At 41.9% G+C, this 72,089-nt stretch overlaps 4 protein-coding genes across 4 annotated transcripts; 2 read left to right on the forward strand and 2 right to left on the reverse strand.

The window, feature by feature from the left end:
- Window positions 1-15,869: 15,869 nt before the first annotated feature.
- LOC122650898 (probable inorganic phosphate transporter 1-3) lies at window positions 15,870-17,504 on the reverse strand. Its single transcript, XM_043844263.1, has one exon. The coding sequence runs from the start codon at window positions 17,502-17,504 to the stop codon at window positions 15,870-15,872; it is 1,635 nt and encodes a 544-aa protein (XP_043700198.1).
- A 7,424-nt stretch (window positions 17,505-24,928) lies between these two features.
- LOC122650899 (probable inorganic phosphate transporter 1-3) lies at window positions 24,929-26,563 on the forward strand. The gene has a single exon (XM_043844264.1). It carries the CDS (start codon window positions 24,929-24,931, stop codon window positions 26,561-26,563), a length of 1,635 nt encoding a protein of 544 aa, XP_043700199.1.
- Window positions 26,564-43,690: 17,127 nt separating this feature from the next.
- LOC122652764 (non-specific lipid-transfer protein 2-like) lies at window positions 43,691-44,071 on the reverse strand. The gene has a single exon (XM_043846609.1). It carries the CDS (start codon window positions 44,051-44,053, stop codon window positions 43,775-43,777), a length of 279 nt encoding a protein of 92 aa, XP_043702544.1. The 5' UTR covers window positions 44,054-44,071; the 3' UTR covers window positions 43,691-43,774.
- A 3,438-nt stretch (window positions 44,072-47,509) lies between these two features.
- On the forward strand, window positions 47,510-55,111 carry LOC122650900 (transcription factor MYB114-like). Its single transcript, XM_043844265.1, has 3 exons — window positions 47,510-47,627; window positions 47,896-48,025; window positions 54,754-55,111. The coding sequence occupies exons 1-3, from the start codon at window positions 47,510-47,512 to the stop codon at window positions 55,109-55,111; spliced, it is 606 nt and encodes a 201-aa protein (XP_043700200.1).
- Window positions 55,112-72,089: the final 16,978 nt, after the last annotated feature.

A 72,089-nucleotide genomic window follows, 5' to 3' on the forward strand; every position in this document is an offset into this window, starting at 1 on the left:
ACTTCCGTGGTCGTAGGTTGAATACTTCTACTCTTTTTCTTCTTGTTCTTTCTCTCTCTCTCTCTCCACAGAACTCTCTTCTTGGTCCCCTACCTCTCATATCTTGGTTTCCATTTAATACCCATACCACCACCCTCCTGTATGTAGACGTTGAATTTTATAATCCCGGCGATACCAACAACATGACGTGGATTGACATAGTACCTCTCTCAAGAAGGACTCACCCTTACAATCACCTAACTTGCCCCATCATGATCACGATAAAGTTTGGATAAACGAATTTAAATGCAAAATACTTGATGCTAGCCAGTGGTGCAGAATCAGCTTTACAAAGAGTGTCGGAAGTCCTCCCGGCATCGAAACAGGGTTAACACTTGATTTGAATTTTAAAATATTTTTGGACCAACACATGCACTATTGGAAGTGCTCGAAAAGACGAGTCCAATGGTATACTGCACGAAAAATTCCAATGTTTAGGTGCAAAATGGCGAATAGTGAAACAGGGCATTTCCGGGCCAAAAAGGTGGATCCGGGATCCATTTATGGATCCACTGATCTGTGGAACCTTCCACGGATCCGTGGAACCCATTTTTGAGTCTATTTAAAAAATATCTTAAAAATATCTATTGATTTAGGATCAGATTTTAGAGATCCAGATCCGAATTTCGTTGCCCTAGAGCTTTTTCTTGAGAGTTTTTTCACTTGTTTTAGTGTAATCTCGATGCCCCAATGTCCCTTTCCTTCGTGAGTAGTCCCTCGATAAGCCCATCGATGTCCCAAAATCCGTAAAAATAGGAATTTTTCTTATTTGGTCTAGAAGTGAGTGCGTGATCCACTTTTAAATCCAATCCTTTTTTGGAGGTATAGTCTTTCAAAAGAAAAAGAAATAGTCAATCCCCTCCACCTGAGCCAGGGTTCTACCCGAATTTCGTCAACAAAGTGTGCCCGAAAAGTCAGAGTTTGTTGGAATTTCAACAATGTCTTCCTAATAAATCGGGGTTCTGCCCAAATTTCATCAACAAAAGTTTGTTTTAATAAGTTGGGATTTTGCCCGAATTTTGTAAGCAAAGCTCGTTTGATTGAGCCAAGCTCCGCCGAAATTTCTGTGCGAAAGTTCACCCGAGAAATAAGGAACCTTCCCTTTCCGATCCTTATTTAGGGTTGTATTTAGGTATGTTTATCACTCATTTTATTTGAAATTTGGCATAATGTAGGTCTTTAAATTACCTGTTTTAGTGTAAATATTAGTGTTGCTTGCATCTAGTTAATGTAAGACTTGCATCATGATCGCATGTATAAATTTTGGCCTCACATGTTTGTATATGACATTTGAGTGAATCTTTGAACCTTAACATCTAATATAATAGAAAGATCGACTCACCCGGGTGGAGTGGAGTGTGTAAATCCTTCTCATCTACGTAACCTGACCTCTTACCCATACTCTGATTAGACTATATGGAATCAATCATAGCTTTATCCATTAATCGGGATTTGGGATACATATATAGGATTCTAGGCCCATAAAAACCTAGGTAGCGACTCCTTTTGCTTTTAAATTATGCATCCCCCACACCACATCATGTTTCTTCATTTGAGTCGCTAAAAAGGGACCAACCCATGAGAAGACGCTCCTAACACCCAAAAAGTGTCTCTGTCCGTGCGCCCGAGTTGAACCTTATACCTCCCCACCCCAAGTCTCACCCCATTGCTCCCTTCCTCCTCACCAAGTGTTGAGCACCACCATCCTGCCACCCCTACCCCATCATTACCAGATATCGATTCTTCATTGCCCCCCTTGATCTAGTAATTGACTTACCATTCCCTCCACTGCCTCCACCTCGTCATCCCATGGTAACTTGAACTCAGGATGGAACTAGGCATCTAAAAGCCCTTGTCACCACCAATCAATCGTTACGCAAGCCAGTCCTTCCTAAGCCCAACCCGGATCTTTCTTAACCAACCTCCTTCACTACGGCCAATCGATCACTATAGTGGCGCAAGGCTATGGATTGTGAATTCAATGCTCTTCCCAAAATGTTACTTGGACACTGCACCCCCTCATCCGTCAATGAACATTGTGGGATGTAAATGAGTATTTCAAATTAAGAAAAAAGGTAAGACTGCACAATTGACAAATGCAAGGCTCATCTTGTTACAAATGGTTATATTAAGCAAGAGGTTTTGGATTATATTGAGACCTCTGTCTTGCTATCAAACCCACTACGATTCAGCTTGTGCTCTCCATTGCACTATCTCATTCTTGCCTTATACATCAGTTTGATGTTCAGAATGCATTCCTTCATGGTATACTAAATGAAGAAGTCCTAATGATTGAGCCGTCTTGCTTTGTGGATCCTCACCTACTGCGTCATGTCTGCAAAGTTCATTAATATCTCTAGGAACCTACTACGCTTTAGCTTATGCTCTCCATTGCACTATCTCATTCTTGGCCTATATATCAGTTTGATGTTCAGAATGCATTCCTTCATGGTATACTAAACAAAGAAGTCTTAATGGTTGTGCCGCCTTGCTTTGTGGATCCTCACTTACTATGCCATGTCTGCAAACTTCATAAATCACTCTAGGAATTGAAGACATAATAACCATTAATGCCAAGGAATTCTCCTTCATACATTCTGATCAACTCGATCCAGTATTCTTAGTTATTCGCTCCTGCAATCCGTTCTAAACTGAAAAAACAAATGAACGTTGGAGAAGAGTTTATGACCTCTGAGGAATAGTGTTTTAGTCTCAAAAGATAGATAAAATCTCTTTATGTTCACTACCACAAGGTCAGGACCCATTCCCAATTATAAATCACCTTAACTCCTACCATCAAGACATTACGTAATGGTTTCCAAAACTGCCACTTAATTTCCACAACTCTCTTATGGTAATGTGACAATGTTGGCCACATTAGCCAACATGCCTACTTGTTGGAAAGAGAGAAAGAAGAAAATCCTTGATGAATCGCTTGAAAAGAAAGATAGTAAATTACATATGTTGGCTCAGTTGCCATGCAACCAAAAGTTTGCACAATAGTGGTTGGAATACTGTAGAAATGCATTGACATACATGAGTAAGCATGCCAATAATATAAGAAAGGGTATTGGTCTCACCATTTCAGGACCAAAGTTTCTTAACGGTTTGGTTTTGATCTCACCATTCCGAGATCGAAACCTGATTCAGCCTGACCAAAATCGAGCCAAACCAACCGTTTAACACCCCTACATGCCAATATAAGAAAGAGTATTTGATTGACTTGGACTATAAAATTTGACACGTAACTAATGATGGCATCTCTATCTAATTGTCAGAATAACTAAATCATCTATCTATAGTGCCAAAATTTATAGGTCCCTACCCTGGGTATGTGAGAACCATTTTTCCCATAAATTTTAGAGGAAGTAATTTGTATGGAAAAATCTCTTATGACCTCTACTAATCGACTTATAGGAGTACTATCCGGTATCTTCTAGTTGCAAATACTATTCAACTAGTTTTTTGTTTTTTTTTTTTTCTTTCATGTATCAACATATCGAGATCCTCGAGCTATTTCGGATGATTTCGAAGCAAATCACAGTAATTAATCTGAATCAAACTTGTTTAAAACTTGAGATTTTCTTCTATGCCAATGAGCTTTTGGGAGATTAATTACGAGTTGGGCTCACACTCATGTACGTGAGTGGCTCACAGCCGTTAAGATGAAATCCACCCCATATGGGTTCCATGGGGTTGATTCTATCTTACCAACTGTGAGCTGTTCTCGCAAACGTACGTAAACATGAGCTGGACTCATTAATTACCTTCATTCTCTTTAGAATGAAACTGAACCTTGAAATTCGGAAATACAAAAGCAAGGTCCAAATAAACGTGATAGAACTTTTTGTTTGAGGGGGAGCTAGAAATTTGACATAGGATTTGAATTTAAATAAAGATCTTGATGGACCACATGAATCATGAGTGTGATGATCGAGGCCTCCATCTCCAATTCCACATGTGGTTGATTACTTACTTGGTATTAAGGCCACCATCCTGCTTATAAGACTTTGAAATGGCCGTCTAGGAAACTTCCACTCCTTCGCCTTTATGGGGGTAGAAAGGATATATCCAATATCCATTTGCATCATATCAAAGAAACAGAGAAAGTATCCACACTTAGATATGTTAATTAAGTCATTAAATGGGATAAGTGTTGAGAGATATAAGTGTTGGACTGACGCAGTTGGCGTATGCTCTCCATGGTACAGAGCATTCAGTTTCACATTAGTAAATACACATTTATGATCTTCATGACCTTAGTTTCTTGGTAGGACCAAAAACTTTATCAGAACTTGGGTATTTGGCACATTGTTACTATTTCTTACGTAACTTTGATACAAGAGAGAGATTAAAAGTTTTGAGTTAGACGATAATGTCCAACGGAGACTCATGGATGCACTAGTAAGAAAAAGTATTAAGATTCAGTTTGAAGGAGCGAAAAGAAATAGTAGGAACATATCTAAATGATTATTGGAGAAGTGATAAGAAAGAATATGTATATGATAGGACTCGATTCTAGTATGACCGCAGATAGAATTGTTTGGAGGACAAGGACCTCTGTAACCGACCTCTTATAGGGGATGTTCCTAAGATGCTACTTTGACACTGCTTATTAATTTTATTTTAGACGCTAACTAAAAGATATAAGATCTTTTTGCTTAGAAACTCCAAGGCCGACGTGAATTAACAAATAACAAAGCATCCCTCCAGTAACGATCCAACCCCGCTATTGGTATGATATTATCCTCTTTAATCCAATGAGCCTCTAAATTTTAAAACACTTCATATCAAGTAGAGGAAGTTACTGTTTATCAATAGCTCATGATCTCTTTTCCCAATCGATATGGGACGAAGTTTATACCCTCTCACCAATCTCCCAAACTCCTTAGTACTCAACTGTATCTTGATGAAGACACCTTAACGATCTCCAAACGGATCAATATTAGAATATATTCTTGGGACGTTACATTTCTTTCCTTCAATTGTTAATTAAGGATCATTTTCCATTAATGATAAAATCCATTTGTGATTCTGTCGGATCGATTGTGTTACCGTAACAGATCGAACAGAGAAGATAATTCAATAATGGTGATCTTTGATTTAGTTGAAAGGATGAGTAAGAGAGGAATTGGTTTATTCTTACTGAAGATGCACGCACTCGCATGAAATAAGTGAAACAGAGAGGATAAGTAAGGAGTTGTGAAAAATGAAAATAAGGACAAAAGACCAAACAGTCCATTGGGGGATTCCCAACACAAGCAGAAGCAGCCTACGTCAGTCAGTATTGTCTTTCACAGGTGCAAGATTACATGTATATGTGTATATGAGAGAGAGAGAGAGAGAGAGAGAGAGAGAGAGAGAGAGAGAAGAAGGGGTCCCGCCATTTGTTGTGTGCGAGAGAGAGAGAGAGAGAAAGAAGAAGGGGTCCCGTCATTTGTTGTGTGCTGTGGGCCTGTGGCTAATGTTTAATGTCTCCCACTTACTAGTGTTGGGTCGGCCACTGAAGAGACAAAGCTTTGTGGGTTGTCTCGTCAGTATTAGTCTGTGTTATCTAACTCTCTCTCTCTCTCTCTCTCTCTCTGAGCTGGGGAATTAAGATATTTAGAGAAATGGGCGAGCGTTTGTGCCTCTGTGAGAGAGTGTTTGTTTCTATTCCTTAAGACGAGATTCCAAAGTTCAGATGGGGGGAGGGGGGTGGGGAGCCTGAAGGTGATATATGAAAACCATGCCCACCATGAGAATGGAGCCCTAATATCCCTTTGTCATTATTAAAAAAGTATTCTGTTGTGTTGTTATTGGACCTTTGCATTCGCTCTGTGTACCACTGTCTTTGTTCTCTACTATCTATCAATCAGACCAACCAAACACTAAAAAATGCAAGTTTTGGCTTTTAATTCGGATGGTTGCCGCTATTTGATAGGCATCCAACGGTGTTGGGCTACTTGATAAGGAGGATGTGTGTTTGCTGGGGTTTGACGTGTATCCCAGCACATCAATTCAATGCCATTGGATGCCTCACTAACTTGCAGGAGAGGAATTGAATCCCAATAGAAAAAGGGGAGTTTCCAATTCGGGTACGTTACGCCCCATTTTAGGATATCACAATATTAACTTTTAAATTTATCACTAAGGATTTTGTAAATTAAGGAAAAAAATTAAAGAACGCTAACCGATTGTGTGGTTAGCATGGTTCATGTGTTGTCTAGATAGAAATTAATGTCTTTGTGCACGAATAGACAGTTCAACCCCCAGTAAAATAAAAAATTGCATCCAAACTACGTCTCTGTGCGTATTTTCATTGGCTACCGTGGTGGTGCAAGGACTACACAATCTATTACCGTTCTCTTATCCAAAACTTAAATAGGGCTCAATGTCTCTTCAACAAAGGTGAAGATAGAATCTTTTCATCCATCCCATCTGACCTTTTCTAATTGGATTGAAGAAAGATATTTTGGATGATGAACAATAGGGGGTGGCCAAGTTAATGATGATTATGAACCTAGAGTCCAACCATGCATAGCATCATCTCACCATTGGTAAAGAAAGATTCTCATCCGTTAACTTTGGGTGAAAGAAACGTAGTCCTAAGAAATATTTCTCAAAACAACTGATCATATTGAAATTATTTTCCATGAAGTTTATCATGATATTAAGGATTTTTTTTATGGAGAAAGTTTTCTTTCACCATGCACTGAAGGTTGGTTTACCAATTAAGCTATTCTAGGGTTCATAAACCCATAGTAGGTTTTAGTCTATTCCCCAAAATACTCTCCTGTGTGCATCTGCAGTCCCGCAATGAATGAGAAAAAAACACTTGGTCCTTTATTTATTGAGATTAAAAAAAAATATTTCGTCACCTGAGGTGGAAGGAAAATCTCTTCATCTTAGATAATTTGATATTATGATTAGAGTACTCATGCTACATTGAATATCATCGTTACCTCCCACTCCTATTTATGAAAGTTGAAAATACTTTTTCTCATTCCAACGAAGGGTTCGATCAAGAGCTCCTCTCCACCATGGACGAAGGGAAAAACATGCCCAAAATGTTGTATAGATCCTCCAAACGCTAAGGTCCAACAAGAGATGTGGCAGAAGTGGGTCCTACAATTCAATGGGCTCCTCAATCTATTGGATGTGGGTCCGACAATGAAGTGAGATCTCAACGGCTCAACTGTGTAGTAAGTTTGGGTCTGTCCAGGCTTACCCTTTAAAGCTTGGAACCAACCAATGGGGAGTCATGAGTCAGGAGCGAAGAAAAACTTTCCTTTTCACACAAGGGAAGGAAAGAAGGACGAGGAAGGGTTGTTTCCTCCTTTCTTCCAGAAAATGAGAGACAAAAGAGAAGATGATGAGGTTCCCTTAGATACTAACACACATCGATCGTCAACTTTAGTAGTTGGAGACAGGCAAAAGCAAGAACTAATCTGTGTGCGAATGGTACAAGATTTGATTCGACATTTCTCATATGTTTTCAGGTGGACTTTTCCAACGTTTCTTGTCTCCAAAGCTTGGACTCACTCCAGTTCCTGTAAATTGACATGGAAAGTAATTATTTGGATGAGCCAACTCGCAAGTTATCTCATTCTGTCAAAATGAGTTGATCTGGTCATGGCATCCTGGTTGAACCAAATGAGTAGATCTGGTCTTAAGGTGGATTGATTCAGACTACACAGATGAGATGATTACCTGTTTCCAAGGCATTACTAGCTCAGTTTCTCTCAGAGGAATGCATGTTTAGTAGGACATAGTCTAACATTGAAAAGTCCACCCTCATTGTACCACATTGACAAATGCTGTGGTTATTCTAACTATCGTATCGAGAGAACATGGTCTGGATTGGCCAAATATCAAATTCTCGACACAAATTCAATCAAATACCTCTTCAAATGTCCATGCGTCGATCTCTACCTATGCCATGTAAGCTAAGGATACTCAGAGTGCTATTTAGGCATTTAGCACTCTCCCATGGCAGTGTGGAGCCCCATTTGTTTGATGGGAACTTAAGTGGGACATGAGAATTGAGGTGAGAAAGTGCTGATGTGCCACTTCAAAATCACACCCTAACTTTGTTTGTTTAACTCGGGTGATGAACTTACAAAAGCTAAGGGATCAATATTAAATGTTTTGTCTATTGATGTGATGCTTGTAAATCCTACCCCTATACTAGCTAAAGTCTCATAAAAAACAAAGGACCTTGGTTACTGTTCATGAAAAAAGTAAAAACCCCACCCATGTTCCCTAACCTACTAAACTGTGGGACCTAGTTCCACTACATTCCTAGTTTCCCACCCTATCCTCCCTCTTCCCACCCTATCCTCCCTCGAACAGACGGGGCCTTATTAGGGTTCTAATTTTAGTCACTTGGAAAACACAATTTGGATTGTGTTTGGTATGTATTCTTGTAATACTTTTTGGGTATAGAACACATTCTAAAACTCGATTCTTCTTTATTTCATTACTTCAGAATACATTTTAGACAAAAAAATCTATTCTGAGAATGCATACCAAACACAACCCTAGTTTCGACGGATATTCTTCTGGACATGAGGACAAGTGGCTTACATGTGACATGAATGTGTGTTTGCTTCACGGTCTTCTCGAAGTACTTCTTATCCACATGCCTACCCAAATGTGGTGTTTCAGTTGGATCAATTACCTAAACTAGGCAGCTTTTAGCGTAGCCCATTCAGTATGAGGACATGATAGAGGTCATTTATTTGCGAAGGGATTGGACTTTACCTAATGTCTCAACCCTGTTTTGTAACTTTGCTGTTGTCTCTGCAACTTGTTTAATCACTCAAAAGTTTTCAAACGATTCCCGATGGAAGATTGGATACGACATTCACTTCCGGTCAAGTGTTTGAGAAAAGTCCCAATGAATGGAGATTCCAATAATGAAAAACTGCTTATTACATGCAATGGAGAGGATCTAAGAACAAGTACGGTGAAGGATAAATTTGTAGTGGTTTGAGCTAAGCGAGCTCATAAAGATGTTGAGAGCAAGGTTCTAAAACTCGGGTTTCGACTAGGTTTCGATCAGCCAGAAACCGAGTTCGTCTCGGTTTCGACCATATCTCGGTCGAAACTTGGAACTTTCTTTAGGCTAACTCGAATTTTGGTTTCGAGGCCTAGAAGTTGTTTTTTTGCCCTTACTCTTGTTTTGCTGCCTATTTTTGACATTTTAAATCCAATCCATGCATTAGTTTCACATAGAGAAGACTAAAAATAATACTTGTGGTTTTGATCCAAGTTTGATACTGTATATTATTCTTGGACATGGTATCGAATAAGGTTTGACCGGAACATAACACTTTCAATATAAATCAGATTTAAGCAATCTTGGATTTGTTAGAAAGCTTTGTTTTGACAGCTTTCCAACAAGTCCAAGATTGCTTAAATCTGGTCTATATTGAAGGAGTTATGTACCGGTTAAATTAATCTGGTGTGCGCAAATACTGTCAAAATCGCTGTGAATGAAATATTTTTTTAGACATCAAAACAAATGAATTTTTACTGCACTTTTGGGTTTTAGTAATGTTTTACCATATTAAGATTTATGGAATTTTTAGATTTGAGAAAAACCCCACCATTAGAAAGTTGAAAATTACACCTACCATCGAAAATCCAATTTTGCTCTTGAACTGGGAGGTTGACTTTTTTTCCTTTTAAAATTTTATTTATTTTTAATTATTTTTATTATATTCAAATAGGAGGGTATTTGATTATTTATAAATAATATTTTAAGTAAATGAAATACAAATACAAAAACATTTTGAAATACAAATATAAAAACATTTACTTAAATGATATTAGGCATAAATAAGTGTCTGTCCTGGTTTCTGGCCTGGTTACTGGCATACTTAAGTATCTATACTGGTTTCGAACCAGGTTTCCCCAAGTTTCGATGGGCATAAGTGTCAAAACTTGTGAAATTACCAACATCTCGATCGAAACTGGTCGAAACCCTGGATTTTTAAAATCACCCTTCAACTCGTCTCGGAAACCTGCAAAACCGAGATAACTCGGTGGTTTCGACAGGTTTCGGTAGAGTTCTTCTTCCATGGTTGAGAGTTATAGAGGTACATGTAGAAACTGAAATCTATTCACATGCAGAAAACACAACATAACAGAAAGAAAAATAATCAAACAATCACAATGATACACATAGTTCGACAATGTGTTTACGCCCATGGTGAGATGATAACAGTCTTCACTAACAATGGAAAAAAGGGTTGCAAGCTCTTTTCCTCGCGCTTTTTGCTTACAAAGAATTTCTTGTAGACGTACTTAATTATAATCGTCATCGCTAACAATTTAAAGAGAAAATAAAGAGAGACAACTATTTATATTACCCCATGTAAACTCTAAAAATGAGAAGTGTGAGTATATAATTTCTCATATTACCCCTATGTTAATCCTACGTGCTTTTAACATCCTTAGGAGGCAACCCAGAACCCAAAGGATCCGGATTCTCTACTTCTGAGCTGCCCCTACTTCTGTGCGCCCTAGACATAGCAAGGCGGTAAAGATTGCCTTACCCCCGCTCGGGCAAGGTGCTTGGGCAGGGGTAAGGGGGTCTTTTCACAGCCTTGCTGTGTCTGGGGCTCATGGCGCAGTACGGGCAGCTTGGCAATATATGATTTTGATCCCAACCCAAATCATATAATACAAGACATCAACCCTCAACAGTACATCAATTGTTTAGAACCTTGTATGTGTCTTAATATACACTTGGGGTATCTCCACCTAATGGCTTAAGGTTCCGAGTTAAACCCCAAGTAATATTTTGTGGAAGAGAAAATGTTGTGTCGGGGGAGCAGGCTCCGCCCAGACACATGGGGGGTGGGCGACATGACCACCCCTCCCTTGGTGGAAATTCCACACCCATGTGTCTGGGCACAGCCTGTGCTGTGGCACAGAGAACATCGAACGGTTCGAGCACAAGCTGATGTAATATCTGGATTCGAGCTTTGGGCCTGAATCAACCCAACCTTTGTTAGGAATGGCTCAACAAAGTTCATTTACAGGCCAGCCCAGGCCATGAGCCCATTGTTGCTTGTACTTTAAGATCACGCACTAACTCCCTTGTACTTTAAATTAGTTTAAGCTTGGGCTTCTTGTTACTTCTACGAGCCCACCGCTCTCTATGTCATTTATGTGTAATGTACATATGAGTTTGACGTCATCAATCTACGAAGGATTAGGAGTTGTAAATGGGCTAATACTGATTCGCTTCACTACTTGGGCCAGGTAAAGCCCAGGAATACTACCTTTGGATGGGCTACAAAACATGCACTGAGCACTGTTCATTAGGTCAATTGGATTTTCCCTATCGGCTTAGTTTTACGATCCAAGCCCACACACATTTAACCTATTACTACGATATGGCCCATGTTCACTTCTATGATTGATCTCCCACCCGGCCCACCACTTAATGAACATCGATAACGAAGGGAAAATGTTGTACAGACGGCCAGCCCAAACTCCCTCTCACATTCACTCTCCTGCCACTCATTCTCCATTGGGTGCGCTTCAGAAGTGATAGGGTTTATGGTTATCCTTTCACATGATGGGTTTGGTGACATGGCTTAGTGGAACAACTGGGCCGGGTTTGATTAGCTCATCCCCAGGTGTCCTTAACTCAACCCAACCCCAACTCAGTCCACAATGGGGCTGGGATATCATAGCCCGACCGAGTACTGGGCAGTTAGGACGACCAGCCTTGTTGGTCCATATAAAGGACACGTTGGGCTGGATTTGAGGTGCATTCCAGGACCAGAAATTGCCACACTACCACGTATGCATGTTGAAGATTCCTCTTACTATTTTCCTTTAGAAAGTATTACATAACGTAAGGTTGGCTCACACAGTCAAATCAAATGGCAGTAAAAAGTATCTAGGGGTATTCATTTAGACACATGACAAGCAACGCCTAATTACTACTATAGTAACTTTACGGGTTAGGGTTAGCGTTCTCTCTGGGGGACCGGAGCGATGGAGCGTGGTTTCTATGCATGGGGTCCAATGAGAGCACACACATTGGCATCATGGGGGCGCCCCCTTTGTGTTTGGATGTGGGCGGTACATTCCCCCATAAAAGAATTTTTCTTCTAATTTTATATATTTTTTTGTTGGGTCGGTGTTCTCTACAGATGGAGTGTGGCCCCTGCGTGTGCGCCAGGATCAATGAGAGCATGCACGTTGGCATAATGGGAGGCGAGATTTCCGCCTTTCATGAGATGGGACAATCATTTTGCCCCTCTCTGTCTGAGCATGAGTGGTACACTCCCCCACAAAGAACTTTTCTCTTTTTTTTGTTAGTAATCCCTCTTCACGAAATAGGTCAGGTAACAGTCAATCTTCAGTGGGTGATGAGATAATTATCTTTTATTTATGGGTTATTTTCAAATGCCCCCTTGAAAATCGCCAAACTTATAGTTGCCCCCCTGAACTTTCACTAATTCCATGTGCATCCTTGCTTTCCAAACTAAGTACCACTATAGTCCCTCCCGTTAGACAGAGACGTTATAACCTAACGGATCCCAATTTTTGAACATCGATGGACCATTCTACCCTTTGATTGGGTAAGATGACCAAAATGACCTTACCTGAAAAAAAAAAAAGAAAACTAAACTGCTACTCATCTTCCCCAAATCATTTAGGGTTTGGGGAAGATGAGTTCTTGAAATCTCTTGGCAAAGACAGACGAAAAAGAGAAAAAAAATTAGAAATGGAGATTCAATGCTGGTTTATCGTGTTCTCCAGGTCCATATTTTCAACTAGATTTAATCAATGCCATGTCCAGGTTAAGCTGGTTGGTAATATCATGACATATCTCTGCATTATTTGCTGCATCAATAATGTGCAGTCCCTTCTTCATGTTCATCACTAAGTTTCTGATAGATGCTAAATGGCATTTCTTCAGACCTTAAACCAAACTTATCCTATTGGTGCTGAAGAAGTTTATATAATCTTAAAATCCTAATCAATCTCTCTTGTGCACCATGTCAACCTGTTATTCTTATAAAACCAATGGAGATCAGCAAGACCGGCGGAAAGTCAGTGACGGATTGATTTCGTTCTTGATCTTGATGAGAGCGTCGTGGACCATGGGACCGCGGTCCTTGAGATCAATCTGGAAATCTTGGAGTTGGGGTTTGGAAGGGTTGTCAGGATTCCATCGGTAGATGGAGAAGGTCTTGAGCAAAGAGGTGTCTTGTGCCTTGGCTTTGACCTGCTGGGCTTCAGCTTCGGAGGCATGAGCTCAAGCCTTAGTAGCTTTGAGGCTGGAGCTGATACCCTTGAAAGTCCTCTGCTGAATCGACCAGCTGCCATGGCAGTGAGCAACAAGCACTAGAACGAGTTCTTCTTGGAGACCATCACCATTGAAGGGTTTGCTTGTGGTCCTGTTCATTTCGTCTGCAACTCTTGGGTTCAATCTAAGAAAGATCATCCAGGAAATAGGATTTTCTTCTCTAATAAGGTAATTTTCCATCACTGGCTTTTCTTTCAAAAATATTTTTCGATCAGATCGATGTTGGTAAAATTTTCAACTAGTTTTCATATCCAATTGAAGATTCTAAGGTCAATTGCTCAAGAACTCATCTTCCCCAAACCCTAAACGATTTGGGGAAGATGGTTGCTGGATTTTTTTTTTTTTTTTCAGGCAATGTCATTTTGGTCATTTTATCCAATCAAGGGGTAGAATGGTCCATCAATGTTCAAAAACTGGGATCCGTTAGGTTATAACGTCTCTGTCTAACGGGAGGGACTATAGTGGTACTTAGTTTGGAAAGTAAGGGTGCATGTGGAATTAATGAAAGTTCAGGGGGGCAACTATAAATTTGGCCATTTCCAGGGGGCATTTGGAAATAACCCTTTATTTATTTATATTTTTGCTGAATCCTTTCCTAATTCTTTTGAAGTTGCCCATAGATGTTCATTTTAGAATGTTGAAGATCATTTTAAAGTTTGAGCCATCAATAATTAAGCTTAATTATCCCAAATACTTTGTTTTAATTTAGTGGACGGCATGACTAGGATGGAACACCTCATGGGTTATTAAAGCTTTGGGTGGGTCGACGCTCCATATGGATTATGGCCAGGTTCTGTTTGGGTCCACATCCATAGCATGCCAGGTCAAACACAAGCCCAGCCCAATAACACAGTAAATCAAATAAAACAGTTCGATTTTCCATCCACGGATCAATTAAGAAAGAGCACAGAGAGATGACATATATGTCCCACAGAAATTGTAAACTCAATGCAGATGAGAATTGCCAACAAATGAGCCAGCCAGCTAGCTCACCTCGTATTGATCTCTCCACAGGTTGTTGTGAGCATAGTTTAAAAACTCCTTGAAATTGTGTTGAAATTTTAGTGATTTTGACATGGGTTAATTAAAGATTAAACATTATTTGATTTTTCATGATAAACATAAATAAATAAGGGTTTAAGGTTGATCCTTGATGTAATTCAATCTTAATTGGAAATTTCTTGTCCTAGCCTCCCATAGATCTCACACTAGTCACTACATCATCATACATATCTTTTTTTTTTTTTTTTTTTTAATAAAGATCATCATACATATCTTTAATTACCTCTATATACTTATTCAACACCCCTCTCTTTGTAAGAATATGTCAGATTAAATCTCAAGGGACTCTGTCATAGGTTTCTCCAGGTCCATAAAAACCATATATATGGAGATCCTTCTTGCAAGCTCTACATCTTTTCAAAAGCCTCCTTAGCAGATAGATATACAGCTTCTGTTGTAGATCTACCTAACATAAAACCAAATTGATTCTTCGAAAGAAGTTTCATAGTAAAACTTATTAGTTTTATGCTTCTATAGAGATAAACTTAATTTGTTGATAAATCTTGAAGGGATTAACATCAAAGTCGATAAGCATAATCAAATCAGTCCATCTTGAACGAAAAAAGACAATATCAATCATGAGAAATTGGGCGTGCAACTTGGATTCTAATAGAAGTATGTACCCCAATCTTTTTTTACTATTTCTGCATTCAGATTGGGTAAAGTTCTATCAATATCTACATTGTAGAAAAAAAATGCAGTGTTTCAATAAATATTTTGGTCATTTGGGCTATTACCCCTCGAAATGATCAATCTGATACCGATATGGTATTGTTACGGATCGGTCTTATTAGAAAAGGTTACTATATTTTTTAAATGGATTTTTTTTTTTTACTTCTTTACGTACACTTTCTTCGTACCATTTCACCGATACAGTATTGATCAGATATCGGTATTGATCACCTTCAAAATCATGCGGTATTGGCGGTTCGGGCAATCGGACACCAATTTCTCAAACCATGATTGAGTTTACAATTTTTCTGTGGGACATATATGGCATCTCTCTCTCTCATTTTTAATTGATCCGTTGATGGAAAATCGAACTGTTTCTTTGATTGACAGCGTTGGGCTAACTTATGTTTGACCTGTAATGCTGTTGATGTGGATGGACACCCCATGGATGGTGGGAGATCAATTTTGATTGTTAATTAAATGTCATTGGTAAGGATCTGAGTATTCCCCGGCCATATGGAGCGTACGTGGACCCATACATTGCTTTCATAACTCATGAGGTGTTCCCTCCTTAGTCCAATAAATTGAAACAAAGGCATTTGGGTGACGAAACATTTTTGATAGTTAAAATTTTAAAATGATTATTAACATTATTTTTATTAGTGAAAGATTATGAAGAAGAAAAAAGAAAAACAAATAACCTAATCCCACGGATTAAGTCTGTCACTGACTTACCGGATCAAACTCATGAACAGAAGAGGGAAATAAATATGAATTAAACATGAACAGTCCTGTTATTAAGACCTGGAAGCTGTCTCTGCTCATCCGTCCCACTTCCATCTTCAGCGTCGACGACGACATCACCGGACATTTCCTCAATGGACTTCCCTTTAGTCTCAGGCACCAAGAACGTAAACAAGAGGCCAAAGAAGTCTACCACACCAAGCACAATCAGTGAATACTTCACACCAATACCAGGTGGGTACCCTGGATCCGTCAGTGCCTTGTTCGATGGTTCTGCTGCATACAAGAATCCAAACGCTCCAACAATTGCCCCTGCCTTCCCTGTTGCTGCTGATATACCATGGCAAGTTGACCTAAGCCTCGCTGGGAATATTTCCGCTGGCACCACAAATGTTGTCGAGTTAGGCCCGAAATTAGCAAAGAAGAAGGTGAATGCATACATGACCACAAATCCAGCTTGGTGTCCAGGTGTTTTCCAGTAATTGTAAGGAATTGCAAGTCCTAACATGAATACTGTCATGAAGAAGAAACCCATCAATTGAATTGTGCGTCTTCCCATACAATCGATGAAGGCCACCGTAAACCAGTACCCAGGAATGGTACCACAAAGGGCTATGATGGTTTGTGCCCTAGCAATTAAGTAAAGCTCCTCAAGTGCACTCATCGTTTTCGCTGAAGGGATCCAATTAACTGCAACGAAGATGTCCTTCTGGAACAGACTCTGACTGTAAAATACAATATCAAGTAGAAACCATGTTACCGCGGTTCCAACCAAGTGAAGCCCATGGCGACGAGCAAACTCTTTGGAGAACAACCCATAATTATTGGCGGGCTCTTCTGATAACCACTCCACTTTATCTTGCTCTGCTTCTATCTCCACCTGCAAGACAGTTGCCATATCTGCCGCGGCTTGTTTCGCATTCCGAGCGACAAGGGCGGTGTAACGAGCAGTCTCAGGCATCTTCATACGCCAATAGTAAGTGAGTGCTGCCGGTATACCACCCACCATAAAGATTATACGCCAGACGTAATCGGCCTGAGTTACGGTGGAGCCGACCGGGTCGAGTTGGTAAGGAAGAGCAGGAAACCTGGCCTTGAATGCGGCAGAAAGGATTAGGGCAACTATTCCACCAGCCAAGATCCCAAATCCTTGCATTGCAAAGACAGCAGCGATGAAGGCACCTCGGGTCCTTTTGTTTGCATACTCCGACATAATGGTTGCTGATAATGGGTAGTCTCCTCCAATCCCAAATCCTAACCAAAATCTGAAGAAACATAAGGTGGCCATGACACCTTTGGCAGTGCTACCAAAGGAAAGACCAGAGGCAATGGAAGTGACTACCATGAGCATAAGTGTGACACCATACACACGCTTTCGACCCATCTTGTCGCCAAGCCACCCGAAGAAGAGCTGGCCGGCGAGGGTGCCGCATAATGCGACACCATTGACGGCAGCGGCTACGTTTGGGGGCAATGAACCAGGGTTAGCTGATCCAGGAATGTGATAGTAAATACGTCCGAGCAATTTGGTGACTAGAGAGATGCAGAAGAGGTCGTAGGCATCAGTGAAAAAACCCATACCAGCTATCACAATCGCTGTGAAGTGGTAGAATTGGGTCTTGGCTGCATCAAGTGCGCTCAGAACCTGCAATTGTTGGCTAGCCATGTCTATCTCCTTGCTACTTCAGGTCAGGGAGCAGCAGCAGTAATTGTTATATTGTTAGAGTCGGATGAGGGTGCCTTTTTATAGTGTTTCAGAATCTAGACTCTTAACCCGTATCCACGGAATATGCTTCCTTAGTCAACTAATACCAACCAATTAAGAAATAGAAGGGACAGCAACCGTCGACGTCGTTGCAAGATGCACACATCTCCTTTTACTGCTCCTCCACCAGTCTACAGTTCGTAGCTAGAGCTAATAAAGAAAGCTCCTTTGCTTCTTGTTAATTGTGTTATGACTTAGTGACATTAGATTAGGGTTTTCAAATAATTTTTTTTTTCCCGAATCCAGATCCTCTACAATGACATTTAACAACTAAAGTCCATCTCCCATCATCCATGGGTGTCCATCCACATCAACAGCATTCCAGGTCAAACGTAAGTTAGCCCAATGCTGTCGATCAATTCGATTTTCCATCAATGGATCAATTAAAAATGGGGAAAATTTCTTAGATCTACTAGATTAAAAAAAGAATTACAAGATAAGTAGATTTTAAATTTGTTTTACATCCATAAATTTATATTTTAGAAAGATTTACCTAATCCCCAAATTAGTTAGTCTCCGTCCCGCCCAACAAAAAAATATAATTAAACTTCCTAATATACCGTTTGACGCAATTGGTATCGGATTGCCCGAATGGTCGATACTGTATGGTTTTGAAGGTGATCAATACCTGGCCGATATTGCACGGTTTTGAAGGTGACCGATACCAATACCTGACCAATATTGTATCGGTGAAATGGTAAGGACAAGGGGTCAATGAGTACCCATTTGAAAAAAAAAAGCAATGGTAACCTTGTTTGATATGATCAATCGGTATCGATACCGTAACGGTATCATATCGATTTGAAGGTGATCAATATCCAATCCGATACCGTGCACTAAAATCATGAACTCAATGTGATGAGAATTACCACCAAAGGAGCCTCCTACTTCACCTTGTATTGATTCCTCCACAGGTGGTTGTGACGATCCAAACGACTGTCTCAAGTATGTTGACCTTGACTTTGTGCAAGAAAGGAACCCACTTTTTCCCAACCAGGGTGTCTCGTACAACTCATCACCGCACAATGTGACGTGACTCCACCTCTCTTATAATTACAATGCAATCCAAGAGATCACTACCATTCATTAAATCTAAAGCGAAACACACCCGCTTCTTTTGGGACTTGCAATTTTTCAATGCATAAACCATTTGCCATCTCTAACTTCTACCTGTACTCCTTACCTGAGTTTCAACAGTAAATTTACCTATTTCAAAATTCCTTGCAAGTCTGTACAAATTCCTAATCATTTGAAACCCTGAGAATTCCACCTTCAAATAAGCATCTGAAACCTCTCGAATCCAATGTTCCCATGCCAGTGAAATTAGATTCTTTCTTAGATTTAGCACATGCCTCCCCCCTGTCAAAGTTCTCACAATCCCATCAAACATGTGAATCTGTACTGCCCTAATCTTGGTAATCTTACTTTTGCGTACCATCATCACATACATGATATGTGGAAAACTGATTCTAACTGAACACATATGAAATGAACAACTAAAATCTAAATCCAAAATGAAATTTCCGAACCTGACAAAATAGTGAAATAAACATCTCAATGAGCACTCCAAGAAAATTCCTTGATATCAACAATGGATGATTTATGTAATACCTTATACCTAGAAAAGTATTTAATAGTGATCGGTATGGTTGAGAGGTGTTGACGTGTTCGTTTTGACAAAACCCGTTAGATGATGGTTTAATAGAGGATTTTTGACAGTACATGTAAGGATGAATTTTTATTAGCTACAAGCATTGAGTGTGTTAGATTGACCCTAAAAATAGTGTGGACCTTACCGGTGTTCCACAATAAAGAGCAAAATCTGAGAGATGTACGGGTTGAGGTGAAGTGGTAACTTCACGTGAATATTAGAAGACCATCGAGTCAGAATTTGAAAAAAACCAAAATATGAGAAATGAAGATAATTGAATTACCTTTTAAGAGAAGTACCCACATGTTTTTGTCTCATAAAATATCTACATACGATTAATTAAAACAATGTGATTTATATATCTACATTGATCTGTCTCAGGCAGTCTTGTCTGGGTATTGATAAAGCAGCTAAGTGATCATACTAGACTTGAAAGGTGTCGCCTTTTTCCTTTTGTTTTACCACAACAAATTAGGGCTTCACTTTGATGCAAAGTTCTTGTTTCTTTGTTTTTTTTTTTTTTTTCCGAGTACTAAATGTAGGAGTCAACAATGGCTTTACAAATCCTATATCATGAACAATAGATTCATTTTCGGTTCTCCATGAACCTGATAAATAGAGGGTTAATATTCTAGATAAAAGATTTTTTGATTGACACTCATCAAGGTTAGACATAAAGGGTAAATTACACATCACCTCTGGTTTTCAAACGAAACTCAGATCACCCCCTGGTTTTTGAAAAAACTCAAATCACCCTCTCTACAGTAACGGTGTTAGTCTATTGTTAGTTATTGGTGTGAAAGGACTATTTTACCCTTGTACTAAAACATTAGAATTAAATTTACAATACTACCCTTCAAAATCTATGTTTGGATGTCAACGGTAGTTTAGGGATTTAAATTTATTTAACTGGCTGACATCATCAGTTAACAGCATAAAACTAACGGTAGGGACTAATTTGTCATATTGAGGTCTAAACCAGGGGGTGATCTGAGTTTCGTTTGAAAACCAAGGGGTGACTTGTAATTTATCCTTTGTAATTTTAATTTTGGAAAGTAGTTTACGGTCCAGGAGTGTGGTCTATACCAGAAGTCCCATGTGCCTGTCTCTCTCCTCAAAATAAAGGGGCAGAGATGTCTTTTCATATGAGGAGGAGAGAGATAGACTCATGAGAGTGCTGGCATAGGCCACACTATCAGACAGAGTTCTTTTTCATTTTAATTTTTTGTCCTTTCTATGACAATTTTTTTTTCTATGACGGTAATAGTGTCATTTCATATGTAGTTGAAAATGTTATGATAATGATAGCTTTTGATAAGGACACATAATGATATACCACTTTAAATTTATTTTTGGAAAACCCTTTTATCTCTATTTTCAAAATATTTTGAGAATAATTTAAGGAAGAGTTAAAAGGTGTCAAATTTTAAATACATCTATGGAGGTGTCATTCAAACACTCCCTCTGAAAAAGGGACATGAAAGATTAACCTTCTGTGGTATCCAAGTTCTTATTTTCCAATGATTATTTGAAAGCTTTCAAAAACAAATAAAAAATAGATTATGATTTCCTCAAGTAACTTTAGTACCCGAAAGTCTTGTGGAAGCCAAGATTAGTGAGACCAAAAACTCAACTGACTCTAGGGCATCTTATTTATGTTATTATTTTCTTATATATCTGCCTCCAATTTCAGTTGCTATTACTAGGACTCTATTGTTAATTTGATTTGTTAGTAGTTGCTGATCTGGAAAGTTGTTATGTCTAAGACTCTTAATACAGAGCCAGGCTTAGCCCGAGGCCTCAACCCAAGCTCGGCTTGGCCTTGCTAGGGGCTAGGGCCAGGGAAATGTTAAACCCAGGCCTAGCCTGGCTCTGTCCGGGCTCGAGGGGGGCTCATGTTGGTCAAGATTTGTTTATTGACACTGGAGCATTAATTCGATTAGAATAAAATTCAGTACACCAATAAAAGGCTTACGATAAGTTTCTTCAATCCAGTTCCTTCATTTGAGGTTCATAGAGAATGGGAAGCCTGTTAAACCTGTGCCCAATAACCCGGTTTAAAACCTGGTCTAACTTTTCAGTCCGGTTGAACCACATGTGTAGGAGGGGGAGCGTATTACTCTCGTGAGTTGTGGGCCATGATACTCAAGCCATCTCACAAGATTGTCGGTCGTGACACGAGGAAAGTCGTTGAGGATAGGTTCATCGACAGAGAAAGGGGGAAATTCATCTATGATAGTGTATTCTTGGAATTCCCTCATTTCAAGAATCCACAGGGCCCGCACCGTTATTACCCATGCCCACTTTATGACGAATGGGAGTAAGTCACTATCCGAATAATTCACGCCTATGCAAGATCATTATTATATATATAAATACTAATTGGGTTCTAAAACTCTACTTTAGAATTAAGTTTGGGCCATGGGCCATGGGCCCAAGTGGATCCAAAGGTCCAATGACTTAAACTTGACCTAGGGCTTATACCATCCAAACATGTCCTATCTAATGGACCTAGAGACTCAGATCTACCCAAACAAGCTCTAAGGACTAAAACAACTTAACCTAATACCCTCTCCCTCCCTCTCATTTGCAAACACAAAGGAAAGAAATAGAATAGAGAAATCGTGGGAGCAAGAGAGGAAGAGAAGAAGGAAAAGAGAAAGCGAAGAAGAAGAAGATTAGGGAGGAGGAGGTGGAGTCAAGCTATCTACCATCATCAATCCTTGGTGAGCATTTTCTCTCTCTCTCTCTTAATCCTATCACTTCCTCTCTCTTGTTCACCCATTTAATGTGGGTTTTGTTATGAATCTCCTACCACTAATGGTCTCACCAACTTTAGAGGAGAACCATTAATGGAGAGGGGATTTATGACAACAAGGGTAAACTACAAGAAACCCATATATACACTTTAACCCTATTTTGTTTGGAACCCCAACTTTTATGGGTAAACCCTAGATTTGGAAATTGTGGTTTGGGGGCCTCTCTACCAAAAGGGGAATGATACTCATGAATCTTGAGTTGGAACACATTGAGAGCCCTAAGATGTTTCCCACAATTCTAATGGGCATCCTTATTGGACTCTTCAAGACATTGATGTTAAAGCCATGAACCGTTGAATCATGACCCATCATGGGTTGGAGCCCTAACCCCTCTCATGGGGTAATGCTCATGACCAAGAAGTCCCTAAGGAACCCTAGATATACCCCACTTTAGCCCAAGACCTTGGAAATCCAAACCAATCTCGGATTAGTGTTGACAGCAGGACAGGCACGAGTGATAGACAGATGCATCTACCTATTGGCAACAAACGCATCTGCCTGTCAGCTACTGTCAAGGACAGGCAGGAGTGACAAGCAGGCACTCATGCCGGTGGTGAGGAACTTGATATTGAAAGCTAGTTTGAGAACCAAGGTGAGTGAGTTAAGCAATCGTCTTAATTTATGGATTGTTTGTGTCATGTCTTGTGAATGTCATTCATGCATGTTTGCTATATTATATGAATATCGTTAAGACATAGGATGATATAAGTATGTAGAGGTTGATAGGACTTTACATTCTTGGCTTGCGATATTACATTACTTATGGCACTATGGTGCAGATGGTATCAGATTTGGTTATGGGACCCGGGTGCCAGTTGGTGCTGGTCCTGGGATTTCCATATTGTAGAGCAAACTCATGGCATGTAGATCTAGGTTTGGAAATGGGATCTAAGTGCCGGTGGGTGCTGGGCTTGGGATTGCCGTACTTATAATTGCATTAGGTGAAAACGGGGTGGTGACCGGCCGACCGCCTTCAGTAATCACATCTCGTACTTGTATGTGTATGTATAGGCTAGAGGGGCGAGAGGAGAGCCACTCGACCGTATTTCGGTATCTATGGACTCGGCCTCTAGCTTATGCATGTGCGTACCTTACGCATACAATATATGAATGCTGGTTAGGATAAATATATACCCAGTACTATGACCCTTATCAACAGGGGTTTAGGTGTTGGTCAAATCCTGAGTCTTGACCGTTATTCGAGATACAACTCACCGGGAAGTTCGGGCGCTGACCATCATTCGGGCCGAATGCCAGGACAGGGTTTGACTTGGGGGTTTGCATACATCTCTTGGTGGAGATCGGTACGACAGGCTTCCAACGCAACTCGGGTTTGTCATCACTGGTATACCATCCGTTATGGTACCGATGTCGGGGATGCTACCTAAGGTGTTGTTATAGTACTATACCTGACTTAGTTGTGCTGTTAGGTGGATACCAATGAAACTATACATCATCATACATTCATGTAGTATGATTGTAAACAGAATGTGATGTACGGTCTACCTCGGTGATATGGGGCACCTTGGTATCCGTCCATCATGTACGGTTTGTTGTCAACCTCATTCATTACTATTGCTTGCTTGTGTGGCTTAGCCACTCATTGGGCTCAGTGAAACTCATTCCTCGAGGAAACATATTTTTGGATGTGGGGTACATTCGAGCAGGTTGGCACGGAGTACGAGGCTCCCGCTGTTGGATATGAAGATTGGTGGACTTTGGAGATCGTGGAGCATGGACCAGAGTGCTATTGCGAGGTGTGTTCCCCGAGGGAACAATGATTATGGTCGTGTTGCCGTCTTTCAATACACTTGGGCATTTTTACTTTTTGGTTCTTAGTATATTATTTTGCTTTCCTGTCATGGGAGATGTATTGTATAAACCATAAATATAATACATAAGTTCTGATGGGAAAGGTCATATCGATGATACCAAACATTGTTATTTATATGTTACAATGTAGTTTCCGCTGACTCTAATGGCAACTATATTAATACTTTCTTTATTGATCTATTACTTGTCGTTGTGATGAGTTAGTCTTTGATACTGCATCAGTGATTTTGGTGTTTGGGGAACGTATTTGTGTGCTCCGCTTGCATTTTTCCGTGGTTCAGGAATGGGGGTGTAACAAAGCCCATCCGTTTCAAGTTTACAAGCTGAACTCGAACGCGTCTTGGAAGGAAGATGGGCAATAAGGAGGCATTTATAAGAGATCATCATGGCCATGTCCGTGTGGTAATCTCTGAGCCGTTATGCTTTCAATCAATTTTAATGGGCGAGAGACATTGGCAATGCTTGGTGGAGTGCTGGAAGCAATCTCTTAATGTTGTGATCGCCTTGTGTTGGAATCTGATTGTAAAGAACTTTATGCTTAAATCACAGGAAGTAGTGCATCTGCCCCACTTCTTATTCAGCCAGTGATTGAGGATATTACTCACATTTCTTCTTATTTTTTGAAATGTAATTTCTAGTTTATTCCTAGGGAGGCAACTTTGTAGCAGACTCCTTAGCTAGGAAAGCCATTTCTCTTTTGAGCAGAATGGTTTGGCCTATCTCCACTCCGTGGTTGACATAACCTTGTAATTCGGCAACTACGAGCTTTCATGAATAGATTTTTATTTACCAAAAAAAAAAATTTTTATAGGGAAAGGAGATGTGTGACATCTTGCAACGACATCGACGGTTGCAGTTCCTTCTAGTTATTAAATTGATTTGTAATCGTTGACCCAATTCTACGGAAAGAGTTAAAACTCCGAGACATTATAAAAAGGCACCCACTAACCTTTCTGTAACAAGTACCAATACAACAAGAACTACTGCTGCTCCGTGAAGGAGCAAGGAGGTAGCCAGCTGCCATGGCTGGGCAACAATTGCAAGTTCTTAGCGCGCTTGATGCAGCCAAGACCCAATTCTACCACTTCACAGCAATTGTGATCGCTGGTATGGGTTTTTTCACCGATGCTTACGACCTCTTCTCCATCTCTCTAGTCACCAAATTGCTCGGCCGCATTTACTATTACACCCCTGGATCAGCCAACCCTGGTTCATTGCCCCCAAATGTAGCCGCTGCAATCAATGGTGTCGCATTGTGCGGCACCCTCGTCGGCCAGCTCTTCTTCGGGTGTCTCGGAGACAAGATGGGTCGAAAGCGTGTGTATGGTGTCACACTTATGCTCATGGTAGTCACCTCCATTGCCTCTGGTCTTTCCTTTGGAAGCACTGCCAAAGGTGTCATGGCCACCTTATGTTTCTTCAGGTTTTGGTTAGGATTTGGGATTGGAGGAGACTACCCATTATCAGCAACCATTATGTCCGAGTATGCAAACAAAAGGACCCGAGGTGCTTTCATCGCAGCTGTCTTTGCCATGCAAGGATTTGGGATATTGGCTGGTGGAATAGTTGCCCTAATCCTTTCTACCGCATTCAAGGCCAGGTTTCCTGCTCTTCCTTACCAGCTCGATCCGGTCGGCTCCACTGTGACTCAGGCCGATTACGTCTGGCGTATAATCTTGATGGTGGGTGGTATACCGGCAGCACTCACTTACTATTGGCGTATGAAGATGCCTGAGACTGCTCGTTACACCACCCTTGTTGCTCGGAATGCGAAACAAGCCGCAGCAGATATGGCAACTGTCTTGCAGGTGGAGATAGAAGCAGAGCAAGACAAAGTGGAGAGGATATCACAAGAGCCAGCCAATAATTATGGGTTGTTCTCCAAAGAGTTTGCTCGTCGCCATGGGCTTAACTTGGTTGGAACTGCCATAACATGGTTTCTACTTGATATTGTATTTTATAGTCAGAGTTTATTCCAGAAGGACATCTTCGTTTCAGTTAATTGGATCCCTTCAGCGAAGACGATGAGTGCACTTCAGGAGCTTTACTGGATTGCTAGGGCACAAACCATTATAGCCCTCTGTGGGACCATTCCTGGGTACTGGTTTACAGTAGCCTTCATTGATTATATAGGGAGGCGTACAATTCAATTGATGGGTTTCTTTTTGATGACAGTGTTCATGTTGGGACTTGCAATTCCTTACGATTATTGGAAATCACCTGAACACCAAGTTGGATTTGTAGTAATGTATGCCTTCACCTTCTTCTTCGCCAATTTCGGGCCTAACTCGACAACATTTGTGGTGCCAGCGGAAATATTCCCAGCGAGGCTTAGGTCAACTTGCCATGGTATATCAGCAGCAACCGGGAAGGCAGGTGCAATCATCGGAGCGTTTGGATTCTTGTATGCCGCCGAGCCATCGGATAAGGCATCGACAGATCCAGGGTACCCACCTGGTATTGGTGTACAATATGCCCTAATTGTGCTTGGTATGGTCGACTTCTTTGGCTTCTTGTTTAGCTTCTTAATACCTGAGGCTAAAGGGAAGTCCATTGAGGAAATGTCCGGTGATGTCGTCGTCGACGCTGAAGATGGAAGTGGGACGGATGAGCAGATACAGCTTCCAGGTCTTAATAACAGGACTGTTCTTGTTTAATTTTTTAATTAATTTTCATGTCTTTAACTCATCGATGGATTTTCTTCATGTAATAATTAAGGGTGTAATGTTTGTTGAATCGTTTAGTTAATTTAGTTACCAAAACAAAAAAGAATCGTTTTGTTAATTTTAAAGAGGTAGTCTTTTTCTTTGTTTCTGTAGTTATTAAAAATGTGACCTGTTCCACTGAATATTGTTGGGATCAGTTGAAGGTTGACCTTTCTTTTGGGATTAAGTGGTTTGAATTTCTTGATGTAGAGTGGAAAGTAAGCCCTAACCATTAGGTTGTATTTGGTTCCCATAATTTTTTCCTTCTACATTTTTAAAGAATTTATTAGAGCATGCTTCAAACCCTAATTTTGTAGGTATGGTTTCATGCATTCATGAACTTTCAACGAATTTTTTTTTTTTGTAAGCTTCATTGTCCTTCTTTTTCTACTATTTTTTAAATTCTGGGGTTGGGGTAAGCATGGTTCATCCATGATTTCCAATACAAACTTCATTGTTCAGTTCTACCTGATAAATCTTCTCTATTGGATGCGTGTTATCTGAAGGTTGTCCAATGTTGGAAGCATGATTTCAGATTTGTTTTTTGGTTTTTTGTTTTTTTTTGGGATGAATTAGCATTTTTTCAATAAGGGTAAATAACATCCAGCCGCAATAGGGAAGAGGGAGAAAAATGAGGGATGGGAATAAAATGAAAATTTGCAAGCAAAGGCCGAAAACAAGAAATAAGCTCAGCCCAAATCAAAGAGAAGATCTAGGTATCGTACAAAGATCTAAAGATAAGTCCGAAGCTGACGCAACATGATGATTCCACACGGTGGAGATGCATGACCTAATAGAGAGTTTGGAGTGCACATCAGAAGTGATGGAGTCCAAGAACTGGGCTTTGGTTCTAGAGTTACCTCTCCAAAGCTTAATATTTCGTTCTTCCCATATATGATAAACCGAAGCCACCAAAAGCAAGATTCCCAAGAGAGTCAATGCAAGATTTTCTATTGAAGCGGTCAAGGATCCACTTCCACTCACTATCTAAGGATCCAATGCTTCTAGGATAAGGCCATATTGATTGCTAACATGGGACCCAATCCAAATGGGAAGGGGCACTCAACGAAAAGGTGAAAGGATTTTCTGCAGCATTTCCACAAAGACAACAGAGGAGGGGGGGGGGGGGGGAGACTGGGATATGACTTTGGATATGCAAGGCACGGATGGAGAAAGGATTGGGTTAGAGTACGTCAAACAATAAAATTATGCTTGGGGATGTGATCTTTAAACCAAACAATAGGATGCCATGGGACCTTGGGGGCTCGAGTGCGGACTGATAAGGTTCCAAATAGACGCGAAGGAGAAGAACCCATTTGAAGATTCCTTCCAAATGACACTGTCACTAAAGCTACGAGGCCTTCAGGGGATTTCAGGGAGTATATTCCAAGCATCAATTAGACTAGGGGAAGTTGCAAGGCCAGCATCCCAATCACCATTTGTAAATACTTCATTTCGGCAACCCCAGACAATGATGACAACAAGTCATAGACGGATCTCAGTATCTCTTTTAAGAAGGACTCAACCCTTGCAAAATGATCTTAGCACTCTCATTGGCCTAATAATGGCTATTTCATCCATAAGATAGAGGCCGAGTATTATCCAATGGCCCAGGAGCGTCATTGAATGGTCACCGATTTTCCCCTATCAAGAAGGCATTATCCCTTAAAGCATTTTTCAGCGGAACCCAGGACCAAAACATTGCCCAGTCCCACATCATTGATAGTACTCAGAGCGTGTTTCGAAATGATATATCGCACACTAAAATTGGACGAACAGATTGGAATCGGTGGCCATCGTACTAGAGAAGCCAGAACAGACCAGTGAGGGACTGCCACATCAGCAAAACCCCATTTTACGTCCCTAGCTCAGCGTAGATCATCGGCCCATTCTGTGGTGCCACGTTAATTTTTTCGTGGATCCGCAAAACACGACGATTGGTCTTTGTGGATCCATGAAACTTAATAGTGGTCTCCATGGATCTGCAGAAACCATTTTTCATTTTTGGGCCATTTTTGAGGCAACCCCCTCTCATAAGGGGCCCCTATAAATAGGACTCCACCAATCTCAAGGCTCCCCAAGTCTACCTTGAAACCCATTCATGAGGTAGTGAAGGCCGGCCGAAGGCCCCTGGAGTCTGAAAACTACCAAATATCTTAAATATTTTTATTTATTTATTAAGTATTTTGGATATGAAAATCATTGTGTGATATATATTTTGGGTATACTAATGTATCTGCTAAATGTGCTAAGAGATATATGATACCAAGCTACTGAAGAGGTACAGTTGAAGGAAGAACAAAGTATATTGATTGGAAGAAAAACTAATGAAGATGGGCTTCCATGGAGTGAGGACGATTCTGAGGACAATGGAATTCGTGGCGGGGATCCCCTTTGTCCTCTACCCCTCCCTTCCTTGGGGGGAAAAGGGGTTATAATCATTAAGTCGGAATTGCTACCTAGATCATTGAGGCCTAGGACCCATAAAAAGTAAATTTAATTGTAGACCGATCCGTTGGGGTCGGGGACTGGGTAAACCATGAGTCGGGGTAAGTGTTTGGTTACTATCTAAGGAAGGTGTTAGGCACCTCGGTTCGCTCGGTTGAAACTGATCTTTCATTTGGTGTGCTGCATCAATATGCCATTATCTTGGCCGACATTCATCCTACATTCGTAAGACGGAACTCCCGAAGGTCGATCCCCGTCCAACGAATTGCATCGTCCTCACGATTCCAGATCGTCATCCAACGATCTAGATCGATGCATCCGTTGTCCTCTATAATCCCACTTTGGTGTAAAGCGGTGCACCGTCTGCCACTTAGAAGATGCCAAATACTTGGTCGAGCTTCTCCCCACTTTCTTGAGTTGGAATCTTCACGATCGCACGGCTAAAGTCAAGTGTATGAATTAGAAGGTTAATTGGACGGTCATAATCTGACCCACTCGACCTTGTGACGCGCATAAGCTCATGCTGTCCGCTCGTGATCATTGAAATGTAACAAAATTTGATCAAAATTACAAAAATACCCTTGGTTTATAGGGTTTTAGTAAAACTAGGTTATCCCACTCCTTTTAAGTCCAAATTAGACGTTATTTTTTTGCGTTTTTCTCAGATTACAAAGAGGAATACAGTGAGAGTATCAGAGAGCAATTCCAATGATTAGAAAGGCAGATTTTTGTAAAAAAAAATTGATGTGATGATGGTGCTTGTTGCGACAGTGTTTTGAACGTGTTCGTGTCTACAAGTGCACGGTCAACAGTGGGAATACACAGGCTGATGTATTAGGCAACTGAAAATCCCAATTTTTGATTTTCTAGGATTTGGTTCATGTTGAAAAACTTAGAACAGTGATGTATGGGTTTGGTACTCTTTTTTTGTTTTTGTTTTTTTTGTATACCTAGTAAATTGGGGTATGTCTAAGGCTTGGGGTTGTTACCCACGTTTATATGGGTACACAAATTGAAGCAGAGATAATTGTTCTTGAATTGGGTCATTGGAGTGATTAAAACTTCGAGTAGTATATTGAGCAATATACGAAGCTCCTTTAGAACATTTCTCCGACGTAGGCATCTTAGCGGAACCACGTATATCTAGTGTTCTATGTGGTTGTATTACTTTCCTTCTACATATTTGGAGTGTATGTGCTTTGTAGAGTAGGTGTGCATTGTCTGGTAGACCTGATCACACAATGGTAGTGAGGTAGACATGCATATGTTTGTGTGTGGGTTTGATAAACTTGCCTTTGCCCCACTCAATCAAGTTTTGCTCGAAGAACTACATCAATGTTTGTGATTGTTTGTATAATTTGTTGAACAATTTTTTTTAAGACACTGATTCAACACCCCCCCCCGCGGCCCCCTCCTGTCCTCTCCTCTCCTCAATGTCACCTGGGCAATGTCATGTAATGCGACATACTACCTACGCTTATTTCCTACCATCAGTACTCCTGAATCTTATCAATTCACCCCCCACCCACATTTTAAGCAGTCTTAACTCTGCCATGTGTATGGCCAGTGAATGGTGATTACATGAAACCTCATAAACCCATAATTCTGCATAGCCACTCGAATGGTGATTACACCTCTCTCTCTCTCTCTCTCTCTAAGGTCTTATATACTAAGAAGAACAAAAGAATTTACAAGAAAACTACGAACCCAAAAACAAAAACAAAACCACTATAGCGACCCCCACCATTGATAAGCCAAGAAAAGGGGCACCACTATCAGACAAAAGAAAGGAAAAGTAGACACAGCAGGAAAACTTAAAAATACCAAAACCTTGGTCTTCCCTGTGCATCCATTCTAAGGTTCTCTTCAATTGAAATCGGCCAAACAGATAGAATAGATGAAATTTCAAATTTTGCCGTTGATTTAGCGAGAAATCAGCCACCAGATTAGCCTCTCTATAACAATGAGTGATTTTCCATTCAGAGGTATCAAGATAACTTTGAAGAGCAGTCCTCACATACATATGTGTGTGTGTGTTCGATCTTAAAGATCATAGAATCCTTCTTCTACAATTAAAGAGAACAAACTATCATCTTTATGCTCTCAATTTGCCTGTCCGTACTTGACGTCAAGTACATCTAATAGAGGGGGTGGAAATGACTATTCGGGCAATGGGTAGAATAGTCTTTTCTGCCCCTTCTATTAGATGTAGTTGACGTCAAGTACGAACAGGTAAATTGAGAAGATAAAAATTCCAAACACAAGACTGGGTTGATGAAGAAAACGTACGTACTAAGGTAATAATATACTGATGGCAACCAATCTTCAAAAGCCAAAAACTGTTCCTATTTATCACCGACACCCACCATGAATAACAATTAACCATTCATTTTCACCCGAAACCGATCAACCATTTAGTTTATTGGTTCTCTTTCATTTTGGGGGAATAAAAGTACAATTAGGATCCAACCACTTGAATCGGTGGAAGTTGCATGTATAATTCAGATTTAGACTCAGCTGTGAACTTAGACATTGTTTTTTAATGTGATGTGAACCAGCCGCTGAGATTGAGGGGATCGGGAAAGCTCCAACATTGTCCTTTCTTTTCGTGGCACTGAGAGGGCTCGGCCTCTCGTGTACGTAACGTTGGGCTCTTCTATAACGTGACACAGTGTGTAACATACATTCAACGGCCCTGTATACTCAGATACATAAGTCATATCAAATTTAAGTCTAAGACCTCCAGTCATTGTTCGGGACATCAAATCTGAAGTATTGGACCACTGTCCCGTCCTTTATCCTTTTAGGTGAGAAGAATGCACTAAGGTCCATTGAAGTCATTTGCTCTTGGAGTAATTTTTTTTTTCCACATTTGGGACTCTAGTTCCTTTTGGATCTTGATCCTTGAGTTGAAGTAAATATATATATTTTTTTAAAAATAAGGCCAAAGGTTTCGTAAACGGCTGTGCATGATGCAGGGTTGTAGTTTCAACCAACCATTTGATAGATATGATTGTGTACAATATAGTCTTTTATTCTCATCCAAGGGTTGTAACATGATTGTGCACTATGCATACCTATGTACAGAAACTTTCCCCAAAATAAATAAATAAATTGATATTATATATTAAAAAGAAAATTAAAGTAAATAACCAGCCATCCAACTTTCATAATATGTGGGTGGAAGTCTCCAACACAATAGTGTTTCCACCACCACTATTGTTATTATCTATTAAAAGGAAAATTAATGTAAATAACAAGCCATCAAACTTTCAAAAGGAACTAGCATGGGCGATGGAGAAGGGAGGCGACGGCAAGGAAACTTTGGGCGCTGCCCAGGATCCTGACGGAGGGAAGGTGGCTGACTTGGGATTCCCTCCTCTACAGCAGCAAGCACAGGCAGTAGCGGTTCTAAATAATTCTATTGCGGCGGTGGCTCGGGCTTCTCTTCCAGATGTGGAGAGCCTACCTACTCCGGTTAGAGATGGATCGCTAACGAGAATCAAGATCCCTCAGGCGGCATACACCAGCCAACTAGAAAAACTTAAATTTGCTTTGCTGGGAAGATTGAATTTTCGATTCACCACGATGGAGGGACTTCGAGATTCGGCCAAAGGATGGGGCCTGAAGGGGAATGTATTCATGAAGTCGATTGGCAAGGGCTTTGTAGTTTTCCGCTTTCTATCGGAGGAGGACATGACAAACGTCTGGAAGAAGAGCCCACTTCGGGTGGATGGGCAGCTATTGCAATTCCAGCGCTGGAGGAAAGATTTCATTGTGGAAGATCAAGCCATCACTCATAGGCTCTCTTGGATTCGATTCCCGAACCTGCCGCAAGAATACTGGCACGAGGAGGTGCTCCTATCAATAGCAAAGGCGGTGGGTCGTCCTATTGCAATCGACCGACGCACCAAGCACTCCCACTTTGGCCACTTTGAGAGGGTGTGTGTGGACATTGATGACTCGATTCCACGGGTTGAAGAGGTATACGTTGAGCGCGAGCAGGAAGGTTCACATGAAAACTACGTTTTCAAACAAAAGGTGATTTTCGAGGAACCTCCATCACGGTGCTCTGGCTTCAGAAGACTTGGGCATCGGGTAGACTCCTGTCCGGATGTGATGCAAGAGGTTCTAGAGACTGCAGAAATTCCGGGAGCCAACTATGTAGATCAACGCCCTAATGCGAGGCAGCCATGGCGAGAGTGGCGCCGCAGGCCATCTCCGGCAAGGGTGGACAGTGAAGAGGTTCAAATGGATAAGGAAAGGGTTACTCAGCGTGCGGGTTTGGCGCCTATTATGGGGAAGTCTCCCACGGATAAGGTTGATTTTCAGGAAAATATTGCATGAGGAGGTGGCATGTGTTAGTTGTGAAAGGAGCGTGGGGCTTTCGAAGAGTCATGCACTGGCTGCATTAAACCAGTCTGGGCCAGGGCTGGTCCACATGGAGGAAGGGAGGTTCGAAGTGGTGCTCTCTCCAGCAGATGTTATAAGTGAAGACAACGGTCGCACTGCGGTGGTAGTGCACCTGATTCCAAGCCAAGAGCCTGAATCAGACAATGCAATGCCATTCACTGATGTTACACGACGGCGACAAGGAAGACAGAAGCACATTCAGAAGGAGAACATCATATCGGGCACACGTAGGCGAGGACGAGCAGTTCTAGAAGCGGGGACTGTTGACGCCTGCTTGACGGAGTCACAGCATGAGGGCGAGCCGAGTGGTCACCACAACATTACCGCTGCCCATCAAATATGAAATGCATATGCTGGAACATCAGAGGAGTTGGGAACGATAGGGCTCGCACTCACCTGCGGCAACTTGTGAATGAGGTAAAACCGGATTTCATTTGTTTGGTGGAACCAAAGATCCCAATCAACAGGAGGCCAAGCCGCTTCTTCACCAGATTAGGAATGACCACTGATATTATTTCTAACCATGAAGAAGAAGGGGTTCCAAATATTTGGTTTCTTTGAAAGGAGAGGCTGCCAAGGCCTGTGTTGATTTTGAACTCCAGCCAACACCTGACTCTGCAGGTAGAGGTACAGGGAGTTAAAAGTATTGTCTCGGTGGTTCACGCTAGCTGCCTGCGAGCAGTTCGACGTACTCTTTGGTGTGATCTAGCGTCCCTTGCAGGGGGTGGTTTGTCCTTGGCTAGTGATTGGTGATTTCAACTCTTACATATTTGCTAGCGACCAAAGAGGGCCAGGGAGCTTTAATCAGGGTCAGCAGAGGACTTTGCTACGATGGTGGAATCTGCTTCGTTAATTCCAATTCCATCAACGAGTAGGAAGTTCACATGAACCAACAACAGAAGGATCGGGAATGTACAAGCAGTACTCGATCGAAGCTTCTGTAATGACGCTTGGTGGCAGCGATATGAGGGTTGTACGCAGCGTTTAATGGTAAGTGGATACTCAGATCACTCTCCAATAATGGTGTCATGTGATAACCTGCCGCGCCCTTCAAATGCGCCATTTCGGTTGCAAAGGTTCTGGACGAAGCACGCTGGGTTTAGAGAATTTGTTAAAGCTTGTTGGAGTGAACCAGTCAGGGGTACACCACTTTTTGTGGTAGCCAAGAAACTTAAGAGACTAAAGGGCCCGCTTCGAGAATGGGCAAGAGGGGTCTTCCTTCATATTGATCAGGAGATCACCCGTACCAAAGATCATTTGCAAGATATTCAACACCAAATTGAAGTTAATAGCTATTCGGATGCTCTATTCGACAGAGAGCTGGATGCAAAATTGAACTATAATCAGGCTGTGGGACTCCAAGAAAAATTGTGGAGGGAAAAGGCCAGAGATAAATGGATTAAATACGGGGACAGATGCACGAAGTATTTCCATCTATCCACAAAAATTCGACGTGCGAAGAACACTATTAGGGAGATAAAAGGGGAAGATGGAGTGGTATTGACTGAGGCTAGTGCAATTGCTGCATATTTTGTGAACCATTATGAGAGTTTTTTTAAAAGAGGGGCGGCATCTAGAGATGTAGATTTGATTGCAGTCATTCCCCCCTGGTCTCCGATACGGACAATGAAATGCTGGCTAAAATCCCCTCCCAAGAGGAAATTAAGGCAGCAGTTTATGGGTTAGATCCTTCCAGCGCCCTGATGGATTCCCTGGCACCTTTTTCAGATTTTGCTAGGATATCATTGGTTGAGATGTTTGTCGTGGAATACAAAACTTCTTAATTTCAAGAAGGGGTTATCACTAAGGGACTGAACAACAATTTCTTAACCTTAATCCCCAAGGTGCAAAATGCCAACAAAGCAAGTCAATTCTGACCGCTCTGTTTAGGGAATTTCTTCTTCAAGCTCATCCCAAAAATTATGGCCACTCGATTATCTACTATTCCCAACAAGCTGGTATCTGCAGAGTAGGGCGCTTTCCAGAGAGGTAAGGTAATTTTCAACAGCATTGGTGTAGCATTTGAATTAACTAACTTGATGGCAGTTAAGTGCAGGGGAGGGGGTTTGGGCATGAAATTGGATATCCAAAAAGCATTCGATACCCTGGAATGGAGCTTTCTATATGATGTTTTAGGCGCTTTTGGCTTCTCAAATCTCTAGATTAACTGGGTGCATCAAATTTTACTTTCCACCAGAATCTCTGTGTTGGTGAATGGAGGTCCGGTGGGGTTCTTTGGAATGGAACGGGGGTTACGCCAAGGTGATCCGCTATCCCCTCTTTTATTCATAACATCTGAGGAGGTATTGTGTAGAGGTCTAAGTGAGTTGCGCAACAGAGGATGGATCAAGGCTCTCCCAGGGCCTCGCGGAGTGACAACTCCCTCCCATATACTGTACGTAGATGACCTTTTTATTTTCATGAAGGCGGAGTTAAGAAATGTCAAGAGGGTTAAGGTTCCTTAAGGCCTACGGAGAGTATTTAGGTCAGGTAATCAATTTGGCTAAGAGCAAGATTTCCTGGGGCATATTACTAGTGCCCGAAGACAGCGGTTGATTTCGGTTCTACAAATTCCTCTGTGTGTCTTTCCTACGAGGTACCTGGGGGTTGAATTAATGAAAGGGAGGGTGAAAAAAGACATTATACAGCCTCTAGTCGATCACTTCAAGGGACGGCTAGCTGCTTGAAAAGGCAGGCTTTTATCCATGGCAGGGCGGGTTGAGTTGGTGCGCTTAGTGATGGGAAGTATCCTAGTACATAATTTTTCTGTTTTCTTATGGCCTGCAGGAGTGATTGAAATCATGGAGAGATGAACTCAAAACTTTATTTGGTCAGGGGAAGCGGATAGGTCCAAAGCTATAACGGTTCGATGGGACGTTGCTTGTAAACCAAAAAAGGAAGGGGGTTTAGGAATCCGTCATCTGAGGGACCTAAACATGGCCCTGATTGCAAAGTTTGCATGGATGATTAAAATGGAGAATTCGGTCTTTGCAAATTTCCTACGAGGGAGGTATGTGAAAGCAGATGACGAGCTCAAGAACTATGGTGTTTCATCTACGATTCTCCTAGGGTTGCGCAAGGTCTAGGCTTTTGTCAAAGATGTAGAGCGTTGGGTCATAGGAAATGGTAGTACTGTTAGGTTCTGGTATGATAGATGGATTGGGAACCAAAGCATTGAAGAGATTCTCAGGCCTACCCGCATCCCTCAAGACCTCTCGCCATGGTGTCTGACTTTTGGGATGCTGGAACCTGGGATTTTCCGCAAGTGGGGAACCCCGCACTATAGAATGTTTTCAGATTGATTGAAGGAATGAATGTAACTTTTTTAGAGAGGAAGGACAAGCATTGCTGGGCTTATACAAAATCTGGGACCTTCACAATTCAATCGGCTTAGGACGCAATAAGGAAAAAGGAGAACATTACAAGTTGGGGCTGGGCGATTTGGCATAAGCAGCTCCTTCCACGCACATCCCTATTTGGCTGGCGCTTAGTGCATGGGGCTATTCCAACAAATGATAAAGTGAAGCGCAAATCAGTGCCATTGGCTTCTAGATGTGAGTTATGCTTGGCAGACTGTGAATCGGTTAAGTACCTGTTCTTGGAATGCAACTTCACAACTCAAGTCTGGAAGGAATGTCTTTTCTACTTCAAGGAAAGCTGGGGGGGGTTCCCGTCCATCGAACTACTATTCTCATGGTGGAGGAGGAAGGCCAAGGTAGTCTGTCTTCCTGAGATTTGGGAGATAATGTTGATTATTGTTTGTCAACAAGTGTGGCTGGAACGAAATGCGAGAAGATTTGAGAACACCGGAAGAGGTCCCAAGCAGGTTCTTAGGCGGTGCTTCTGGGAAATCACGGACTATTGTAGAATACATGGGGTACAGGTGAGGTCAGTTCATGAGCTGGTCTTGGCAAGGAACCTACAACTCTCTCTCAAACGACCTGCTGTTAGGAGGATCACTGAAGTGCATTGGAAGCAGCCTCCAACAAGATGGTGGAAACTTAATATTGATGGATCCTCAAGGGGAAATCCAGGCTCATCAGGAGCGGGAGGGATATTTTGCGACCACAGGGCTGCAACTATAAGATGTTTTGCAGCCTACCAGGGAGTGGGTACCAACTATATGGCAGAAATGGAAGCATTCTTTGTTGGAGTTAAGCAAGCCCAAGAACTGAACATTGGCAAGATCTAGATCGAGAGTGACTCGGCTGCGATGGTGGGCTATATACTTTCAAACAACATCCCTTGGTGTCTGCTTCAAAAATGGTGGTCAAGCCTTCCTTACCTCAGCTCAATTCAATGGAGGTTGACACACTATTTTAGGGAAGCGAACGTGGTTGCAGATAAATTAGCAAATTATCAGCAACGAAGAAAACAACCAGCTCATGGAACATGACCCCGAGATTTCTGGCTCATGCACTCTCGTGGGAAGCACATGGCCGCCCATACTTCAGATTTTCTTAAATTTCTACCATGAGTCAGGGACATTTTCCGCTAGGTGGTTGAGAGCTCTCAAGCTGTCTCTTACCTATGCTTTATTTTTATGTTGGGTTGTCTTCTTTCTCTATTGATTAGGAATCAGGCTTGTAACTTATTACCTCATAATTCTCAATACATACTTGGCTGACCTTTAGTTAGGGCTGTAAATGGATAGCCGAAAATCCGAATCCGATCCGAGTTCGAATCCGTTTAAGAGGTTCCGAATCCAAAATTTTGGTTTCCGAAAAATATCCGAATCCGTCCGAAAGCTAATCGGATTCAGAGTCGGGTAATAATCGGATAATTTATTATCCGATTGTAAATTATGGTTTTTTAATATTTTTTATAAAAATATATCAATATTACTGTATTACCCTTATTATTTGTATTTTATAAGGTTATTTTCGTAATATCACTCTAACTCTTAAGTCTTAACCTAATACTAAGGCTTCCTATTCTCTTGAATCTCTTCCTCCCTCTTTCACTCTCGATTCTCAAGTCTCAGAGTTTCAACTTTCAAGCTCTCAACGGCGTCGGCAGTCTGCACTCAATCCTCAAGCTTGAAGGTCACTGGTCACTCACTCTTGATTTTTTACTCTTAGCGGCAACGGCAACAGCAATGGCACTCGCACAACCCCCTCGCCTCTCGCTTTAGACCAATTAGGTATACGATTCTTCTTCTTCTTCCGTATCTGTCTCTTGGTTCTGTCTCTCACTCTCTTCTCTTTGCTCTTTTTTCTGTTTTTTTCTTTTCACTGGTCGAACTGTAGAATGGCCAAATGGGTTGATCGAAGTTTCAAAGGAAAAAAAAAGGGGTGGTGAGCGTTTTTGCTGGGAATCGACAGTGGGTTTTTTTTAAGTCAAATGGGTGGGGTGATTTGCAGTGAAAATGAAAGAAGTTATCTGGTTTGGGGTCAAGGAATTGGGGAGAAGAGAGAAGAGAGAGTGAGAGAGAGAGAGAGTAGAGAAATATGAAATAGGTGCGAAGTCATTGGTGAGCGAATAGAGGAATAGGGTTTCTTCTAAAATCAGGTATGGAAAGGAAACGAAAATGGTGAAGTTGATGTTAATGATAACTGCTAAGCTCGAAAATCTCACCAATCTTCAGCCATTAGGTGGTTGCGATGATCCAAGCTTCCCTTACTACTTCAAGGTCTTCTTTGAATCCCAAATCCTTCCTTATTCAGATCACAATACGTTTATGTTTTAAATATTTCTAGGTCTTTTAATGATTTTAGTTTCTTGATTTTGGTAGAATTCAGTGTTTTCTTTTGTTTTCTTCGTCTTCGCGAACTCTGAAACTTTTCTTTTCCTGATCGATCTGCTTGTGGTTAGTGAAACTCTGTTTCTTGTTTTTCCTTAATAAATGAAATGCTATGAATGTGGAGAGCTTAGTGAAAGGAAACGTGTGTGAGCTTGGATATAACTGTTCCTACCCCCAATCTCAGGGGCACCACTAATCTGGTGCAGAAGGTCTCACTCTCTCTCTCTCTAAGCATGTCTTTGTGCGTGTGTTTAATTAGCTTTATTTTCTATTTGTTAGAAATCTTGCAATCTCGATCGACATTGCTAACAATGGTGTAAAAAACTTCATTTTGAGGTTTGATTTGAAGATAATAGGATCAATCTATCCATTAACCTAATGATAATCCAATTTAAAGAACAAAATAACACCTTTCTAAGAATAGGCAGCAGTTTAATAAAATAGGTAATCGGTAATCGGAGTCGAAAATCAGTAATCGGAGTCGGAAATCGATAATCGGGGTTGGAAATCCATAAGTGTAATTGTTCATGAATCGGATATTTTATCGGATCGGATAGTATCCGGATATCCGATAAACTCTCGGATTCGGATACGATAATACCATTTAAATATCCGTCGGATATCAGATCGAATTCGGATAGTGCATTTGTTAAACAGATTCGGATTCGGATAGTAGTGAATCTGAGCCGAATCCGAGCCGTTTACAGCCCTACCTTTAGTTAAAAAAAAAAGGAACTAGAGTCAAAGGTGGTTGGTCCTTCAATCTTTTTTGAAAGATATTCGGTGCAAAATTTCTCATTGCTTCAGAGAAGCAAATTCTATTGTGGATTTTCTAGTTAAGGCTACTGCTACATTAAGAGTCTCATCTTTGATGGTGGATTTTCCAACCACCATCAAAGAAGAGATGTTGGTTGATGCTCTCCATAGACCGAGATTTCGGTTCTGTTAGTTTGTTTACTTCTTTTGCTAGCCTTGGGCCCTCCTCTCTCAACGGTTCTGCTTTAAAGGGGGAGGGGTTCCTCTGCGCTAAGTTTGTATTTGTGTCTGGCGTTGTCCAGCTTCTTGTATTTTTAAAGATATTTTTACCCTTGTCCATACTATCCATCGATATGGGAGCGTCCAGGAATTGATTTTAATCTCAAGTAATACCGACACAAATGAGTCGATCCAATACCAATTCCTCAAACCATGGTAATAATAGGTAGAGGAGTAGGGTTAGTATTTGTCATAAACTTTTTCCTTTTAAGTCCCAAGGGATGTATTATTTAAAGAATGTGAAAAGTTACTAATAATGGCAACTTAAAATGTCTTCTATCCTTATTTGTTTAGCATCTTTAATATCTATAGCAAATACCATTCCTTGCCATACCATTTGCCCTGTGGGTATGAAACAAAAGGTTTCCTTGACCTATAGACATTAAGTTGGCTAATAGATATGCTACTTTGTCCCTGTAAAAATATCAAATCTTTGAGGATCAGCAGTGAAGAGAAGAGAAGAGACGAAGAGGAATCAAAGAGAGAAGAGAAAGAATATACTCTTAGAATAGTACAAAACACTTAACAATCCTCCCTATAGAGCAAATTCAAAAGCTTAACTAAGACCTCATACATTGCTTAATACAACTTTATTACTATCAAACATGCTCTTACAATATACTAACTATCAAAAATATAATCTTAGAATAGTACATAACACTTAACAATCCTCCCTATAGAGCAAATTCAAACGCAATGTGAGAAAATGTAGGGATTTTGAATTATAATGAGTAATATGATATTACTTGCATTTGCAAGAGAGAGAGAGAGAGAGAGTGAACCCCTATTGATAGCACACAATTGTGGAACAAATTATCTTCTTATCATTTTCAACTCATACAATATGAAAACAAAAGTAATGATAAAAAGTGCAACATCTGTCTGTTTTTTCTTTTTCATGTAGAGAAGATATAAAAAAAAATTAATGCAAAGATAAAATGCTAATAATATGAGCCTAGACAACATGCTCTCTCTCTCTCTCTCCAACATATGGCCACGCATGCATTTGCACGTGTGAGTTTACTAGTATATAATTAACTGTATCGAGATACATAACTATGGAGATGGTCGATGTCGGCTTGGCTCGGCTGAACCACATAACCCTTGGCACTAAAGACATAGATGGAGGGGTCATGCTATTGCAAAGATATATGTACTATTATGATATTCTGTGTCTTACCAAAAAAACAAAAAAAAAAAAGATATTTCTTTGATTCTTTATGTGAGTTGAACATATTTGTATTATACAAAAAATATATATATATATATATATTTCTTTGATTCTTTATGTGAGTTGAACATATTTGTTTGCACCAAAAAAAAAAATAAATAAATAAAAAAATAAAAAAATTTTAACATATTTGTCTCATATGCACTGCCGCACTCCAGGTTTTCAATGAACCACTTGTCTCTTACGTGCTAGAGTGAACACTTTTCCAATCGAGTCTCGGTCGTATCGTTGTACGATCGATAACCTAGTTAGCTGACACGTGGGAACAGCTTAACCAACCAGTTATATATATATATTTTTTTAAAACTGTCATTATTATATTTTTAAATCATAAAATTGAGTTAGAGTTTTAAGAATCGGGAATTGGATTGGTGAATCAGCTAATTTGAATCAAAATTGATTGTGGTCGATTCAGATTTTCACTAATTTGACACGATTGATTTATACCCAAAAACTTTAGAAATTCCTTATTTTTAGATTTGAGGAGCGAGTCTAGGGTTTTAATTATGATCCGATCCATATCAAAATTCGAAATCACCAATGACTGATTTCATCCCTGATTGCTTGTTTTAAAACCTTGGGTGACAGACACATGTGGCGGGAGATGGGGTAAAAGGGAGTTGCAATGGAAGGAGAACTACAATGATGTTCCTTTAATTGTCGAGTTTCTATGCCACAAGAAGAAGACGAAGAAAAAAAAGAAGGGGTGGGGCATGAGGTGAAATTAAGAAATAAAACCATCCCGAGGATGAAAAATAAAAACATGGAAAAATGTTGGGTATACTAACGGTATATTGTATGTTAACAACCTTATGTGCCTATTTTTTTCTTTTTCCTGTTGAGAAGTAAGGGAGTCATTTCAAAGGGTGGAAGAGAGAGATAGACACATAGGTTGCTAACATACCCATTCCTCTCCCTAAAAACAAATAAAAAGAAAGGAAAAGAGTTCTCAATCCTAAGGATGTGTTTGGTTGAAGGTGTCGTAGGAGTCGGATTCTTAAATTGGATCAGGTTCTTAAGAATCTGGTTCATGTGGATTTGGATTCTGATAAAAAACCTATTTGGTTACCCAAAATCTGTCAGGTGGAATCTAGCTGAAAAACTGTTTGGTTGCTCTGGTTCTGTCAGGTGAAATCCGGCTGAATCCATATGTAAGACTGTTTGGTTACCCTGAGTCTGTCAATTGGATTCTACTTGAATTTTGTTTGGAAAAATATTTTAATTGGTGTTATGTTACTTCAACAAAGCAAAACTCATAGTACGGGCATTTTCAAACAACAGAGATCTCTATATATGGTAAAAAATCCATATCCATTTAATTTAAGTACATACATATAAATTTTTTGTGAAATTTCAAAGATGTCATTAAATTTGGGTTCTTGTGTGGATTAGTGTCATAACTGACTATGCTATGAACAGTTGAATAAAAAGGACCTTGGTGGATTTGAACCACCATCCCTGGAACATGCGCATGTTCCAAGTGCTCTACCAATTTGAGCTAAAGACCCACCAAGTGGACCTTGGAATTTACAAATAACTAAAATAAAAGAAAAAAGTAACAAGAAACAAATCCTATGGTTCCACCATACTCATTCAAAGCCTTTCCAAGTTAATTCTCCAATTCTAAATTGAAGCCCACAGATCACAAGAACCATTGGTCCAGTAAGTCCAGAAACGAAGAAAGAGCAGCCATTCACACTAAAAGGGAAAAACCATTGAGCAGTATCACAAATCATAGTCCCAAATCCACGTATGAGATTACAAAAAATGATAATAAATGAACAAATATGCATTTTTGTTTTGTTTTCTCTTAATACAGCTTACACGAAACACAAAATCAATTATAAATGCAAACTTAATTGGACTTAAGACATAATATAGTTTCCTATTCCAATCACACTTTTGTTGTCTAGGCCATGCCATTCCAAGCATTAATTCCTTACAATGATCAGGTATCATTTAGTTCCTGACTCATCAACACAAGTCATAATGGAGAACTGATTCAATCAATCACACTCTTCAGTTTATTATATACTTAAATGACAGACCCACCTTCACTACAGCAAAATACAATACTCAAATGAAGTAACAAAACACTTCTTATTACCCTAATCTTGAATTGATTGCCACCACTTGGGTAGTCTTTAAAGTTAAGTACTAATTTATAGAACTATACATCAGAGATCTGAGATAATCACCCCTGTTATGATAGTAGCTAGCTAATCCTTTAATAGCTCAACCTGAGATAGATATGGAGGAGGATGAAGATTGGAGCCAAACCAACCATTTAGCTCTAGCATTTGGGGAATGGGGTGCCACATGTGTTGGCAACCTTCCTAGCATTGGGGGAGCTGACGAATTTTTTGAGGTTAGGGTCCTTGAGATACTTGCACAGACATGGCTTCTGCTCCTTAATTTTACTGCAACATAGCTTAGAGGGAGGAGTCGAAGACATGATTGCAGAAGCACACGATGCCAGCTCTATTGGCTTGCAAGTGACAGCCATTGAGACCTGGGCTTCAGCTAGAAGCAACACCAGCAGGACACACAGTGCAAGGTAGGACGTCTTCATTTTCTTTCACACAACAACAAAGGCTGCCAGCAGAAAGAGATGAGAAGGCAGGAGGGGCAGGATCACCAAATCTTATTAGCGAACTCATTTATTTTCTTGGTTCAAAACAGTTAAGTGAGTTTATGGGGATGTAGTAACAAATGGATTTTTGTCACACAAGAAGTCAACTTGGAGATTGATGGAGAACCAGCAAATTATATTGGTTAAAGACTCATCTTATACTCAAAGGCTAAAAACTTACTGGTAAGGTGGAGTTTCTGACTTTCAGCTTCCCCAATGAATTAGAAGAAGACAATAGATGTGATAACAGGGGAATGAGACAGTAGTAGAATGCAGAGTGAAAGCAGTAATTTGGAGACACAATAAAATCAAGATTTAGTAGAAATCAAATAGAACAAAATCAGATTGATAGATCAAGCTGAAACTAAAATCAAGTTCATTAATTTGGAGACAGAATACATGCTGAAAATCTCAACTCAGTCCAAGGGTCAGATCAGAAATTAAGAGCTAATCCTAGTGGAGCTAGGAGAGGGGTAAAAAACAGTAAATTCAAACTCAAAATAGAAATCAGAGTACAGAAACAATACGAGCAATCAATTCTGATCAGTGGTCATAAAAATCAGCAAAAATAGATTGTTAGAACAAGTAAATCGACTCAGTATTCAGATGCACAGAATAGTAAGTAATGTATAAGGGCAGAATAGGAATACTGAATTAGAACCAGATCAGCAGGTCTGATCAATTCTCAATGAGTTCCTCCTTTAGGAGTTGTTCAAAAATTAGAGGAAAGGGTATCCACCCAACCTGAACCTCAACATTTAAGGAGGGAGTGTGTGGTAATTGATTCTTGCCAGGAGATCTCTGAAAAATTAGAGGGAAAGCATGGTTTGAGCTTCTTATGCTTTCAAGTTCCAATGAAGCAATGATTCTTGCGCTTATGAAGAGCAGAACAGAGGCAAGTTACTGTCATCAGTTGCACCATCCATAGAACCCATGATTGCACCATCTAAACATGATTCAAGGGAGTTAGGAGCAAATCTCAGATAAGGCATATGTGTTTTTTTTTTTTTGCCCCTAATGAATTTCCAATAAAGTAAAGTCTCAAAGGAGGATTTATATTTTGGGATTTGTTTTAAGCTTCTAGCTACAAAACATCTTACTCTTACGTTTGTTTGCAATATCAACATTATTCAATCAGTTGGTTCTTTGAATCATGGTGGCTTTAGGAGTATTTTTATTTTTGAACCCTTCACTCTTACTAAAGCAAAAGACTTCTAAGACATAATAGTCAATTAGAAATTCCTAATAAAAAATTTATATAACAAAACTGACTGGGTTTCCTAGTTCAAGGCATAACTAGAAGAAAAAACAGACAATGGAGCCTATGCACAAATACTCCATATAAAGTAGCAGATAGAAAATATGAAGAAGCTGTCGAAATACAAACAAATAAATGCTTAACTGCAGATAACAAATGTATAACATGTCCTCCATACAAATCACGGGTAATACCCCTCAGCAGTAGTATACTATGACACCATGATGAAGAAAATCAAGCCAGAGAACAATAACCCAGCAATAGAACAAAAACAGATAAGGAGAGAGAGAAGAATAGAGAAGAAGTCCCCTTCTTTTGCAATGCAACCTCAACAACACCCAAAACAACAAATGCAGCGAGAGCCAAAGCCAGACGCAGATAGGAGCAGTAGCAGTAATAGCAAAGGAAACAACTCAAGATAAGAGAGAGAGAAGAAATATGCCATACCAGCCTTAATCCAAGATGTTCCTTCCACTGGAGATGGTTGAAGGTACCCTATTGAACTTCTTAGAACCTGAAATGGAGAAAAATATTAGTCCGCAATCACTGATTCCAATTTTTTTTAAAAAACCTTAACTACATAGACATCGACAGAGAGACAGAGACAAAAAACGAGAACGACAGAGAGGGACAGAGCAGAGAAGAACTTGCGCTTGGAGTTTCAAAACCACCCCTAAATACAATCGAACTTCCTAGAACCTGAAATGGAAAGAAAAATCGGTAAGCAGAGAGAGAAAGAGGGTCGTGAGAAAGAAGACCAGAGAGAGAGAGAGAAACACAGGTTCCAGTTGAACCCCAAAACAGATCAACAACCGGAGACACACAAAAAATCCCATATAAATCAAATAAAGGATATGAAAAAAAATCCGCTTCGATCAAACCATCAGCATTGCGAGAGCAGAATAACCCCAGAAACAAAGATGAAGATGAACCACATCCAAAACAACACATCAGAGAAAAAAATAGAAGAAAGACAGAGAACCCATCTCATCAATCCATTATAAAGAGAAACAGAAACCATAAAACACATCCATAAAGATAAAAAACAAACAAAATGAAATCAAGATAATAGAGACGGATAGATGAAGAAATACAAAGACAGAGAAGCCTTTTACCTTGTCGATGGAGACGATGCTCACGATGGCTGAAGACGAAAGTTGCAGAGACTACTTCGTCTTCGGTTTGGAGAAGAAACGAGAAGGCTGATGAGAGAAACCCTAGTATCGACTTCAGCATCGACTTCCTTCTTTCAATCTCGATAAAGTTAGAATCCACACGATTCCACCCTCTCTCTATATATATATATATATATATATATATATATATATATATATATATATATATGAGGGCTTTAGAATCCTGGATTTGATTTGGAATTCACCCCCTTGGGCGAATTCTGATGGATTCCAAAATTTAATCGTAAAAGTAAATTTTTATGGATTCTTGGAATCCAATACGGATATGAGTTCTGAGTAACCAAACACCCAAAAAATAATGGAATTCGAATTCTATCAAATTCGACTCCAAAGAAACCTTCAACCAAACGCATCTTAAAGTGTGGCCTATGTCAGAACTCCCATGAGTTTATCTCTCTCCTCCCCATTTGAAAAGACATTCCTATCCCCTCATTTGGAGGTGAAGAGAGCTAGACACTTGAGTGTCCTAAAGCAGGTGACAGTCCCGGACAAAAAATTACTTCTCAAAAAGAAAAAGAAAACAAAAACATTAAAGGTCGGGTTGAATAAAAAATTGAATAAATCGCAACAAAAACATTAATTGGTAATGCCATTGCCACACGTCCCTGGCCAGAGTAAATGGACGTGGTCCAGATTTTTTTTATGGTAAACAGGAAGGAATCGAGATCCATAGTACACCCAAGACTGAAATTTATGTTTTGGACTTTGTGATCGGAACAAATACTCTGCTGTCCGGGATTTCAAAATGATAGTTAAATGTAAAATTTCATTTATACCCCGGTATATTTATTTTATTGGTTATCTCCATCCACGTGTCGGCATCTGCCCCGTGCTGAGGATGTCCAGCTCGGGGGTGCACTGGAGAGGTGCCCAATCCATCGATGAATAGATAAAGTAACCCTTGAGAATACTGAACTAGTTAGAAAGTTGGTATTCGTAACGATGGTCCAGTGGCTTGGAGTAAGAAAAGGAAGTTGGACTGAAGAAGAAGATCTTCTTCTACGCCGATGCATTGAGAAGTTTGGAGAAGGAAACTGGCGCCACGTTCCCCTTAGAGCAGGTATTATTGGTGTACTCTGGTTTCAATTCAGCTTTTCTATGGGGGGCGCTGTCCTTAGCGGCTTGATCGGCGCACAAACAGGGCACAACGGAATGACTGTCTTATCCCTACCCAAGTGGGGTAAGGCGATCTTACGCTGTGCCCTGTCTGTGTGTTGCTCAGGCTGCTATGGGCAGCGCACCATAAACGATCACGATCTTTTATTGGGTGCTTTTATTTCCTTAGAGAGAGAGAGAGAATAAGCACTAAAGAAAGTCTTTCTTTTCAGGGCTGAGAAGATGCCGAAAGAGCTGCAGGTTGAGATGGTTAAACCATCTCCACCCGGATATCAAGAGAGAAGAGTTCACGCAAGAAGAAGTTGACCTACTTCTTAGGGTTCATAAGCTCTTAGGCAACAGGTTAGTTCAACTTCTAAAGGGAAGCTTTTAATGCTACAAATTCTATATATATATATATATATATTTTTTTTTTTGTTTGTTTTTTGTTCCCCTCTTTTTGGTTAAGGTTTTTGTGGAATCAGAGTACTGGTCTATACGACTTATAGGATGTTAAGTGGTTGGACTTAATATTCCCTCTGTGGTACAACCAAGATTCATTATAGTTTGAAAACAAATGAATGACTAGAAATACAAGCTACGGACCTCATACTTTGCCATTGCTTCCCCTCCCTCCCTCCAACCCCCACCCGGTTAGAAAACGGTTTTCGTACAAAAACCATTTTCATAGGATTTTAGTCGCACAGATGGAATACAAGAGAGTGTCTTTTTTTTTTCGGAGACAAGAGGGGTACCGTATCCGACTTTAGGCCGATTAAATCTCCCTTGGGCTCGTACATGACCCCCGCGTCACGCACGAACCGGGAGCTTCTGGGCCCTAGTGAGCCTCAGGCGGGTGGCCCCAAGAAATTATACAGCGGCAAAGGTTTGATCACGAGACCTCGCTTCCTGAGGCGGAGTCTCATGTCTCCTCCAAGCCAGCTGCGCTAACCCCTTGGGGTTACAAGAGTGTTTCTTGTATGTGATAGAAATGTAAAACTTCATGGCTAAGCAATGGAGGGAATCAAGGAACATATGATGTATGATGTATTAATTGGGTTTACATATTCTTTAATTAACAAAGAAGTTTGATTTTTCTTTTAGCTATTGGTCCCGTAAATTTTCTTAACAATTTCATATATCATTTATTTATAGCTTTATTTACCAATTTGATGCTATGCATACCAGCAAATTGACCATTTTACCCTCACCTTGTATTTTTTTTTTTTTTTTTTGTTATTTACTTGTTTGTCAAAAAACAAATATAAATATTTTGTTCTCGAAATTCCATATATTATATTGATCAGATGGTTTGCCATCTTTTAGACCGAGTGGTCTTGTGGGAAAGAGGCATGATTGGGGAGACATTGATATTTTCAAATTTTAGAAGTTGAAGAGAGAGCAAGGAGAAGAGGATCAATTTCATGGTCTTTATGCCATAGATATGAAGTTCTGAATGACACATAAATGGGAGAAGTTCGAGAACCTATGTCCTATATATAGAGATGGCCGGAGTTTTCCTTCAATCATGATCAAAGGAGAATCCCTTGACGAAGGCTTTGGGTGTTATTGAGAGGTTATCGTGCAAGGGGGGGGGTATTATCAACCATTCGTAAATAGGAGATAGAGAAGATGGTTGTGTGGTTCCTTCCCCACATTAAAAATTATCCCTATAGAGAGAGTGGCATTCTTGAACTCTTTGGTTTAGTTACAGAATGAAAGTTTCAGAGAATTAGAATTATTACATCACCATATCCAATAGCTTCTTTTCCATTAGTTGTAGAAATATGGTTTAGGGGAAGTGTTCTCTTCTCTTGATTAGATCTAAGGCACTTTATATGTTTCCCTAATTGGTTGTTTGCCTTAGTTTGAAATTCTTTGAAATTTTCTAAGGCTTTCAATGTCTAATGTGTTAGGTAAAATATCCATATCGAGAGTAATCATCAGTAAAAGTAACAAAGTATTCAAATCCATAACATGCTGATTGAATATTCATGGGCCCTCACATGTAAGAGCGAATCAAATCTAACACACCATCAACTCTTCTGCCTTTTTTAGGAAAGGGTTTCTTAGTCATTTTTCCTTATAGACAAGACTCACAGGTTCGATAGGACTGAACTGTTAGACGATGGTTCATCCCTTACTAACTTGTTAATCCTAGCTACTCCAATATGACCTAATTTAAGATGCTATAAGTATGTATGATTTTCAGCAGAGTGTTTCCTCTTGAAAACGTTAGTAACCATACTGGAAGCAAGTATTAGATTCTATTACAATCAATTTGAGAAAATACAAAAACATTTTGACGAACACCAGAGGTAACAAAATTGCCAAAAAACCATGTTGGCGTCATCTCCCTCCCGACAGTCATGTGTATCTCATTTGTTTTGAATGTTTCTCATCTTCTTGAATCCTTGAAACATATTGCAAATGTGGATGGTGGACCTAGAGTCAACACACCATATGAAAGTTGGTCCAACCAACTGATGAGATTCAATTAAGAATAAGGATTCGTTTGTATTTTCATGTGGCCTGATCTTCTTTAAGCTAGCCAAGTAAAACAACAGTTTCATTTTAAGTGATGACCTTCCTTGCTACAATGGAAACCTTTCCCTTTACAGCCTTATTTACAGTGAAACCATTTTCAGTTTTGAGTACAAAGTGAAGCTTATGCTACCACTCAAGAAACTATTCTCTTCAACAAGAGAATTAAGGGCTGTATTATTTGACATAATGGAAGTCTACAAGTACATACAAGTTTATTAATTTGCTGAAAATAACCATTGAACATAAATAAAATGCAGATTGTAAGTGTGATAATATTCAATGGTACTACGCATTTTAGGCTTCCCTCATAGCCATAGATGTGAATCGGAGTCTGCTAATCTTTAACATACACAATTAGCCTTTGGGAGTTCATTGTGCATGCTCTAATTACAATTACTATGGTGTCCGACCGTCATTTCTTAACTATCGTTGATGACTTTTCAAGATGTACATGGGCATTCTTAATATTTTTTTAAATCTGATACATATAGTGTTTTGTGTAATTTCTTTACCCATGTTCAAACACAATATCATCACACCATTATGACCATATGCACCGACAATGGCTTTGAATTATTTTCCCGACCAATGCAATCCCTTTTCAATACTAATGGTGTTTCTCATCAACATAGCATGTTCGCCACCCCTCAACAAAATGGCATGGTTGAAAGCAAGCATCGATCGCCACCTTCTCAATGTGCAGTGGCTCGTTCTTTGTGTTTCCATGCCAATCTTCCCATTTCTTTTTGGGGTGATTGCCTACTTACAGCTACATATCTCATAAACCGCCTTCCCACCACCCTTCTAAAAGGTTTCACACCTTATCACTTACTTGTTAAAAAACCACCCACATATTGTAGATACCACATTTTGACACCTTGGAAGTGTGTCTAGGCAATGATGGTCAAGGACGTAACTCGTGTGGTGACTGAATAGCAAGAATTATCAAATTACCCCTACCTCACTTTTTGTAACCAAACTGTCCCAAATAGAGCCTAAACCCCTAACATAGCCGTATTTAACCATTTTAAGTCCACATTTGAAGTTTCACCCAAATCCAATACCTTTGTGAAAATGATCGTTTTGCCCCTGGCACGATTCTTGGTATCTGGACCACCCGCTTTAGTTTGAAACAATTGGGATGACCTCATTTGGTCATATTAAGCTTTCACGTAAAGTTTCGGGCAAATCGGGTAACTTTTGTGAAAATAACCGTTTTGCCCCTAGCATGGTTCTTGGTACCCGAGCCACCCGATGTGACCTGAAACCATTTGGATAACTTTATTTGGTTATATTGTGCTTACATGTAAAATTTCATGTAATTTTGGTATCATTTGGACCTTGATCAGTGTGAAACACCATTTATGTGCTTTCCTCGATATCCATGCCATTTTTAGGCAAAATCCAACCATATCTGCCACACGGATGGAAAGTACGGGTTGAGACCTTCGCGGCAATATGTGGCGCGTCAAAATCGGCCACATGGATTAGGAGATATTAGCATTTGAACGTGGACCTTTAAAATGAAATCTTTAAATGGTTTATTAAAAAATAAATAAAATAAAAAAAGGTGGGTCAAACTGAGTTGACCCGAACAGAGTCAACCTAGTCTGACCCGGCCCAGCTGGACTGTCGGCAGGGGACAAGCCCCCACCATTTAGGCTGAGCCACACATGGCCCCATGCCCACTTGCCTGAGCCAGGGTAAGGCTGCACCGGCCTAGGCTGCCCAGCAGGCCTGAGCACACGCAAGCCCAGCCAGCCCATCACTCACCTTATCCCCAGCCATTAAGGCCCCAGGGGTCTTTGAGACCTTTCCTCGAACACTTTTTTTCCTATAAATAGGAGGTGTTTTAGAGAGGTTAGGGACGGGGAAAAATTAGTGAAAAATTACCTTCACGTAGTCCTTGATCCCCTCTTTCCATCCAAGGTTTTTCTATCCATAGGTTATCCTCCATTACTGATATAAAATTCCGTAAATACCCCTTCTTCACCACTCTTGCCATTCAGAGCAACCACACTTGGAGCGGCTTTTGGAGGTTTCCGGCGACTATTTACGGTCACACAAGGTTACTCAAGCTGATCCTAGGCACTTCCACACTTCAAGGGTATTTTCCCATATATTTTACTTATTTTTAAGCATTTGTTTTGATTTTCTTTACAACAAAGGTTGTTTTTCAGTTATAAAAATGTTAAAAATAATTCAAGAGTGATAAAAATATGAAATTTTCAGGGATGATGCTTGTCACTATGTTTGACATTCATTAATTTTCTCAAGCTCCAAATCAATTTTTTTGTGATATTTTTGCCCCTGTAAAGGATTTCGGATTATGTAAAATCTGAACATGTGGGTGGGTATTTGGGCAAAAGTGTTATGACCATGTTAAAGATCATGTTTTCATTAGTGGGAATGGGCTCTGGTTTGATCCAATTCGGATCTGTGATGGGGATTTTGTATTTTTCTTTGTTTTCCCTTCTTTTTCAGCATTTCAGAAAATATTAAAAATAGTATAAATGCATAAAAATTCACAAAAAATTTATGGAATGCATATTTCATCATGCTTGATTTATGGAATCATTATCCACTGACATGCATGTTTGATAGTTTTTATATACGTTTCCCACCTCATTTAGGGGTATAAATGTCATTTTTCTAATTATAATGAAAAATTCTGGAAAAATAAGAAAAATGTTTTTCATGCATGACATGCTTTTGTAGAATGTTTTAGGATGTTTTCATATGCATATGTGACCATCATGCTTGATAAATATGCATAAAAAGTCATTTTCGCCCTCCAGGGGCGTTTTGGTAATTTACCAAATGCGGGCCTAGACTATCATTCTGGAAATATCATTTGGTGTGTTCAGTCATTTTAGGATGTTTAACATCACTTTCGATGCCTACAATGATTCTAAGTGTCTTTTTGACCCTTTACCATTTTGCCCTTAGGGGCATTTTGCGACCAAACCTTGTTTAGGACCCCAAAAAGGCTCCTGCTACTTTTGCCGCATGTTTTAACTTTAATAAACATGTTTTAAGCATAAGTTAGCATTTTCATGAATTATCATGCATTTTCTATATGTTTGCCATAACAGGGGCATTTTGGTAATTTTTACCACCCCCACATTTCCTTACCATTTCATGTGCTCTTGATGATCCTAATGCATGATGTTAATGTTATTTAATCATGTTTTGCTTATTTACAGTATTTAAATATGATTTCATGCCTTTGTACATATTTTGGCCCTTTAGTGGCATTTTCGTAATTTTGGCTATTTTGGCCTATAAGCTGTTTTGCTTATCAATATAATTGTCCTTCTCCATGATATAATTAGACTTGGTTTTCTTTTTTACAGTCAACCATGTTTTAGACCATAGAGTTAGGCTTTCTAATTTAGGTAAAATCCATTAATTAGCTTAACTAGGATACATAATATACATAACCATCTAGCCTAGTGATAGTAATCAGGATTAAAACATTAATCTTAATTAGCTTAACTAGGTTCATAAATTTCAATTAAGATAATCAAAAATCTTCAAAAAAAAAAATAGTTTAATTAGATACATAATATGTATAAAACAACAGTACACAATAGAGTTTGGTCTAGGAAGACCGGACGTCGGCCAGGCGGTTGCTAGGTGCCTAACACCTTCCCAGCCCGTAACTTGACACTTACCCAGAGATCTGGGGCAGACCATCCATTGAGTCATTGGAGTTAAATTAGTGCCCCTTCTGTGAAGGAGGGGCACCATTCATGGGTCCTAGACCCTAAATCTAGGTGGCGACTCCCATTTTCCCATTTTCTTTCTTTCCCATCGGGTACACGCCCAGCGACCCTCCGTCCGCTACACCTACACATATGAACACACCAAAGTTTTTGGTTGCCTATGCTATGCATCTTGTGGTCATTTGCATCATGATAAATTTGGGCCACGCGCCAAACGATGTATTTTCCTTGGCTATCCACAGGGCAAGAAAGGTTATCGCTTATTCGACTTCGACACAAAATATTTTTGTAGTCAGGATGTTGTTTTCCATAAATCAATTTTTCCATACAAACAACAGCCCACACCACCAATTCCACATGATTCATCCATTGTTTTACCTCTTCCTCTACCGGACCATATGCTGTTGGATGTGTTAACTCCCAACTTACCACAGCCTCAACCAAACCAGCATTCCCCTAACCCGGTTTCTCCAACACAACAGCCTTCGTTACAAACCCCGGCCTCAACCCTGGGGTCACCCTTCCCCCAACCCCACCCACAGCCGGACTCACCCAACCCGGCCTCAAATGAACAATTAATAAAATTGTTTTATCTTAAGGGATTACTTTATGTGTATTCATGTCTATTTTATTAGGCATTACTGAAAAAACCTTGGATGCATACAACCCTAAAATCATGCTGCCGAATAAACATTACCAGCCATAAGCTCAACCAGATGTTTCGCCCATCTCCCCCCCCCCCCCCCCACCCCACCACACCCCCAATTCGTTTTCCCTTCTCCTTGAGTTATGATGTTCGTTACTATGTTTATCTAGATGGTCCTTAATCGCTGGTAGGCTTCCAGGAAGAACGGGCAATTGTATAAAGAATTACTGGAACACTCACTTCTACAGAAAGACTGCTGGTACTACTACTGCTTTGGGAGGGGAAGAAGTTCAAGCCTTAAGTCTTGCGAGCAAGAAAAACGAAGTCATAAAGCCTCGCCCATGGACCTTCCCCAAAAGTTCCCCTTGGGTGTTGGGAAGCTTATCTTCTTCTTCTACTTCTCCTCACTCATCTTCCACTAAAATTAATGTTGGTACTAACGGTCATCCAATAGAAAAACTGGGCATTACATGTCCTATTCTCCCTGGTACTGATGATCAAGGGTCTGGGCTTAGAACAGGAAATTGATGACTCTTTTGATAAAGAAGTGGAGAAAGCGATGTGAAGCTCTAATAGTGAATTTGAAGAAGATCTGAATAGAAGAAGTTTCTGGGTTGAAGATCTGCCGCCAATGATACAGGTTGGGAACAACACTAATTACTTTGGAAGAAGGCAGCATAGGTTGGGATGATGTCTTCTGTTTGGATTTCAACTTATGGAATACACTGGTAGTTGAAGCGTAGCTTGCTTCATGATTCCAATTGTCTCTGTATGCATAAAATCTGAGAGAGAGAGAGACTTCATCTCCATATACAATGTTGTTTCTATATATGTTTTCATTCGGGTCAAGCAATTGAACTACAATGGCGCCGCTTGTTTTTTGGTTTTTTTTTTTCCCATGGGTTTTACTGAACGAAATTTTGTTCCTGCACCCTGCTGGCAGCCAAGGAAATGGAAAACGAAATTTTGCTGCTATGCTACAACTTGTAGCAGGACCCTTTAAGATCCCATTTCCTTGGCTGCCAGACTTGTAGCAGGAACATTCCGACGCGGGATCCCGTTCACGTACGAGAATTACTCACAGCCGTTCAGATGGTATCTAATGCTATGCCAATGGTATGCAAACGTGCCTATACTGTTATACAGGTCACAAAACAAAATAAAAGATGATTGCACCGTTATATAGGTCACCAAAAATATGCTTGCACGGTTATACAGGTCATGAAATTAAATACGCATGCACTGTTTTGCAGGTCGCAAAATAAAACATGAATGCACATGTACAAATCTCAGAGACATCATAATTCAGAGCTTTGGGCAAAAACCCAATAAAAAAAAAAAGCAAAACAAGCATTCTGGCCTGTACGGTCGATGGCGTGCGGCTGATGCACTGCATCGACTAGTCGATCGTCCGCAAAATAAAACATGAATGCACATGTATAAATCTCATAAACATCATAATTCAGAGCTTTGGGCAAAAACGCAATAAAAAAAAAAAAGCAAAACAAGCATTCTGGCCTGTACGGTCGATGGCGTGCGGCTGATGCACTGCATCGACTGGTCGATCGTCCGCATGCTCGAAGACAACAATTTTTGTAGATTTGCATGCAATACATGCTTAGTTTTTGAAAATTGATATAACGAAATATAACCACCCATGCAATGATGTCATGCCACATCATCAGATCGTTGTGAATCATTAATGACCAAGGGCCTACAAATCATACCCTTAACCGCTCCGACAAGGAGTCCTTCCATAAGTACACCAGCAACATGCCCCACATAAGAACGAGTCAATTCGCAATTATACTAACTCATTCCTATAAGGAAACTATAAGAGTGGTGCCCAAGATTCCTATCAATAAGGGTTCACTCTCCCAAAGGGACTCTACCACTGATGCTCCTACTGGTTTAGGGTTTGGGGTCAGGACAGTATTATATATACTATGTTTTGAGTCCCTACAGTCCTCATGCTATTCTTCTCCATTTCACAACAAAAAAGAGAGAACGCAAAAGGAGATCTGCGGTGCTGTGGAAGATCCAAAACCAAAGAGGAGCAAATCATGAAAAACTGCATCATAATCATCTCCAATATACGAATGGTGCAAGGTACGCCCAATCTTCTCAATTATTTGTTACATCATGTTCTAGGTTTCTCTGTATGGTTTGCGATCAGAGTTTCGTCCGAAAGATTATTTTCTTACAGTGTGCTCATTGCAGGGAGCTCTCAATATCTATGCTGGACAATGGTTGTTTCATTTTTAAGTTTAAGGATGAAGATGATCTCCTTTCTATCTTGGAGAATGGTCCTTGGTTTATTCTTAGGAAACCTCTGATTATTAAGCCTTGGACAATTGAAGCAAATCTCCACCCTAAGGAGCTTAGTGTGCTGCCTCTGTGGGTTACCTTTCCTCACCTCCCTCTCCAGTTCTAGACAGAGGAGGCTTTGAGCATTATTGGAAGTGCCATTGGTCGACCCATCCTCTCAGATGCAAACACCATGAGAAGAGAGAGGTTATCTTATGCACGTATTGTAGTTGAGGTTCCAACGACTTATTCCTTTGGTTCCACTATTCAAGTAATGCCGGAGCAGGGTCGTTGTTTTTATCAGAGGGTGGGGTTTGATTGGGTTCCCCCACGGTGTTTAGCTTGCAAAGTTTATGGCCACCTTGACAAAGATTGTCTATTTTTGAAAAAACCAGTTGGGAATGGAAATGGAGATGTAGGTGATGACTCTGCTAGAGTCCCCGTTGTTCCAGACGTTGTAGCTAGTGATAAGGAAGAAAAGGATGCTGTTTTCAGAATTAATGGTTCTCTCCCTTCCACATCAACAGGTTTGGGGGAGGGTATGGTTGACTCTTTGATTGAAACTAGTAATGAAGTGATGCATGCTTCTGATGGTGAGATTGAAATTGTTCTCAATGTGAAACCTCCTATTTCCTTGGCTTCATCGGATATGGATGCTACTCGAGCTTCGCCGGAGCCTAAGAAGAAGACTCAGAAGATGAAGAAACGCAAGAAACAGGGTTCTTCTGGTGTTGCCAGTTCCTCTTATGCTACTACCTGCTCTGCAACAGAGACTATTCACGATTCTGGGTTGGCTTCAGCTGGTCAGTCTACCTTGGGTTCGGCTATTACCAATTCGAGTAATAGATTTCAAATCCTCTCATCTCTCTCTTTGGACCCACAACCTATCGCAGTCAATCCATCTTTTTCCAACCTTCATACCCCACTTACCCCTTCTACTTCTAGAACTATGCATCAATTGGTTCCTTTTTTCGAGGCTGCAAATGTTGCCTCCTCTCTTGACCATCCTTTGAGTCTCCATATGCCCATTGGTTCTCAACCTTTAGAAGTTCTAGTGGAGTCTTCTGGCACCCGGTTCTCCTTGGCCCTCCTGGATTGGCTGTGAACTCCACCCTTCCTAGGCCTTCAATTACCATTGACACTTCTACTTTTGATTCTTCTAGCCACGAAGAGGTTGTTGCTAGCCATGTGCAATGACTTCCTAAGAGGTCCTTGAGATTAAAGTCACCCCCAAGGCCTAACTTAGGAGCGGGTGCTCTGTTGCAAGCTTCGCTGACCCATCTGGATCCCCAATCAGAGTTGGCTCAGGATGTTCCAATTGATAATCCGAATGGGGATATGGTAACAAATCCACCTAATGCGGATAACAGTGCTTTTATTGTCAATGGTAGGGGAGTTTTTGGATCTAATTGTTTGAGTTTAAAAATTATACCGCAAGCGTACGGGTCAATCGTAGCTACGGGTCGAACACGAGGAGATATACGTCACTCTATTTAACTAACTTAAAAGTAATGCAAAGTGGACCAAATTAAAGTGTTAAATTAAACTAATGAAACTAATGAAAATTAATGCGTCCTAACTCATAAGCATCTAACAAAATTAAGGGATTAAGTTGGCGTCCTAACACATGAGCATCTAACATATCAAACTAAAACGAATTGAAAGGAATAAAAATGCAGCCACACATACTAACCACGTAAAAAGAAATAAGGGAATAAAAATGCATCCATAAACCACAACTATATAAAATTAAAATAAAAGAAATAGAGGGGGAAGAAGAAGAAGATAGAGAGAGATAGAGGAGATGGAGAATGAGATTGAGAGTTTAAATAGTAAAACCTGGATGTGCTTGCATGAATGTAATTGAAAAGCTTGAATACTTGCATAAACTTACCATGGCTTCCTCTTCTAAATCTTCAAGTGTTGTCATCAACTTAAGAACTTAGACTAGAAGGCTTAAAACCTAAACTAGAATTAAGAAATTACAACCCAATTGAAGACTTAAATTGAAATTAAAGCATAAACTAAACCTATTATAACCATTAACCAAAAAATCATAAAAGCAAACTAGAACTTAAAAAAGCCAAAAATCACAACTTAGAAGGAGAAGAAGAAAAAGAAATTTTACTAAATGAATGAACTAAAAATTATACTAAAAATTGAATTAAAATTGAACTAGAAACTAACTAAAAACTGAACTAAAAGACTAACTTGTTACAACCCAAAGGGCAAGGGGTATTTACAGGGGGAAGAGAGGAGAAGAGAGAAGAGGGAAGTGTAAGAGAAATATTCCCTAAGAAAAGAGAATATTCTCTTCTCCTTCCTATTTTACAATGTCTTGAATCCTAAGAAAAAAGAAAAAAAATAGAAAGAAGAAGAAGAGAAGATTGTTTACATAGACCTTCTATTTCTAGAAAAGTAAACTTCCAATTCTAACAAGTGTTTCCTTTTCTTTGTAGATATCTTCTCCAAACAATAAAATCAAAGCATCTTTGGCTTTTCAACTTTCCATAGGTGAGAGAATATCTTTCAAAATAAATCTATCCTAAGTAGAATTCCAGAAATGCCCTTGAGAAGTTAGTGGAGAGAGAGAGTTGAGGGTGACGACTAGGATTCCTTCAAAAATAAATAAAATACCCATTCTGTCCTTCAGAAAACGTGGAGCATGGGGTGCTTATATAGGCCTCACCATTGTGTTCCTTGCGAAAAATCACCCAATATAGACCCAAATTTCGTCCAATTTGGAGTTGGGGAGCCCAAGATATCTCAAGTTGAAGTTGGTCTGTCCAGAGCCCTCCAAATGGAATCTTTCGGGTACAGGAAATATAACTTCTGGTTATTTCATTAAGGCCCCTGGAATCTGAACTTTTGCTTCACTTTGTCCCCGGCCGACTGTCAATAATTACAAATAAACTCCTGTAGATCATTTTCGTGCTTCGTTACGGAAAAGGCCGTAACTTCTTCGTTTCAACTCGAAATCAAGTGTCGTTTGAACCATTAAGAAGCTGACTCGATGGGTTATGCATTCATGCCATTAACACCTCTAAATAGCTTAAAAACATTTTCTTAGCATCATCTCCTCCATTTTCATAAGAATTCACCTAAAACCTGAAAAGCACAAGAAAGCACCAAGTAACTCTGTCCAATGTGGTAAAATGTATGTTTTATGCCCTAAGATTTCACACATAAATGTGTTCATCACTAATGATGCCTTTATCGATCAAGAGAGTCTTTCCTTAGCTATCAAGAACCTTCCCAATCCGAGTTGGGTGATTCCTCCCATTCCTTCCTATAATCCTAATGGGAAGAAGGTCAACTTTGTATATAGATGATTGGTTGTTTGAGTTTGATTATGTCCTTGTTACTTTCTGTGTGGTTTCCTTTCAGCTTTATTAGGCTAGTTGTAGGTTAGTCTATTGTTTTGTTGAGGAGCTTTCTCCTTGTTTTCTTCCTTGTTCTTTCCCCTTTAATTTTTTGGGGGAAAGATTCTCGGTGCTTCGCTTAATATATTTTTTATTCATCCAAAAAAGAACTAGAGTTCGGGTCATAGCTTTTCTTTAACTCTCCAAAAGCAGCCTCTGATCATGTGTCCCATGTGAAGCATCCTTTCTTCAACATATTAGTTAAGGGGGCTGCATTTTTATCATAATTCTGGATAAATTTTGTATAATATCCCGTTGACCCATGTAGAGCCTTCAAAGTTGAGGGTTTCGGCCATTAATCATAACAGAATTTTTTTTTTCAAATCTACTGCCACTCCTTTGTGATTGATTACATGGCCTAGATACTTCACCTCTCGTTTCTCAAAATTGCACATTTCCATCTTTACAAACAATTGATGAATGTAGGTACCGCGGCCTCCAGATGTGGGTTCCTCCGCCTTATAGGCGGGATCCGTTGGTTCCCGTGGCCCCTTAGCGACAAGGGTTACGGATGACACCGCATTTCGTTGTATCAACATAAAGGGATGGGATCATGATTTATAAATTAAAATAAATGGAGTAGTCACTTAGGATTCGGGCCTATGACCCAATGGGTGTAGCCCCATCCGGGGTGAGCGGAAAGGGCTGCATGATTCCATATGGTCTGGTTAGAGATTTTGGGTATGTAGTTAGGTTACAAGCGTGGGAAGGTATTAGCACCCCCATCTCATCCGATTAAACCGGTCTTTCTATTAGATGCTAGATTTAGAAGATCCTCCTATAATAACATGTCTTATACTAACATGCAAGGCTAGATTATGATGCATCAAACATAAGACAGAAAGAACAAAAAGTCATTTACTATATACACTAAAGTAAATTACTTTAATGGTCTACATTGTGCCAGAAATAATAAGAAAGAAAGAGACAAATGTCTATCAAGAAATAAATGAACTAAAAGAAAATATATCAAATAAGAAATATATGATGTCCCCTGGCTCAGGTGGAGAAGGACGATCGACTTGCCACTCTCTTGTCGGACAGAGTAAGGGGTATGTGAGATGGGTTTCGTTACTCAAACTTCGGGCAGAGTAACGGCTGTGTATGGGATTTTCGCTACCTAGACTCAGACAAAGTAACAGTTAAAAAGGCTCTGACTACTCTAATGCAGACAAAATAATGACTGTAAATGGACAAAATATAGGCTAGGGAATGCAAATAAAAAAGGGGGATCCTAGGCTACCCAGACCTCAAACAGAGTGAGCGTAGTCTAATTCATGAATGAAAAGGGGGACCAATGTAGGACAAAAGCTTGAAAAGGCTTAGAAATGGCTCAAAAGAGCATAAAACAGGGAGTGGGGACGGAGTGGAGGGGGGCCAAACCCTCTTCAAGTATGTCATGAGGGGGGGTCACCTCTATTTATAGGGGTGAGCTTCACTTTTGTGGTGCCACAGTAGGAAATTCCGTGACGCCGTTGTGACGTTAGCTGGCTGATGATGGCATGTGGTCCCCACAACTCTACGGTGCTGCCCGACATTCTGCGGCGTCGCGTTACGTAATATCACAACGCTACTGTGACATCATTAAACTAACAAGGGCGTGTGGTCCCCACTTTTCTGCGGCACCGCTTTTATTTACGCGGCATCAAAGTTAAAGGTAAAAGGTCTACCGTGGCCAGGGAAGGGAGCAGTACCTCCTTCAGCATTTGGTAAAAAGGTCTTATAAATCATTTTTAGGGATGTAAGGATGATATGGCTTTGGTGCAAGGGCAAGAGTCCTTCTTGAGAGAGATACCAATGTATGTCTGTGTCCTGTTGTCATCATCGTCGGGGGGTGACAAAAATCAATGTCTACAATGTGACTGCAAAATAGCAAGAAGCATTTCTATGTGCTCCAAATGTTCTTCGCAATTGTTTTCTATAGATTAGTATGTCATCAAAAAAAAAAAAAAAAAAGAACTTATGAAGGTATTCTTTGAAGGTCGAATTCATCAATGATTGGAATGTTGAGGGAGCATTTGTCAAGATAAAAGGTATGACAAGAAACCTGTAATGGCCTTGGTGAGTATAGAATGTTGTTTTCTCCATATTATTGAGGTTTGTGATAACCCAATCTCAAGTCAAGCTTGGTGAAGTAAGTGGCACCTTGCAATTCATCCAACAACTCATCAATAAAGGGTATTGGAAATTTATTTTTCACCATCGTTTGATTGAGAACCTTGTATCCATGCACATCCTAGCAGCCGTTGTGCTTCTTGACCAACAACACTAGTGAAGAATAGGGGTTATTGCTTGGCTTACTAACTCCGGATTTCAAAAGATCAACCACCATTTTTTCAATCTAAGTTTTTTTTGGTAATGTGGGTATTTGTAAGACCATAGAGAAAGGCTCACTCCCCCCCCCCCCCCTTCACCCTTTAGACGAATTTAGTGGTCATGGAATCTCTTTGGTGGACATCTTCATATTTCTACAGAATTTTTTTGAGCCTTCCCTTAGACATCTCAAGAGAAAATTGGAAGAGAATTTAACATTCTGAGTTTGCATGGTTAAGGCATTGCTTTGTACGTAGTAGAATTCCACCTTGCTTCTTCTTGAGATCCTAGCAAATCTCTTCTTCACCCACAATCTGATCCTCTAGTAATTGCATTGCACCCTGTAATTCCACCTCCTTTCCATTGACTGAGAAAGTCATTCGTACGTCAGAAAAGTCCTACACTATGGGGCTAAATGTGCTCAACCATTATGCATAGTGATGAGGCACAAAACACCCCTCCTATCAGAGGCTGCCACATGGCCGACCCGACCTCGTCCGAGAACCGAGTTGGACCAAGCGGGAGATCGGGCCGACCCCATCTCCGAGCAAGTCACCCGACAGAGCCGGACTCGAACGAGCTAGCCGGTGGCGAGGCCGAGCTCATACAGTCAGCCGTAGACTCTGGCGAGCTTGCGGCGAGACCAACCTCTCGGCCGACCTCCCTGCCGACCTCCTCTGTCGACCCCCGGGGCCGACCTCCGAGGCCAAGCCCTCCTCCACCGAAGGCGCCATAGCACCCCACCGGGACCTCCGGCCACGTCGGCAGATCCCGAGAATCACGGGATAAGGATCGAGCCACGATCCCAACGCAACGCGAAATCGCACTCTACATGGACTCTTACCTTAATAAGAGTCCGCCCGAAAAATAGCTCTCCACTCCGCTATACGCAAGAGAACCTTCCGAAAGAAGGACTCCTACCATACTAGGACTCTCCCAACCGCCTCATCTCCTCCTCACTCTATAAATACCGGTATGGAACACCATCGATCATTTGGCTTTTTACTACGCGATTCTGTTGTTGCATTGGAGACCGACTTGAGCATCGGAGAGTCCTAGGCCGGAGCCACACCGGTTCTCTCGTGCTCATCGCTTGGTTTTTTGGGGAACATCCGTGGGCGAACCAAGCATCGGAGGTTTTCACACGCAATGATTTGGCGCCGTCGTGGGAACGACATCAAGCAAACATCGTCGTTTCTACCAATTCCAAGAGCAATAATAATGGTGCTTCATGGTCGGGCAGCATGGCTCGACTTCCTGGACGGAGGAGCCGCAACCCGGCCGGGCGGCACGAGGCGATCACCGCCCGAAGCCTCTCGCAGGGGATAAGCAGTAAGACCCCCTCGGGCGGAGTGCGCAGCCCATCACGGGTACCATTCCCCCATCGGAGGCGGGAATGGGGAGCGGTGCAACCACGGCCGCGGCTGGCCGGATACGAGCCGAGCCAAGCTTGGACGGGATGGGCCTACCGGCGCCGCCACCCTTGCTTAGGAGAGTTTGGACCGAAGCCCCGGTAAATAATCGACAGGTTATGGACTTATAGTTACAAATGCTCCACACCAACGAGATGCTGCGCACCTTCATGAACCAGATGGCCCGAGGCGGGCTGATGGGCCAACCCCTGGCCGTGCCCCCTCCAGCTCCGGTCCGGCAGAGAGGAACTTGCAGCAAAATGGTGGCCGATGTAGGGCCGAGCCTAGCCGAGCCGCATCCTCACACCCGTCTCGTCAAGACTCCACCTCCACGCCCTAGTAGAGGCGCTCGGCGGAGATGAGCAAGAGCATCGCCAAAGCCCACGAACGAGCAGAAATCCAACCAGCCGGCTCAGTAGCAAGGAGGTCGGTATTTTTGGGCGGCTCGGAGAGGACGAACAGCCTGAGAATATTCCGAGAACAAGGGAAAGAACCGAATGAGCGATGCGGCGCGAGACAAGGAGAAGGATCTCGTCATAACCCCGGCGTCAAGGCTCGCTTTGCCCGAGAAGAACAGCAGGGGAGCCCCTGTGGGTCCAACTTCCAGGAGGAAAGAAGAACAAGGAAGGACGGGGAGGACCGAGCCGACCTGAATGGCCGACCACAACGGGACGGCCGACCCTACCGACCCCGGGCCGAGGAGCCGATTGGCCGAGCACCGAACAGGTGAGAGGCGGCTATGAGACTTGGCGGAGTAAGTGGAGGGGTTGAAGAAGCAAGCGACCCGGACGCCTATTCGTTGGTCGGGCGACACCCATATCCTCCCGAGATCATGACCGCGCCACTACCAAACGGGTTCAAACCTCCCCGTTCGAACGATATGACGGGACAACCGACCCGACCGATCACATCAACTACTTTAATGTGACGATGACCATGTCGGGGAACCGTGATCATTTCTTGTCGAGCCTTCCCCGCATCCCTCAAGGGTGCGGCGACCTCATGGTTCTCCTGTCTGCCGTCGAACTCTATAAAAGCTTCGCTCAACTCGTCGAGCATTCGCCACGCGCTTCGGAGCAAAGATGAAACACAAGAAGACAACGGTCAACCTTCTCAACATGAAGCAAAGGCTCGACGAATCAATCCGAGCATTCGTCTCCGCTTCAACAAGGAATCCTTAGATATCAAGGATTTGGATGAGGCCACGGCCCATACGACTATGAGCAATGGATTGGCCGACATGGACCTCATCAAGGACTTGGCCGAAGCCGACCAAAACCTGGCCGAGCTCTTAGAAAGATGCAATGAATTTGTAAATATGGCGAGGTCCTCTAGACCCGGAAGGGAAACGAAGCCGGCCCGACAAGAAAAGGCCGACAACGATGAAGACCGTAGGGAAGACAAACGGCCCGGGACGGATTGCCGAGCCGCAGTGTCGACCGAGCTCGGAGTCCCGACTACACCCCACCGAACACCTCGCGCAAGGAGATCATGATACAAATACGGACGGGGGTATATCCGCCGACCCGACCGATGCAAGGGTCATCTCGGAATCCCAACAAATATTATCAGTTCCACAAGGACACCGGTCACGACACCGAGGATTGTTATGTAAAAGAGAAATCGAAGAACTGATAAAAGCGGGCCATTTGAAGTGATATGTCAAAGGAGGCCGAGAAGATCGTGGAGGTCGGCGGCCTGAAGAACGAGATCAAAGAAGAGCCGAGCCTAGGGCCGAAAACAAAGCGAGTCGAACGAGACGATGATAAAGTCCGAGCCGAGAAGAAAGAGGACGGATCCGGGCCGAGCAGTGACAGGGGGCTCCCATATACACTATCCTCGGGAGCCCGGCAAGAGACTACTCGAAGGCTAAGGCAAACACGCAGTTCATCGGAGTGGCCGAGATGCCCACCAAGAGACTCAAACCAGCGGCGACGATCTCCTTCACCGAAGCCGACCTCAAAGGTATAAGTTTACCTCATGATGATGCTTTAGTGGTGCGGTAGAAATTACGAACAGACCCGCCCACCGTGTATTGGTTGATACCGCGCATCCGTGGACCTTATATCACTAGAAGTGTACCGACAATTTGGCTTCGGACGAAGCGCTCAAGCGAAGGCACCTCACTTCACGGGTTCTCGGGAGCTATCGCAACCATCAAAGGCTCAATCGACTGCTGGTCACGATGGGGCAAGCTCCATGCCGGCGACGATTCAAGTCAAATTCATGGTGGTACGGTCGATAGTGGCTTTCAACGCCATACTCGGCCATCCTTCATTGACCGCTCTCCAAGCCATCATCTCCCTGACACACTTAAAGATGAAGTTCCCCATCGAGAACGGTGTCGACGAGGTCCGAGGCGACTAGAAGAAGGCCCGGGAGTGCTATGCTACTTTCGTCAAGCAAAACAAGAGTAATGTCCGAGGAATGGCAATGTGTGTCGAGCATCTCCCCGAGGATCAGCGGGATGAGCTTGTCGAGAGGAGAGGATGACCCGTAGAAGACCTAACCCCATTTCATCTCAGCGAAGATGACCCGGCAAAGGTGGTCCAGCTCGGATCTTTACTAAATAAAAATCAAAGGAATCAGCTTAGAGTTTTCTTGAAGGCGAACACCGATGTCTTTGCCTGGTCGGCTGCCGACATGACGAGCATACCGGACATATAGCCGAGCACCGACTCCACGTAGATCCGGTCGAAAACCAATCCGGCGAAGAGAAGGAACTACGCACTTGATCGACAAACCGCGATCAAAGAAGAGGTGGAGAAGCTTCGCCGATCGGGGTTCATCCGAGAAGAAAAATTCCGACCTGGTTAGCTAACGTCGTCATGGTCCCTAAACCAAACGGGAAGTGGAGAATGTGTGTCGACTACACCGATCTCAACAAGGCTTGTCCAAAAGATGAGTACCCACTACCTCGGATTGACCTCTTGATCGACGCCACGGCAGGTCACGAGATGCTTGAGTTTCATGGACGCGTACTCGGCTACAACCAAATCATGATGCATGAGGAGGACGAGTCATACACGGCATTCGAACGACAAAGAAAATTTTTGCTACAAGGTCATGCCGTTCGGATTGAAGAACGCCGGAGCGACATACCGGCGCTCGTAAACTATATATTCCGTGGGCAGATCGGAAAGAACATGGAAGTCTACATGGATGACATGTTGGTGAAAAGTTTGAAGGCCGAACACCACTTGGCGGACTGGAAGAAGCCTTTGGCGTATTGAGGAAGAACCAAATGAAAGTGAACCCCGCCAAATGTGCATTCGGCGTGACTTGGAAAGTTTCTCGGCTTCATGGTCTCTGTCGAGGCATCGAAGCCAATCCAACAAAAATCGGGGCCATCCAAGAGCTGAGCCCGCCAAGGACGATCCAGAAGTACAGAGGCTAAACGGACGAGTGGCGGCGTTGGCACAATTCATGTCGAGATCGGGAGACAAGTGCCTACCATTCTTTAAGGCCCTTAAGAATATCCGGAACCCAAAGGACTTCATTTGGTCGGACGAATGCGAAAGCTTTTGAAGAGTGAAGGAATATTTGGAGAACCCGCCTCTTCTCACCGACCCAACCAAAGAGGAGCTCCAAGTCTACTTAGCCGCTACCCCTGTAGCGGTCGCGCGGTGTTGATCGGGAAGAGAGTCGAACTCAAAGACCCAAATACTACATCAGCCACGTTCTTGTCGATGCCGAGACAAGGTACTCGGGTTTGAGAAAGTAGCGTTTGCTCTTATTACGGCCGCAAGGAAATTAAGGCCATACTTCCAAGCTCATCCGATCGATCTGACCGACCAGCCACTCAAGAAGGTATTGCACAAACCCGAGCGTTTGGGACGGCTGATTACAGGCGGTTGAGCTAAGTGAATACGATATAAGCTATCGTCCGAGGACGGCGATAAAAGGACAAGCCCTTACCGACTTCATCGCCGAACGCACAGGGCCCGACCTTGAGGTCGGGGAGGAAAAGACAGTAGAAGAGGTCGAGGCTACGACTAACCCGACTTGGACTATGAACGTCGATGGCTCAAGCAACCGGAGGAAGCGGGGCTGGCCGATCTTGGTAAGCCCGAAGGGTTTCTCGATCCAATATGCCCCGAGGTTCAAGTTTTTCGCCTCGAACAACGAGGTCGAGTATGAAGCCCTTCTTGGACTTGAGTCGCAAAGCAATGGGCATAAAGCGGTTGAAGGTGCGAGGAGACTCCCAACTCGTGGTCAACCAGGTCAACGGAGACTATGAAGCGAAAGACGAAAGGATGATAGCTTACCTGAGCCGAGCCCGAGATCTGATTTCTGAACTCGAGCACTTTGAGATGACTCGAATATCGAGAAAAGAATATGTCGCGGCTGACTCCCTATCCAGGTATGCCGAGGCCGACCTCCAATATCTAAGCCGGTCAGTATACATAGAAATCTTGGAGAAGCCCTCCTTACAAGAAGAAAGCGTAAAGCACATTGATGAAGACGGGCCGACCTAGTTGGACCCCATTGTCAACTACTTGGAGAATAACCTGCTCCCGGAGAACGGAGATGAAGCAAGAAAGGTCAAGATCCGAGCTGCCAAGTATGCCATGATCGACGGAGTGCTCTAAACAAAGAGCAATCTCGGCCCCTCTTCTCCGATGCCTTGGACCAAGGGGGCCGAGTATGCATTGGCCGAGGTACATGAGGGAATATGCGGGAGTCACATGGGTGGCCGAGCTCTTGCATACAAGATACTTGGCAAGGATTCTATTGGCCAAGAATGCAAGAAGAGGCCATGAGGTATGTGAAGACGTGCGAGAAGTGTCAACTGTTCGCACCAATCCCAAGCCGACCAGCAACAAAGTTGACTTCAATGCTGAGCCCAATCCCATTCGCTATGTGGGGAATGGACATTCTCGGAGATTTCACCCAAAGCATCGGGGAAGAAAGTATGTGGTAGTGGCGATCGATTACTTCACCAAGTGGGTCGAGGCTGAGCCCTTGCCACCATCACCGAGAAGAACATGGAGAAATTCTTAGAGACAAGGTCATCTACCGGTTCGGACTACCGAAAGTGCTCATCATCGATAATGGCACCCAATTCAACAACCCGGCCTTTCGAGAGTTCTCGCGAACACTTCTACATTGACTTTCGACTGTCTCGGTAGCTCATCCGCAAGCAAATGGACAAGTAGAAGTGTCCAACCGAACATTACTCGGCATTAAGAGAAGGTTAGATGAGGCCAAAGGGAGATGGGTGGAAGAACTCCCAAGTGTCCTATGGGCATATCGGACGACAGTAAGAACTCCAACCGGGGAGAGTCCTTTTCGTCTCGCTTATGGGACCGAAGCCCTCGCCCCGGTTGAAATTATGGCCTCATCGTACCGAGTGCTCAACTTCGATGAGAAGACCTACGAAGATGGACTGAGGGCTAACCTTGACTTCCTCGATGAAGTTCGAGAAAATGCCCTACTCGGAACGCGGCATACCAACGAGAGGACGGCAAAGCACTATGACTCAAGAGTAAAAGAGCGGCACTTCCGTCAAGGGGACCTTGTTCTCGGAAAGCTTAGCGCATCCCATAGAGGCAGAAGGAAAGTTAGCACCAAATTGGGAAGGCCCGTACATAGTCTCCAAGCAAATTCGCCTGCACGTATCGCTTGCGGACTCAGGGGGCAAGAAGGTACCAAGACCTTGGAACTCGGAAAATTTGAAGAAGTTTTTTCAATAAGCGAGAATGCTTGTATTCGGCACCTCGACATTTGATTTAATAAAGTCTTTCTCCACCACTTAACGTATTTGCAAGCTCCTAAATCAAAGTCGTAAGACCGGTTCTCATAAACCTGGCCGACCTCAAAGACCGACCCTCATAGGTCGGCGGCCAAGTCGTAAGACCGGTCCTCATAGACCTGGCCGACCTCATAGACCGACCCTCATAGGTCGGCAACCAAGTCATAAGACCGGTCCTCATAGACTTGGCCGACCTCAAAGATCGACCCTCATAGGTCGGCAGCCAAGTCGAAGACCGGTCCTCATAGACTGGCCGACCTCATAGACCAACCCTCATAGGTCGGCAGCCAAGTCATAAGACCGGTCCTCATAGACCGGCCGACCTTAAAGATCGATCCTCATAGGTCGGCAGCCAAGTCGTAAGATCGGTCCTCATAGACTGGCTGACCTCAAAGACCGACCCTCATAGGTTGGCAGCCAAGTCGTAAGACCGGTCCTCATAGACTTGGCCGACCTCAAAGATCGACCCTCATAGGTGGCGGCCAAGTCGTAAGACCGGTCCTCATAGACCGACCGACCTCAAAGACCAACCTCATAGGTCGACAGCCAAGTCGTAAGACCGGTTCTCATTGACCCGGCCGACCTCTCAAGAGCAAACATCCCCCTTTGGCCGAGCCTAACAAAGTTCAAAACTAAGCTAAGGCATTAAGCTTGGCCAGGAAGGATGCTTGGCCACGCATCGGTTTATATGATAGCCTGTCCAAACGGACCAAAGGGAACGGAGAATTAACCAACTAAGGCGAGGATCACATTGACCTCGGGCATGGCATGGCCGAGCCGTCGACCACGTGAGGCATGGGCAAAAAGAGACAAGTTCCTAAGCTCGGCTAGCAAAACGACTCGACAGTTCGGCCACAAATAGAACAGTACACAAGGAAAAGAAGGTGAAGAGCGCCGAGCTAAAACACTTAGACAAATTCGGCAAAAATAGATTTGTTCATTCATTATAAGCCGACTGATCGGCATGATTACAAGATGGGCAGTCCGCCCCAAAAAAAAAAAAAAAAAATAATTTTACATCTCGCTCTCCTCGGCGTTGGGCTTGAGGCGACCTCGCGAGTCCACGGCAGAGGCTCGGCGGAGGGTCTTCGGTCCAAGATCCGAGAGGGAAGACGTCGGCCCGAGTAGGCTCCTCAAAGGGCGAGCCTGGGTGACCTCGGCTCCCTCCTCATCTCCCAGCTCCCGGCGAAGGTAGTCACGTCATCATCAAATCGGAGAGATTGAGATCGTGGTACGTCGCCTTGATCTCGGCCAAAAGCTCAACTCGGCCTGCCTCGAAACCTTCGGCCTAGGAGGCTTCACGATCTCATGGCACACATCAGCCATACTCCTCGATTGGAGATAGTCGCGACCGCCTTCTCCTAACCTCGGCAAGCCGAGCTGCGAGCTCGGACCTTCTCTCTCGCCTAACCACCTCGGCCTGAGAGCTCTCCACTTTGGCCTCGGCAGCAATGAGCTTCTCTTGGGTCTCTCGACGCCCGAGCGGCATCCTGGGCATCCCGATAGGCCTTCTTGCATTGGACGCCCAAGGAATGGTTCTCGATCAGAGCCGCTGAAGCGAAGCATGGTCTCCACCGCCTTGGCGAAGCCCTACAAAAAGCATGGGAACAAAAATCAAGACAAGCTACACAGATCACATCTAATCGCAAAGAGCCGACCGGAAACTCACCATGTTGAAATCTTGGAGCAGAGTGGAGAGGAGCTCGGGTCGACAGCGCCTCGAGATTCTCCTTATCGGTTGGAAGCCGACCGCATCCAGCCATTCTTTGGCGTGTGCGGCCGACGTCAACGCCGAGTCCCCTGGAAAGAGGCGCCAGTCGGCCTCACAGAACGTTGCGGCCGAGGCCCTCCCAAGACGATCGGAGATGTTGGTGGGTGAAGCCACGGGCGGAAGACCACCACTCGTCAGATTGACCGAGAGCTTCGACGCTTGATGTCTCTCGGCGGGCTCCTCTCGCCTTTTCAGCCTTTCCCCTTCCTCGGGGACCCCCTGGGCCCGTATTCTTCTCGGCCTCAAGGCCGACCACGGCGTCCGACGGCCCCGCATCACGGCCTAGCCCTTGGGGCCTTGGAAGACTCGCCCAGGACTTCTTCTTAATATTCTTCTTCCTTCGATCGCCAGGGTCTCGGCCCTTAGTTGAGCTGTATCCATAGGGGAATGTGGCCAACCTGCAAGAGAAATCGAGAACATAAAAATAAGTAGAAACAGAAAAGAAGACTAAGTTAAGGGGTCGGCTCGGACCACGAGACGGGCTCGGTCGGGCTCCTACCAGGGGTCATATGCCACCTCGAAGAAA

The sequence above is a fragment of the Telopea speciosissima genome, chromosome 2, assembly GCF_018873765.1.
Source record: "Telopea speciosissima isolate NSW1024214 ecotype Mountain lineage chromosome 2, Tspe_v1, whole genome shotgun sequence".
Lineage (NCBI taxonomy): Eukaryota > Viridiplantae > Streptophyta > Magnoliopsida > Proteales > Proteaceae > Telopea > Telopea speciosissima.

Bases quoted from the DNA above. Each gene is read 5' to 3' on its own strand.
- LOC122650898 (XM_043844263.1), bottom strand. From the start codon at position 17,504: ATGGCTAGCCAACAATTGCAGGTTCTGAGCGCACTTGATGCAGCCAAG.
- LOC122650899 (XM_043844264.1), top strand. From the start codon at position 24,929: ATGGCTGGGCAACAATTGCAAGTTCTTAGCGCGCTTGATGCAGCCAAG.
- LOC122652764 (XM_043846609.1), bottom strand. From the start codon at position 44,053: ATGAAGACGTCCTACCTTGCACTGTGTGTCCTGCTGGTGTTGCTTCTA.
- LOC122650900 (XM_043844265.1), top strand. From the start codon at position 47,510: ATGGTCCAGTGGCTTGGAGTAAGAAAAGGAAGTTGGACTGAAGAAGAA. The intron at 47,628-47,895 runs GTATTATTGGTG...CTTTCTTTTCAG, and splicing joins CCACGTTCCCCTTAGAGCAG to GGCTGAGAAGATGCCGAAAG. The intron at 48,026-54,753 runs GTTAGTTCAACT...ATGTTTATCTAG, and splicing joins CATAAGCTCTTAGGCAACAG to ATGGTCCTTAATCGCTGGTA.